We start from the raw sequence: 72,089 nt of genomic DNA on the forward strand, positions 1-72,089 counted from the left end.
TCGGTGTTGTCGGTTTTGACAGAAATCTTAGAATGGTCATAGCTTCTTCGCCATAACTCAGATTTTAGTGTTTCTTTATTTATTTGGAACCTTTAAGACGATATCTACTACATAGCGTGCTCCAAATCAGAGCTTTTGAACAATTCATTTATCGATGATATTCCCATTACATTCAAAAGGGGTTACAAGACTCGGTTTATAATGCCCGGGATAACGGGTTGTTACAGAGATTAACAAAACCGGGGAGATGTTGAAGATATACTTCAGTGTCAAGTTCACCATTGAGAAAAGCACTCTTAACATCTATTTGGTAAACCTTGAAGCCTTTGTGAGCAACATATGCGAGAAAGATTCTGATGGCTTCGAGACGTGCAACAAGAGCAAAAGTCTCATCGTAGTTGAGGCCTTCAATCTGAGTAAATCCTTTAGCCACAAATCTTGTTTTATTTCGGATAATAACTCCTACATCATCTAACTTGTTGTGAAACACCCATCTAGTACCAACAATAGGGTGATCCGGAGGAGGAGGCACGAGAGACCATACTTCATTTCTATCAAATTCTGCCAATTCTTCTTGCATGGCTATAATCCAGTCAGCATGCTCTAAAGCTTCCTTGATGGATTTGCGTTCAACCATGGAGATAAATGCCGAAAAATGACATTCATTTTGAACACTTGCAGCAGAGCGAGTTTGTACACCAACATTAGGGTTTCCAATAACTTGGTTGGGAGGATGATCCTTGGTCCACACATGTAACCTTGGAAGTACTTGAGTAGTAGATGATTCAATATCAACAGTAGGATTGAGTTGCTCCCCCTGAATTGTTTGAATTTGAGGGTGATGCACCCCCTGAACTTCTGAACCAGAGAGGTTGACATCATCATCAGATGGAAACTCAAAGAAATGTTCGTTGTCATCATTGTTGATAGGATTGGAGTCGTCGAAATCAACAGTTGCATCTTGAAATCCATATACATTTGATTCAAGTGAGGGATTACCATTCTCCCCCTCAACTTGAGAAGGCTAAAATGGTTCAGAATCAAATGGAGAAAGAGAGGGTACAGAACCGGAAAGAGGTTGCGAGGAAGGAATGGATGAGGACGGTTGAATTGATTCTGAATCAAGTGCTATTTCGTAAGGTCTAAACAAAGTTTCAAAATCAGCTTCATGAATTATCTGAACATTCGGACATTCTGAGGTTGGAGCATCGGAATCCATAATGTGAGTAGTAACATGTAGGGGAGCAGAATTCCAAACGATGTTGTCATCAAAGGTGACATCAAAACTTTCTTCAATAACTCGAGTTCGACGGTTGAGAATTCGATACGCCATTGACTTTGAAGAGTACCCAAGAAAGATTGCTTCATCAGCTTTGGGTTGGAGCTTTGTAAGCTGATCACGATTGTTTTTGATGAAGCAACGACATCCAAAGACATTGAGAAATGAGATTTTTGGCTTCCGACCATTCATTTCTTCATATGGGGTCATATTGAGGCGTCGATTGATGATACTCCTATTTTGAGTGAAGCATGTAGTTGAAACGGCTTCTGCCCAAAGATAGAGTGGTAGATTTGCGAAGTTTAGCATTGATCGAGCAGCTTCAGCTAGAGTTCTATTGCGTCTTTCAATTACACCATTCTGTTGTGGAGTGTAAGGAGTTGAGAAGTTGTGGTCAATTCCTTTCTCAGTGAGGAATTTCTCAATGGTTGAGTTAGTGAATTCCGAGCCATTGTCACTTCGGATTCTCCTAATAGGGAGTTTGATGAGAGATTCTATTCCTTTGATAAAATTGATGAGCTCAGAGGCTGTTTTAGATTTCAGCCTTAGGAAGAAGACCCAAGTGAACCTTGTAAGGTCATCAACAATGACAAGAATGTATTTCTTATGGTGAAGACTTTCTACAGGGGATGGTCCACAAAGATCAATATGCAGAAGTTCTAATGGTTCCGAGATTGATTTTTCGATGATAACAGGATGAACCTTTTTCGATTGCTTTCCACACTCACAAGCAACACATAAATGATCATTTTCAAATTTGAGAAGAGGTAAACCTCTCACCATTTCACCAGATACAAGATCATTCATGTAACGAAAGTTGAGATGAGCAAGCCTTCGGTGCCATAACCAAATGTCATCAGGAACGGCTTTGGAGAGAAGGCAGAGTTGCGGCTTGCCAATAATCATGTTGATGTCGAGAGAGTACATGTTATTGTTGCGATTTGACTTGATTAAACACTCTTTTCAATCATCAGTCATTACATAGCTGTGCTTCTTGCAAAATTCAACATGTCGGTTTGAGTCAGTGAGCTGAGCAACACTTATCAAATTATGTTTCAGATCAGCTACATAAGCCACATTTGAGATAGAGAAGTTTCCATTTGTGAGAATTCCATAACCACGAATTTGAGAATTGGAGTTGTTTCCATATGTCACGTAACCAACATTAGGAGAAGGCTTAGAAAATCTTTCTACCCCGTCATGTGCATGGAGCAAGCACTATCAATATACCATATTTTTTTCTTTCTCTGAAGCATAAAGTGGCTGCAAAATTAGTGAGTGGTGGAGTTTTTAGGCTCCAATTTAGATTTAGGGACATAGGCACGGACTTTGGTCTTTGATTGTGACTTAGGAACAACTTTGTGTTTCTTGGAAATGTCTTTTGAGTTCTTAGGAAATAGACAAAATGCTAATGTCTTTTCATCTAACCAATAGTCATATTCAATGACTTGAGGGTTTGGAATGACTTTCTTCTGATTTTTCAGAAGTGGTGGGAACAATAATTACCTTCTGAACTGTTGGTGTATCAATGTGTGATTTGACTTTCCATACAAGATGTTGCTTTGAAGATTTTGAAAAGTTTGTTTTCTCAGCAATTTTTGATTTTCTTAACGACAAATTTTGTTTTAGAAAAAGTGGGTTTGAAAATTGTGCCATCAGATTTAGCAATGAAAGTGGAAGAAACAGTCCGAGGAGAAACGTTTCGGACAGATGTGGTATTCACACAAGATTTGGGTTGATTGGTACTGATCATTTTATTTGGTTCTACCGAACTGAGAGTTAGAAGGTCTCTTGAGGATCTTAGTGGGTGTGAAGGAGCTTTAACTATACGTTGAAGAATGAAAATTCCAAGGTACACTCTTTTTGGAGTTCTCAAGGAATCTTAAATTTTGTCTAGTCTGAACTTCCTTTTTGTGAGCATTTCGAGCTTCTATCTTAGGATCTACTATATCCTTCCTATTCAACATTGGATTTCTTTTAGATTGAGACGAGGATTTCGAATTTTGACTTACTGAGGGATTGTTGAACACAGGCTTAATAGGAACCAGATTTGTTTTTGAAATTGCTTGTGGTTCGGGATCGCATGAGATTGTCTCATCGACTTCACTATCTAGGGATGCCCAAACACACTCTAATGGTTCAGACGAAGTTGATTCAGGAAAGACTTCCTCTATAACACAGATTTTAGGAGGGCTTGGGTTTGGATTTTGAACAACAGTCTTTTGAGTGTTAGAGGTCCGATTGAGGTCCAGGTTTATCAGAGGTGAGAATTGCATGGAATCAGGACTCTAAACAATTATGGGTTAAAACTCAGGAATTAGGGAAGCAAAGTGGTCTATGGTCTCAGGAAGGGGTGATAAGGGAGAAACATGGGTGTCCGAATGTTTGATGTTCGGAACCTCTCCCATAAATTTCAGGTTTTGGAATTCCTTCAAGGGATGAGCAATTGGTTTTGGAAACTCGCTTCCGAGACCAGGAGCTTTTGACCACGGATGATGAAAGTTATGAGTCATTTGTAGATTTGATTCAAGTATGTCAATAGAATTATGCAAAGCATCTATCTTAGCATTGAGACGTTTGTTATCAGAAATCAAGACATTTCTTTAGGAATAAGTGATTTCACATTTGTCTTTTAAAATGATACATTCATCTTTTGACATTACAAGCTCATGCTCTAAAGACTCGATTTTCAACTTTTTATCCTCAAAATGTAACCTAAGACGATTTAGTTCACAATCCTTCTTCTCACTGGCTTCTATGGATGACTCATAGGCTTTATAGATGGTGCTCATATCTGTTTGGATCTGGGTTAGGTAGGGTTCACAAAGAGACAAATCAAAGTTATTATCAGTAATCATATATTTTACCTGTTGAACAATGCTTCGACCAGGTGGATCGTTGGTTTCCATGTAGCAGTAGTGTGGTTCAACAACATCATCTTCATCGTCAGACCTAGAGGACCAATAACCTTCATCACATTCAACGGTTTGTCTTGCCATTAAGCACATGTTCCTTCCAGTCACCATGTCACCATCATCTCTTGATGACCAATATCCTTCTACATCTCTTGATATAGTTGTTACAAAGGCTTTTTCACTTTCTGCCATCTCTTCAGCTCTTCGGGAGTAGTATGAAGAGTCCTTGATCTTTGGATTTTGCGGAGCTTCAGCCACGCAATCTTTTGCAAAGTGGTTTGCATGTCCACATTTGTGACACACAATTTTTGGCTTGTCTGATTTTGGATTCTGCGGTGATTCCGAAGTAAAGTTTGGTTTTGAGATGTTCGGTTTGTATGGGGGAGGATTTTCCGAAGTTGGTTGAGATTCTGGAGGAAAGTGAGGTTGAGGATTATTTGGTGAGGAGCATGGAATCGATTTTGGTAGGGTTTATAAGATGGATTGAAAGGACGTTTGTATTTCAAAGAGACGAAAGCAAATTCTTGTTGGAAACGGAGTTCAGAATCTATAGCTTCAAAATCATCACATGATAGTTTTGTGTGGGTAAGGCATGTAAGGAAGATTGAACTGATGGAACAATGGGTTTGATAGGATGTGAGGTGGAAGAATTTAGAATGGTTGGTTCATCAGAGCTGACAAGAGCAAGAGGACCTCCGGAGAGTTCCCTTATGGTCTGAGGAACATTGGATTCATGTCCTTGAAGTTCATCAAAAAGTTGATAAAGCTTCAACTTTTTTAAGGATCCATTACTTTGGAGACAAGATTTCACATTACCCCATCCTTTACCGAGGCTGTTAATGAACTTGAGATTACTCCAAAGGAGATCGGACAATCCCATGTGCAGTCATGTTGTTAACAAAAATTCGATATTGATTAGATGGTGAGGCCACTGATTCATCAAGAGTGGTAGTGAAGGTGTCAAAGTCTTTGAAAACCGAAGTGAGGCGCTTGTCTTTCAAATTTTCCAAGCCTTCAATCAGATCTTGGAGAGTATCCCAAATCTCTTTTTCTGATTTATACAACTTAATTTGTTTTAAGAGCGAAGGAGGAACACCAAACACCATTTTCGAGAATGCAACTTTATCAGCATGCAACTTCTCAATATCATCAGCTGTCAGAGGAGTTGGAAGAGTCTCATCTTGACCCATAAGCCGAACAGCTTCATCTCTCACAACTGTTCTTACAGGAACATGTGGGCCTTATTTGACGGATCTCCAAATAGCTTCACCTTTCTCTTTGGCTAATACAAATCTTTCCATTCTAACTTTTCGGTGATCATATTCTTCCACAACTAGCAATGGGGGCACGAGTAGGGCCACCTATGCTATTTGCGATTTTCATTGAAATCATTTGTTGAGGATTAGAAGCAGCCATTGAAGTTAAAATATCTTTAAGCAAAAGTGGTATATAGAAGAACTTTTATCCTTAACACAAAAATGGTCGAAACACCAAGGTAATTTCAAACCAATTATAATATGATTTTATGGATTCAAAGGACAACCACTCAAGCTCTAATACCAATTGTGAGAACAAGAACGATCTGATGCGCAGGGACAAGGTTTGAAAAATCAAACCTTGAGTGAATGCTTAAGATCAATGTCTGCTTGCTAATAAATGATTTAGTCAAGCCTGGATAGACTAGTCAAGCCTGAGTTAGAGTATTCAACAAATATTCAAGCCATAAATGAAGAGTGAGAATAAAGATCAAGGTAAAGTTAATAAATGAAGAACAAGAAGAATGTTTGACAGAATATTCAGAAGGATGAAGTAATTTGAATATAACTAAAAGTGAGTGAAGTGATCCGTTCTTGATTTAACATTGAATGCTCCTTTAAATAGGAGTGCATGAAACATTGTACTAACCAAATACAATCAAAGGACTGGATAAAAGAGTTACATCTGACACTCTGAATATCCAATTTGACTAAAGATAAAGTCCTATGTCTAGTCAAATCAAGTAAAAGACAATTACAATAAATGCAAAGAGACAAAACAACGATTTCAGAATAACAAACATTCCGGACATAAAAATCCATTACGGAATGCCTTCACTCTATCTTCACTTCACCAATTAGACTTCTGGTCCAGACATAAAGGAATTTCGAAACACTCTTCACTTCGGAACTATCTTGACTTCGTAAAATGACAAATGGGTTTCAGATTGCTAGAGGTTCACTTTCAGGTTCCAATAGATGTCACATGCCTTCCTAAAACAGCCAAAACGTCCCTGGTCCCAACTTACTGATAGGCTATAATTTAGTGGTTCGGGCTAGGCATTCTCATGTATAGGTCTTGGTAGGGTGTTAGAGTGTATTTTGGTGGTTGTAGTATGTTTTTGGGTGTGTGCGTCCGCACACGTGTGTACGGCCGTACACCGCGTGTACGGCCGTACACGTGTGTGCGGCTGTACACTTGTGTGTTGCTATGTGTGGTATAAATAGCTTGTGTCTGTGTCAGTTAAACAGTGACGTAACTATGTATTTCCCAAGGTGTACCTGACATTTATGTGTTATAGATGTGTGCATGCTTGGCTTAATTCTTCTTCTACTCCTATACTTTGTTTGAACTTGAATTTCAATTGATCACTGATTTGGATCTAATAGATTGGGACTTACAATTGGTATCAGATCGATATTCAGTGTCAATTCGAAGGTTCATAGAGTGTGCGGTTGAAGATAGTCTTCCTTTTTAAGGTTCATTCACATTTCATTGGTTGAGGAATCGCTACTGATCATCGTTTTCACTAATTTGAAATCAACATTCGCTCAAAAATATCGAAGTTTTAGGTGTGTGGTTGGACTTTGAAGGTGCGCGGTTAGATTTTGAAGGTGTGCGGTTAAGATCTTGAAGGTGTGCTGTTGAGTGTGCGGTTGGCATGTGTGGCTGCACTTATCTTGGTTGACAAATTTTTAATTTTAATCTTCTTGTTGAGTTGTTCCCTCTAGAAAAATCCAAAAATGGAATCTCAAACCATGTCTGCTCATCATGAATTGGATGTCATCATGGGTACCACCTCACACATTCCTAGATTGTTATCCGCTGAAGGTTTTCCTAAGTGGATATATCGCATTGAAAAATATATTAAAATGAAAGATTTCAAAATTTGGAGAAGCATCTTGAGAGGACCAATTCGCATCACTACAACTCTTGAAGATGGAACTGTTACTGACAAGCAAGTTGAAAACTATACTGATGATGATTTTGAAAGAGTTGAAGAACAAGAAAAGGCACTTTCCATTCTTACCATGGCTCTGTCCCCATAAATTGCACATGGTTTTCTTGAGTACACTTCTACGAAAGCGTTATGGGAAGCGTTAATTGAAGTTTATGAAGGAAATTAAGATATGAAGCAAAGTCGTCAAGACATGTTAAGACAAAAGTTCAACATGTTCAATTATGTCTTGGGGGAATCTCTTGAAACTCAACTGCAAAGGTTCATCACTCTCTCCACTGAGATGAATTCTGCTGGCATTCTGGTTACAAGATCCGAAATCAACAAAAAATTGCTAAATTTGTTGCCAAAATCATAGGATATGAATGTATCTGTAATAAAGAAGACTAAATATCTGAATCGGTTGAGCCTAGCTGAGACAATGGCAATTATTAAAGCTTGTGATTTGGATGCCAAGCAGAGAGAAATTAATCATGTCAATTCATATTCTTCTGCTAATCTTGGAATTCAATCCAACAATGCCTTTTCATCTTTCACTACTCCTCAAGTTCAGTCCTTCCTTGCTTACTAGCCTACATCATATGTTGTTCCATCTGTGCAAAATGTTCAAGTTTCTCAAACTCCAACTTCTTTTCAACAAGCTGGTTCATCTTCAAATACATCTGTTCAGACTCCGGGAAATACTCCTCAAGCTCCGACATCCAAAGAAAATGATGAAAATCTGGCCCTTGCTACTAGACTTGTGATTTGTTATAATGCTTTTGTAGCTGGAGAACTTTCCCCTCAATTGTTGTTTGCTGATCTGGATCTAATCCATCCAGAAGATGTTGAAGAAATGGATATCACGTGGCAAATGGCAATGGCCGTATTTAGAGAAAAATAGTTTGCAATGAAAACTGGAAAAAACAACTGGGGAATGAATTCTGACAAGAATGTGGGATTTAATAAGGGAAAGCTGCGGTGCTATAATTGTCATGAACCTGGACATTTTGCTAGAGAATGTCCAAAACCAAATAGAAGAGAAAATACCGAACGAACTCTGGTGCCGGTAAACAACAACAAGGGATCTATTGTCAACAATCAAACAACAAATCTTGCTATGGCGGCTCAATCATTTGATTGGGAATATCAAATTCTGTCACACCCTGAAAACCAAAGGCGGAAACATTTCCGGGGTTGACTCCACGTTGAGTATCAAATCCAATGTACATAGTAATCAAAGTAAACAACCATTACATTACATATATTTGAAAGTTTACATTTGTTTCAAAAGTAAATTGTATGAGTGTTATACATATATCATATGAACAAAAGTAGAGACGAGTCTTCTGCGCACTCCGTCTTCACCAAAAGATGTCACCGAGTACCTGTCTAATGCGGACCTGAGAATACAAGCGGTTTGAAAATCAGCATAAAGCTGGTGAGTTCATAAGATGTTTGTTTTTCTGAAAATGTACCAGTTTTCCTTAGTTTTTTCGAAAAGGTTTGTTATCCAAGAAAATCCCATATTTTCTTATGTAAAACAGTTTAGTTATTCTTCATTACAGTTCAATTACGCATTATACGTTACCCCAGGAAAATCCCATATTTTCCTAAATGCAAGACCAATTGAATATCACAGAGTATAGTTTAATACACAAAACTATATATTGAGAATCATGGGATTACTATCCCGAATTAGATATAAAATACTTTAATATATGTGAACTGTAAATGAAAAGTAGTTTGAAAACCTTGGACTAACATCCCGTACTACATATAGATTTAATACCATGGGACTATCATCCCGGACTAGATACAAGATAGTTTGATGTACATGAAAATATAGACTGAAAACCATGGGACTACCATCCCGGACTAGACATAGATTCAAAACCATGGGATTATTATCCCGTACAAGATATAGTTTCACAACCATGGGATTACTATCCCGAAATAGATATAAGATAGTTTGATAAAATCATGGGATTACTATCCCAAACTAGATATAAGATAGTTTGATAAAACCATGGGATCACTATCCCGAAATAGATATAGATTCTAACCATAGGAATAACATCCTGCAATAGATATAAACCCTATAGACCAATAACCATGGGATTACCATCCCGCACTAGATATAAGATCTAAAGATAGAAGATTGATATAAAATCAAATCCAAAACCAAAGTCGTGAATAAACTTATATTAATACGTATTGTGAGTCAGGTAACCATGCTGATACGACAACGAGACCTCCTTGACGCTTGTCAGACATCGGACGATATCCATAATTTGTCACCCCAGGCGTTCCCGCCTAACTGTAGCTAGCAGTTAAGGTGTGAGATTGTCAGTCCCGAATAGATCTATTCACAAATTCCTCGCTCTCCCTCCAGGAGACTCTGGTTACACTTCCGGGGAGGATTTACTGATCATCCAAAAAGGGTAGTGATGAACTCACAAGCTAGTACTAAACTATTCACAGGGTTCTCATACGATATCAAACATACAAAAGATTTTGAAGCATAATACAGTGAATACAAATACATACAATGAAACTATCTGGCAATACATTCAAATGATACGGAGATAAACTGAATCAGACATAGTTTATCTAATAACTTTATATACATATCAGTACATGATAAAACGAGAACTAAAGAACCCCAAATTATTCCCATAATAATTTGATTAGTTTGGTTATTCCTTAACTAAAATTCATTTAGTTGTGGTTGATAAATCATCCCTTATGCTCAACATAATACATAAGGGGTAAAGGTATTTATAAATTTCCAGATATTATTTGAAACATATCAATGTTATGTTTTGAAAACAATTATAGGTTGCTTGTATCCCCCCCTGAAAACATTGAAAAACACGGAAAAAGCGTAGGGGTATGAACTCACCGAACGAGAAACGTGACGATTTCGGATGCTAAACGTGGGTTCGGGGCTTGCAAACGCACGAGGTTCTTATGTATAATGAAAAGATACACATTTGTATCTAATTAGGACTTAGGTTATTTATTTGTTAGGGACAAACACTTTTAGTCGCGAAAACACCCCATTGCAAGTGTTTGGAGGGACCCGGGTGGCGTTTAAGGACTTGAATGACCGGGAAATGGAGTTTGCTCTTCAAGAGTAAACTCATACAAGAGTTTTCGGCCTATAACACCCATTCCCCATGAGTTTACGGCCGTAAACTCATGGTGGGGTGGTTTATGGTGCAAAATGGCTTGAAACAAATAAGAGGGAATTTCTAGGGTTTGATTTAAGGCTTGGAATTAATTAAATTCATCAAATAACACCACTTAAGGGAGTTTATGGCCCTAGCATGGAGCTTACGGCCATAAACTCCTATACCCCCCTTGAATGAGTGATTTAATTTCCCAAAACTAATCACATGTGATTCCAATAATTTTTCCTAGCCTTGTATAGATTTTTAAGGGACTTTTGGCCTAGATTTTGGAGTTTACGGCCCATGAACACCCTCATGGCCGTGAACTCCTTAGATGGGGAAAATAATATGTTTTAAGGTCCAATACTTGTTTGTAAACACTTCTAGAATTTATCCCAAGGCTTTAGGTGTGTTAAAGTGGCATATTAACACTTTACATTGAGTTTACTCCCCATGTTATGGAGTTTACGGCCCAAGCATAAGACTTGGCCGTAAACTCTCATTTGTCCCTCAAAATATATGTTTAAGGCCCCTAAACTATTTTTAGTTGGTTCTATGATTTATTCCAAGGCTTTTGGTGAAGGTATATGACTTTCTAACATGTTGGAAATGAGTTTACACTCATGTTTGAGGGGTTTATGGCCCAAGCATGTGCCTTGGCCGCAAACTCATTCAAATCCCTCAAAATCCATGTCTAAAGTGTTCTAAGTCCATTCCATGAAGTCATTTAGCCATATCTAAAGTCTAGTTGTGGTTTGGAAGGGTTTTGTTGCTCAAAAACCCCCTTTAAACGAGTTTACGGCCTAGGATAGTTCTAGGGCCGTAAACCCATGATAATGGTCCTAATCCATGGTTTAAACTCGAATTTGAAGGCTAGAGGGGTTGTATAGCAAGTTAGGGAAGTTACCTAAAAGATTTGAAGCCTTAAATTGATGATTTGGACCCTTAAACTTGGATTTAGGAGAGAGGTTAGAGGGAGAGTAGTGAGAGAGAGAGAAAAAGCTTCAAATGATAGCTTGAACATGTTTAAATAGGTCCTAAAACTTGGACACTGAGGAATTCTACCCGATACCGGTACTAAACGAGGCTTTTGGTCGCACCCGATTAAGTTTCCGTAACTCGGCGGGAACGTTTCTAAAATTTTTGAAATAACTATTTTGGGCTAATTTCATAAGTTCATAAGGGGTTTGGACACTCATTAGCATCAAATAAACATATAAGTTTAATTAATTTAACCCAAAAACAAAATTGGAACAAATTGGTATTCGGCGAGTTTTACGGGTAGAACGGGGTTTTCGGAAATGAACAACTTTGGGTTGTTACAAATTCAAGCCCTGAACATTTTAGGATCTGAAAATGCTCATTCTGCCCAGATCAATGATGGTGCAGAAAAGGAAGCTGAAACGAATCCTGAGGCGGAAATGATGAATCTTCAATTCGCATTTATGGTTCAGTCCACACCCGAGTCTGCTAAACCAGGGGTCAGTGAAATAGGTTGCTCTCAATCTTGTATTAAAAATGTTCAATTTTTACGTGACCAAATTGAGATAATTAAGAGAGAGAATGAGGACCTTAAGTATGAAGGCTATACTCTTAGTAAAAATCAGAAACCTCTGAAAACTCAATTAGAGAATAAAATAAAAGACTTCAAGAAATTGCAAGAAGATTACAATAAGTGTGGAAATTATGATCATATTAAAAGAAAACTTGCTACTATAACCACTGAACTTGACACATTGAAAATTCGTTTTGAAAATGTTGATTTTAATTTTAAAAAATTTGATGTGTCAAGCGAAAGGGTTGCAAAAATAATCGAGGAACAAATGCAGTGGAAGGACCAAAAACAAGTAGGAATAGGATATGAGAGTGTCCCTCCATTTAATCACAATCACACTGCTATTCCTCTGACTCAAGAAGAGATTGACAGAGAACCGTATATGGTCTATGGGAAGTCAGCCACTGAACAAGCAACAGGGCGTAATGATAGAATTTTGGATACTAACATTTCTACTTCAAGTGTAGATATGTCAGTAATCCACGGGGAGCAAGAGGCTGAGAAGTTTGAGTCAAATAATTAGGTGTCTAAGTTTAGTGTTCAAATGTGTGATGAGTCTGTGTTAAATTCTAAAATTGATGATTTTGTGTGTGATGTTGTGTTGTCTCAGACTAATGTTTTTGAAAATTGTGATGTTGTTCTTGGAAAATTTGCAAAATCTGATTCGAGTGCATCTACATCTTCTACATTTTCCACACAATCTTGTACTTGCACTTGCAAAGGTGGAAATGTTAGAAAAGATAATAAAAGCCTGAAATCTGATAAGAGTGGTATCAAGTTTTGTACTAATAAGCAAATCTACTTTAATTGTGGTACTGCAGGACATATTGCTCGAAATTGTTTAAATCGAGCGTTTGTGCATTTATTGTCCCCAAGAGGAGAGAACGAATCTCGTGGAAGGTCTTGAACTAGAAAGTCCACGAGATTTCGTCCCCGAGATGATGAATGGAAGACAAATAATAACACAAAAGGGTAGTTTTTTAACCATACATACAGGTTTTTAAATATAAAATCACAAATATTTTGCCGAAGTCGAACAAAGCTAAGCCGAGATCGGTTTCGACAAAAGAAGAATCTGGATGATCAACTAGTAATGGTCAAAACTACAAATGCTTAGAACAAAATGAAAAGAAAAATATTTCAAAATCACTTGTGCTTTTACAAAAACCTAAATTCCAATGGGTGCCCAAATCTGTTTCCAGCCAATCATCATCAACCTCTAAAAATGTTTTAAATGAAAATTCAAAACCAAAAGTCTCAAAGGATAAATCTATGATTGTTACGGATAAACCTAGGATAGCAATGATCTAGGTCCCTAAATCTCAATAATACCGTTCATTTTGCAGGGACAGATGCGGAGGAATGTCATCAGACCTTGGTATGTCGACAACGGCTGTTCCCGGTATATGACAGGAGACATCTCCCAATTGAACAACATTCAAAATTTTAATGGAGGGTTTGTTTCTTTTGCGGGTGAAGAAGGTGGTAAGATCACTCAGAAAGGAACCGTGTCTTATGGAGTGCTAAGTTTCGAGAACGTTAACTATGCTCCCGAGTTAAAGCATGACTTATTAAGTGTATCCTAGATTTGTGACAAACGTTATTCAACCCACTTCACTGATAAGGAATGTCTGATCTTAAATCCTGGCATTGTCATCCCGGAAGAATGGATTCTTGTAAAATCAAAGCGGGGTGGAAATGCCTACATAATTGAAATGAATAGCAACATCCCTGATCAAGTCACTTGCCTCTTTTCAAAGGTCTCCGAACAAAATGCTATGCTGTGGCATCGAAGACTCGGGCATGCCAATGCAAAGAACCTGAATCGTCTTACGAAAAACAAAATGGTATGTGGTCTTCCAGTCAGAGACTTCATAACTTTTGAAAAATGTGTTTCATGTGATGGGTTTGAGCCATAAGAACTTTCTTAAGGGCACATGCAAACCCTAATGCTTGGATCTAGGTTTCTCTAATTGAACATGCATTAAATCCAAGACTTACAATACTAGATCTAATGTAAACAATTGAATCAAATCATATGAAATTGGATCTAGAACAATACCTTGGATTCCTTGCTTGATACTTCTTCTTCTTGGAGCTTAGAGTCACAATTGTCACTCCTCTAACGGCTTACAAACACCAACTAGCAAGAAGATGATCTTGAGAGAGAGGGGAGAGGGTGAGAAATCGGCCCTAGGGTTTCTTGCCTTGCATGAGTGTCGATTTCCTTCACCCTAGGGATCTATTTATACTATGGGATACTAGGGTTTCACCTTTAACCCTAATTGAATAACTTAGACCCTAAGCAATCCAAGATCCTTCTAGATTCTAGGCTTGGACGAATTTAAGGTTCCCTAACCCTAAATTTCGTCCACCCCACTACCTATAAGGATACATAGCCCAAAACACAACTATCACACATTTGACAGTTTATGCCCTTTTATTCAATTAACCTCTTTAAGTTACCAAATTAATTCTTAATTAATATATGACTTATATTAATTAAATAACAATATTATTCCTTTAATATATTATTCTCATAATATATTAACAATAATATATCTTCTCTCTTAACAAATCATCCTGTCAAGTTGCTATGGTGAAGGCAACCCAAAAGGACCATGCATAACCGGGTCAAGTACTTACCAAATATAGTTACAGCCTTAGACACTAATCCAACAGTCTCCCACTTGGATAAGTCTAGTAACTATATATGCAAACACAAACCGATTTAGCAATCATAGCTCTCAAAGACGCTGTCAAATCTGATCTTATCAATCTCTTGTCCTTTAGATAAGGGATTGTACAGTCCTCTGTTTAGATATTATGCTGACAATCTTATGGAACTTATTGTCCAGCATTTTGGTTTCTCGATCTCAGATTCATTCTACATAGAACTTAATTGAACACATCAATTCAGTCCTGACCGGGCCAGACACATAAGTCAAATCAAATCATCGAGCGGCCGTGATATCGCTTTTACCCTCTCAGAATAAAAGTAACAGATAAACTTCGACTTATATGCATTTACTTATCGACTAACCAACTATACACAACAATGCGTTTTATGACATCAATTTACTGATGCAGTTTCACATCATCAATGTACAACCAATTAGTAAATAATAAACCATATATCTAGGTTTTAAGACCATATGCTATTATCGTCTTGCGATCACTCGTGTCACATTCCAAAAGTGATTCCAGCAAGCGCGGGTTTATTCCAATGCTCAAAACTTGTTCATAAGCACTCATGAACGTTGCAGCAAACCTTTGCTATGTCTAATACCATTTAGACGATCTAGACACCAATTCACAACAATCTTCATTCATACCTACTTCCAACATATGAACGATTGTGGACCATTCGAATAATTCGATTATTTTTAATAACTTAATTATTCAGGAAGTCAAAACATGCAAAGTGAAACAATAGTTTAAACAATCAACATAAGACAGTAGCTTTACTTATAAATAATACTCTTTTATTTAATCATCAAATGTCAATTACATTTATCTATTACACGTTTCAAAACTATCTAATCTAAACTAATATCGTCTTTCAGCCCAATGCTCCTAGCATGCTGCAAATGCTTAACCCTACTCAGTCCCTTCGTAAGCGGATCTGCTGGATTATCCTATGACGATACCCTGTTCACTAAGAGGTGTCCTTCTTCTACTCGATGTCTAATAAAGTGATATTTTCTGTCGATATGCCGAGATCTACCATGATCCCTGGGTTCCTTGGTCAAGGAAACCGCTCCCTCATTATCACAGAAAATTTCCATAGGCTCCTTTATCGCAGGCACAACTCCAAGATCACCAATGAAGTTCTTCAACCACATCGCCTCCTTTTATGCTTCGCTTGCTGCAATATACTCTGATTCGCACGTTGAATCAGCTACAGTTTCCTGTTTGGAACTTTTCCAAGTTACTGCTCCTCCATTAAGGGTAAAGACCCATCCCGACCGCGAACGGTAGTTGTCCCTGTCGGTCTGGAAACTGGCGTCACTATACCCTCGCACCTTCAAGTCATCACTCCCCCCGAGGACTAGAAACCATTCCTTGGTCCTCCGAAGGTACTTAAGAATGTTCTTGACCGCAATCCAATGCGCTCTACCAGGATTCCCTTGATATCTATTGATCATGCTCAAATCAAAGGTTCGATTATGCCTTTCTGCCACACCATTCAACTGCGGTGTCCTAGGTGGCGTCAATTGCGAAACTATTCCACATTCCTTGAGATAGTCGTAGAATTCAAGACTTAGGTACTCTCCTCCTCGATCGGATCGAAGCATCTTGATTTTCCTGCCCAATTGATTCTCTACTTCATTCTTGAACTCTTTGAACTTTTTCAAACGTTTCAGACTTGTGCTTGATTAAGTAGATATACCCATATCTACTATAATCATCGGTGAAAGTCACGTAGAAGCGGTTTCCATCCTTTGTGGTGGACCTAAAGGGCCCACATACATCGGTATGTATGAGATCCAATAAACCCTCACCCCTCTCATAAGTGCCAGTGAAGGGTGTTTTGGTCATCTTTCTAAGTAAACAAGATTCGCACGTGTCATCTTCCCTAAGATCGAATGACTCCAACACTCCATCCTTTTGGAGTTGGGCTATGCGCTTCTTGTTGACATGTCCGAGACGACTTATGTGTGTAAAACTCAACTAGTTTTAAACCTACTTTTTTTTAATAAAAATAAACACACAAAGGCAGTGGACCTATCAATTGTGGTAAAGCTAAATAAGTAGGATATCGAACACAGGGAACGGTAAATTAAAACTAAAAACTAATTTATCTAAATTAATTAATAAGTAGGGGTTTTCTCTAGTTTTACAAGACTAGAAACTTACTAACTATCACTTAATCTAAAAACTAGGAAAGCAAAGAACTATCTAGATTCAATAATGGGAAGGAACTTCTGTTTAGTTCAACTCAATCGATCTTATGGTTGATTTCATGGTAATAGTGCAATGGATTAATTCTTTTATTGGCTACCGACTCCAATGATTAGCTTCGCGTTCACTACATTAACCCTTAGTGAAATAACTAACTCAAACAGTGATTAGTTGTCTAACTTAATTAAATTCACTAGATTAATTATTCGGGTTAATTTAGACTTGCAATAATTAAATAATTTGGTCCTTTAGTTAATTTCTTGTTGATGGTCATCAAACAAGCTCACACATGAATTTACTTAACTTTCTTATTAATTCTAGTTTCATGTTCATTAATCCTAGACATATGATGAAGTGGTCACGTAAACATATGAGGTTGATAATCAAAAGATGTTCATACTATTTAATTACCTTCCTATTAACAGAAAGTTAATTATCATTCACACACAAGGTTCTTTAGCAAGCTAAAATAACAAAAATCACCAACATTAAATTAATCCTACCAATAATCAAACCATAGTATCAATTTTGTATCCCCAAACAGAAGTTTAAGAGTTTTAGCTCATAATTAAGGTAAATAACAACAAACAAACAAATTCTAAGTGTTTAGCCATAATGGAAAACAAAAGATTAAGTAGAATGATGAAAATTTCCTTAAATCTCCTTCGTAATTGAATTCTAGGTTGGATCTTCGTTCTCTAGGGTTTTTCTGGCTCTTCAATCGCAACTAACCTCTCCATAATGGTTCCAGAATTCCCCCTCATCGTTCTGAGAAGTTATCTTTATATATGCGAAACGACTCGTCAAGTCAGGTGCCGACTCGCCGAGTCCATCTCTCAATCCCCATATGCGATAAGTCTCTGGGTCTCCGAGTCTTTATCTTCTCGAATATTCGCTCGGACTCGCCGAGTAGTCGACGCTACTCGCCGAGTAGGTGTTGTTTTTAGTGTTTTTCTTCTTTGTTCAATTCCCTAGCTCTCAACCGCTTCTCCCGCTTCCTTTTGCTTCCGAGCTTCACTTTTGGACTGAAAATATAATTCAAACACTTTTACGTACCTTTTGTCCATGAAATGCAATAAACTAGCTAATAAATGATAAAAGTCTATACTTATTATGAGGCTAAATATGAAAATATCAAAATACCCCACTCTTGACTTTTGCTTGCCCCCAAGCAAAACTGAATTTTAACACATTAGAACCATATATGACAACTCCAATCTAACCTAGCCATTATGCCAAGACCGCAACGCATGCATTTGTGTCTAAAATTTTACTAAATACCCCCATACTCTAAATACTTACAATCCTCATAAACATTCGCCCACTCACCCCGAACTATGCTCATTTTATGCATCCCTCCGAATCTATCCTCAGAAAACCTCTTAACCTCAAGGTATTTTTTGTTGAGCAACCAAGCTTAGATAATCTAGATAATTACAATTTATGATACCATATTTGGAGCTCTTTGGAATTCTTCATTTCTTTGGCATTTGATCTTTGATCTCTTTGAATTCACCACTTTGTTGTTTCATTTTTGGTATCTTCACCTTTTTGCACTTCTTTGGAATTTTTGATCTTCTAATTTCATATTTGACTTTGATGCTCCAAAAATTCTTCAAACTTTTCTTGTAATTTTCTCTTTTTTTTTTGTAACATGTACCCCACGTGTTTCACTCAAAACCCTACATGCTTAAGCAGGGGCGCTCAACTTCAACCTTTCTTAGCTAACGATAATAATTTTCCTGGATACATTTCTGGTACACGATGCTAAACATATTGCATCCCTCGGGCTGAGCAAGTTCGTGTTTTTGTCCCATGATTTCACTAGAATAAGAAAGCCACAAATGCACTAAAACGTATATAGGCTCAACTAAACATTTGGGTTTTCATGCAATTATCAATACAATTCTAACATGGAATCCTAATTTGCTTTTACCAAAATTTCCTAAATTAATTCCTAAGTAAAATTTTGATATGCAAAATTTTTTCAAATTAGTCCTAAATTAAGATTCTAAATTTACTAATATGTGACCAACCCCCTACCCCACACTTATTTTATGCAATGCCCTCATTGCATATCATAAAAATGCAGACTATAGAGAGAATTGGAACAAACTCCCCTGGGGTAGCAGTCGATAGGTTGATAACTCTTCTTTTCAGCTCCATCTTCATTTGACTTTAGACATGGGAACAGCTCATCCATGTCTTGGGCATCAAATCTCGTTTGGGCAGCTCTGAATAAGAAGGAAAAATAGTGTAAACTCTTCAAGAATCGATAGAAAAGAATATATGGTCAAGTAGTATACTCAGTAGCATCAAATCAACAGTCCTCTTGGTATAAAAATGAGTGACTCGTCGAGTCATATACACGACTCGTCGAGTATAGTCGCGGAAATCTTCGAAAGTGTGAAAATACAAGGCGACTCGTCGAGTTAGTTAAGTGCACTCAGCGAGTAGACCGCTGGGTGAAAAAAATCGCATTCTGCATTTGTTCCAGCTTCTGATAAATCTTCAAAACTTCTCACAAATTCTAGACTCATTCGCTCATGTCCCTAAGGACCGGACTTGACACCTTAACTCTAAACTCCGCCCTTTCTTGACTCTTTTCCACTCTTTATTTTTCTCTCTTTTTCAAAATCTAGACCCTTTTGTGCAAGCATTCCCAAATCCCAAAATCTGAAAATCATCAGGGCAATCAAACATCAAGCATAAAAGAAAAGTCTTAACAAATCCCAAAACACACCAAATAAAATAAAAAAACAAAAACAAAATAAAAATTGTTCAACAAAGGATAAATAAACTAATCCTCCTCCTCGTCATCATGATCATGCGCAGCTCCACTTCCACTAGCGCCACTCCTCCTTGCATTAATCACCTCATCCTAATATGGAATGTATGGAAAGTTACCACCATCGATATACGGAATATGGAAGTGGTCAAAAAGTCGGATATGTGATTCATTGCTAAAGTTGATACCCCGCGCCATTTGATCTTGTAACCGCCTCATCTCAACATTGTACCAATCCATTGGTACTTCATCATTGTCTACCGGAATCAACGGCGGTTCCTCCTCCACGTCTCGATCTCTCCTCGACCGAACCCTCCTTCCCGGCGCCTCGGGACCAACCACTGGATCATCATGCGGGATAGCATAATGACCACCACCATAGTCCTCAATAATCCTAGCCCTCCGAAAAAGAATGGAATTAAATGGAGGGGTAGGAATCACTGTCATCAAATTCCACGCACCACGGGTCATCAACCCAAACAAGTTGGCTAGCCGGGTGACGAACATGCCACCATTAATTTTTGAGGTCTTGCGATCCTTGACCGCACCCTCCGCCAAATAGGAAGCCAACCACCACGGAATGTTGCCAAAAGTGTCTGGTGTGATAATACTCCATAGATAAAAGACATCAAGGTTAGAAACCTTGTCGCCGTCCTTCCGTTGGTTGATGGTGGTGGAGATAAGGCGATGAATGAGACGGTGCGTGGGAGACCGAATACTTCCTTCTTGGGCCGACTTCGGAATGTACAACTTGTTGGCGATCATGTTCCACCAACTCGTACTCGTAACACCATCGGGGAACACCTTGTGAGAGCGTTCCATAAAGGCGCAAAAAATAGCAGTCGAGACCAATGGCCGGTCATAGATTCCCAACCGAAAAGCAAGATCAACAACGGAGCACTGATGAAACTTGCCCCCAAGGCAAAAACTGAAACTCGCTGGGTGATAGCAATCGTCATCTCCACGGAAAGATACTGTAGAGAAGAATTCCCAGCAAAGTTCCCGGTACACCGGTTCTTGAATTCTAAAGACCCGGCTCCACCCATCGCAAACCATCGTCTCCCCCTCATAAGTAAACTCCTTTAAAAGATAAGGAGCCAACTCCTCTTCATACCGCACACTTCGCAACCAATCCCAATCAATCCTGTTGGGTACGTAAATCTCTTTCTTTCTGACTTCAGCTAACCTCTTCTTCCATCCTGTCATGGTTGAAGCTGATTCAATTTGAGGAAAATTCAACCAAGGAAAATCTCCTTGGCGTCCACTGGAACTTTAACCTTTGTTGAACATTGTCCCTGCAAAACAAAAAACACAAAACCCAGAAAACACAGAAAATCATCAAAATAGATCACGCCTGGGTCCCCGAATGGACTCGTCGAGTCGCATGAACTATGCGAGTCAGTCGACGAGTCTGTCAAAATTCAACCACGAAATCTCAAAATTTCTTCAAGGGTTTTGTCCAGGGACATGTCTAAAATGTATTAGGGAAAGAATAATCATCCAAAACAACATAATTGATGTAAAAGCAAAACCCTAAAAATTTACTATACCTCAAAATCGGGTATTCTATGAAATTGCTACCCTAGATCATATAAAAATCATGCCTTTAACAGAATTTAGGAAGAAATTAAGTACCTTTTGTGATGGAAATTGAAAATTTTGAAGAAAAGATGAAGAAGGTGATGAATGCTTGAGAGAGAACAAAAGTGGAGGCGCACGACGAGTGAAGGGGGAAAAACTGATTTCATTAGGGTTAAAAACCCTAGTTACCGGTTGTAAAATAATTTTTTTTTGTAAATAAAACAGACTCGTCGAGTCAGAGACAGACTCGGCGAGTCTGGTCGCGATTCTATCCTCATCTGAAATCTGAATGGACTCGGCGAGTCATGGTCAGACTCGGCGAGTCACTTGCAAACAATTCAAAAATTATATAATTTTGCCATTTATTTAGAAAAGAAAATTTTATTCCACCCCCACACTTAGGCCATACGCACTCAAGCAGACATGTCCGACGATTTGGAAAATTAAAATCCTAAAAACGAAAATCAAACAAAACTAAAAAGATAAAAGAAAGCAAACTCTAAATAACGGGTTGCCTCCCGCCAAGCGCTTCTTTTTAAGGAGTCGTTAGCTGGACTCCTTCCCATCTACGTCTCATCATCTTCTAGCATCGGGAACGCACGCCTAATCTTTTGTGGTTTGTACTTCGTTTTGTAAGTGTGAATCTTCTTTTTGTAAGCCCTTTTTAATTCCTCTCTCTTCTTTCTTACAGCATCATCCTCAGCTGCTTGAAATTCCCTTCTCCTCTTTTTCTTCTTCACCCCATTCTTTTGCACCTTCTCTTACGCCTTCTTTTCCTCAAACTTAATTACTTCATATTTTGTGAAAGCTCGTGCTCTAGGTTTGGTAATGAATGGGTGATCAGTATCAACTCTCCTATCCCTTGCCTTCTCCTCTTTTTCAGTGCTTACCTCATCTTCAAGCGGAATTGCATCAAAACATGCTATATGAACGTGTTGAACTTCAGTATCCATTTCTCCTTCTGTTGTTTGTTCTTCTAAAGAATGAGGAAAAACATCCATGTCCAGCACATGCAGAGAACTAGCAACAAGCAGATCTAAGTCATCCAAGTTGTTGGTAATTTCGACTGGACTCGTCGAGTCTAGGAAAGTGACTCGGCGAGTCGGATCGCATTTCACCATTTCCACTGTGTTTTCCGAGTTGGATCCTTTCAGCAACTTTTCTATCTCCTCCAAGTCTTTGTCAAAATCTCCATTACCTCCAGAAGGTAGCAAAAACTTGCTTGGATCTTCTTCTTGCAAAAGTGCAAGTTCTTTTTGTAGTATCTCATCATCCAAATCGATAAATGAGATCTCTTCTTTTCCTTCCTCTTCTTGTTTGATCTCCAGTAAAGCTCTAAATATTGCTTACTCATCTCCTACCCTCAACGTTAGTGTAGAGTCACATACATCAATTAATGCACATGCGGTGTTTAAAAATGACCTCCCCAAAATAATCGGAATTTCGGGGTCTTCTTCCATATCAAGCACCACAAAGTCTACTGGAAATATGAACTTGTCGACTTTAATGAGAAGATCCTCACAAATGCCTCTTGGATGAATTGTTGTCTTGTCAGCCAAATGGATCTTCATGTTTATCGGCCTTGGCTCCGGTAAATTCAGCTTCTTGAAGAAAGAGAAAGGCATCAGGTTGATGCTTGCACCCGAGTCGGTCAACGCTTAAGTGACAAGTGCATTTCCAAATTGGCACGGAATTATGATACTCCCCGGATCGCCCTTCTTTTCGGGTAACTCGCTGAATATTATTTCCGCGACTTCAGCTAAATCTTTCCTAGCAGCAAAGAGACCCTTTAGTAAGTTAAAATACTTGGGCGTTTGAAGCATCATTTCTACAAATGACACATTGACTTGTAGGGCTCTAACATGCTCCATAAAAGCTCTATAAGCTTCAACCTTTTCACCAGGCATGGCTCTGATTGGGAATGGCAAAGGGGGATTATATGGCTTTAAGGGAATGACCGTTTTTTCATTAACGCATGGAATCGTCGAGTCCATTAGAGGGACTCGACGAGTCTGGTCGGGCTTAGATGGAGCCGACTCTTCTGCCTTTTTTGTCTTCCTATTGGAGATCCTCTTTGCGTGTGTGAAAATTTCTTCATAGCTGGAAGTCACAATACTCACATTCTCCATTCTTGGATTATTTTCGGTGTTACTTGGAAGTTGACCCGGTATTCTTTTGTTCACTTGATGTGCAAGTTGTCCCATCTATTTCTCAATGTTTAGAATGGATGCCTGCTGATTCCTTAGCATATTTCCAGTCTCGTGTATTGCAACATCGTGATCATTGTGTCTCTTTTCGGACACGGCTATGAATCTAGTGAACAATTCTTCTAAATCGGCTTTCTTTTCCATTACAGGTTCTTCCTTTTGACAAAATTCCCTCTCCTTCTGCATGTATTTCTCCTCCTTAGCCTTCTTGTATTCTTCGTATGGGAGCCATTCCTTCCTCGGTTTTCACCAATTCTCGTCGTATCGATCGCCGCTTGAGTATAACACTTGAGCTTTCTCGTTTCCATTTTCATCCAAGTCACAATCTTTTGTGAGATGGGGCCCTCTACAATTCTCACATCCAACTCGAATAGCATGGATTGTTTGATCCAGTTTTGTCATCCTTCTATATAGACTATCGAGCTTAGCTATCACCGCCACCATGCTATCATTTGCCGAGCTCACTACCCCCTGACTTACTTCATTTCTTGGATTGTGGTATTCTCTAGAATGCTTAGATAATTCTTTAATTAGCTCCTTGATTACTGGGGGAGGCTTCTTCATGAGCGGGCCTTGTGAATCGAGCAATTGCCTTGTAGTGACATTGACTCCATCATAGAAGATGGATACCTCTTGTTGGCTATTGAGGTCATGGTGTGGGAAATTTCTAAGAAGACCTTTGTACCTCTCCCAAGCTTCCTAAATAGATTCTCCGAGTTGTTGCTCGAAGTTGGCAATGGCTTTCTTTAGCTTGGCTATTTTGGAGGGCGGGCAAAAGTGCTCTATGAACTCTTCTTTCATCTTGGCCCATGTGTTGACGATCCGGGAGGAAGTGACTTTAGCCAATCCTTTGCAACACCCTTGAACGTGACTGGAAGCATGCGAAGAAGCTGGGTCTCGCGTGGAACATTTGCTACATTGAAGTAGTCAGCCACATCATTCACTTCGTCCGAGTGCTTGTAGGCGTCTTTGTGGTCTTTCCCATAAAAAGGAATCTCCTTGAGTTGAGCAAGAATATGACCCTTTAGCCCGAAAGTAGCGGTAGCAGGAATTACGGGCTGCACAAGTCCCGGGCCAGTGTCATCGTGCATCCTTTTCTTCCATTCCCCTATGGGGACTTCATCGATATTAGCCATAGTGATAGCTAAATCGTCTTCAAAATCGGATTCGTTCTCGTACGTGGGTTCTTCTTCTTCCTCGGTCTCGTACTCGGTGTCTTCTTTAATTGGGTCTTCGATTGTCATAGAGGCACTGGATGCTCCTGATCTGCTGCTCCTTTTCTTGCTGAAAATGGACTTGAGGTTCTTGAGTGCGAGTTCTTTGAAGAAGCGGATTCTCCAACGGTTTTGCCTTTGCTCCTCCTTAGTGCAGATTCCGGGTCTTCAAGAGGAGGGACCAGAGGTGTATCAGATCCTCGGGTCATGAAACAACTATAAACAAAACAAAAAACGCGTAAAAAGAACAAAAAATAAATACAAATTAAAACTGTGAATCAGCAACGTACTCGCCGAGTCGGCACGAGTGCACTCGGTGAGTTGAAGGCAAAAACAGAAAAAAAAAATTAATTACTTTTGAAAACGGATTTCTATTAAACTTATATTAATTACTAAATTACCTAAGAATTAACTCTGTGTAAGATAAATCTTACACAAAGGGTTGATAAAAATAGAATTTAATGTTAACTTTAGAACCGTTCCCCGGCAACGGCGCCAAAAACTTGATGTGTGTAAAACTCAACTAGTTTTAAACCTACTTTTTTTTAATAAAAATAAACACACAAAGGCAGTGGACCTATCAATTGTGGTAAAGCTAAATAAGTAGGGTATCGAACACAGGGAACGAGAAATTAAAACTAAAAACTAATTTTATCTAAATTAATTAATAAGTAGGGGTTTTCTCTAGTTTTACAAGACTAGAAACTTACTAACTATCACTTAATCTAAAAACTAGGAAAGCAAAGAACTATCTAGATTCAATAATGGGAAGGAACCTCTGTTTAGTTCAACTCAATTGATCATATGGTTGATTTCATGGTAATAGTGCAATGGATTAATTCTTTTATTGGCTACCGACTCTAATGATTAGCTTCGCGTTCACTACACTAACCCTTACTGAAATAACTAACTCAAACAGTGATCAGTTGTCTAACTTAATTAAATTCACTAGATTAATTATTCGGGTTAATTTAGACTTGCAATAATTAACTAATTTGGTCCTTTAGTTAATTTCTTGTTGATGGTCATCAAACAAGCTCACACATGAATTTACTTAACTTTCTTATTAATTCTAGTTTCATGTTCATTAATCCTAGACATATGATGAAGTGGTCACGTAAACATATGAGGTTGATAATCAAAAGATGTTCATACTATTTAATTACCTTCCTATTAACAGAAAGTTAATTATCATTCACACACAACGTTCTTTAGCAAGCTAAAATAACAAAAATCACCAACATTAAATTAATCATACCAATAATCAAACCATAGCATCAATTTTGTATCCCCAAACAGAAGTTTAAGTGTTTTAGCTCATAATTAAGGTAAATAACAGCTAACAAACAAATTCTAAGTGTTTAGCCATAATGGAAAACAAAAGATTAAGTAGAATGATGAAAATTGCCTTAAATCTCCTTCGTAATTGAATTCTAGGTTGTATCTTCATTCTCTGGGGTTTTTTTTGGCTCTTCAATCGCAGCTAACCTCTCCAAAATGGTTCCAGAATTCCCCCTCATCGTTCTGAGAAGTAATCTTTATATATGCAAAACGACTAGTCGAGTCAGGTGCCGACTCGCCGAGTCCATCTCTCAATTCTCGTATGCGATAAGTCTCTGGGTCTCCGAGTCTCTATATTCTCGAATATTCGCTCGGACTCGCCGAGTAGTCAACCCTACTCGCCGAGTAGGTGTTGTTTTTAGTGTTTTTCTTCTTTGTTCAATTCCCGAGCTCTCAACCGCTTCTCCCGCTTCTTTTTTCTTCCGAGCTTCACTTTTGGACTGAAATATAATTCAAACACTTTTAAGTACCTTTTGTCCATGAAATGCAATAAATTAGGTAATAAATGATAAAAATCTATACTTATTATGAGGCTAAATATGCAAATATCAACGACAATGCCACAAAGATGCTTTATCCATACTATTGGAACAATCTATACACAACACATCATTTCCTAGGTTATCGACAACCATAACAGTTTCATAAATTGCATTACAAGGCATTGCTTCAAAGTATAAAACACCATTTAGATAAGCATAAATAGAACCATTCATATTATTAAACGAATATCAAAATACTTGTCTAAACAAACCATGAAATGAAATGATGTTTCTTGCCATATCTGGCGAGTAGCAAAAATTATTTAAATCTAGACCTAATCCATTACTAAGCACTAAAGAATATACTCCAATCTTGGGGACAGGTGACGATCTTCTGTTTCCCATGATTAGATTTATTCTTCCTTGCTCCCCATCTCTATCTCTTCTTAGTCCCTACAAATCAGAACAAATGTGGTAACCACATCCTGTATCAAGAACCCAAGAAGTAGTGTGATATGAATTACTAGATTTAATTGTGTATATACCTGCAAAAGATGGCTTAGTCTTTCCATCCTTGATGGCTTGCAAACATTCTGGGCAGCTTCTCTTCCAATGCCCTATCTTGTGGCAATGATGGCACTCTGCCTCCTTCGGGTTAGGGTTAGGCTTAGCGGGATCAACCTTGGTCCCACTAGAAGAAGAACCATCTTGGGACTTTCCCTTGCGGTGGCTCTTTAACGGAGCTTTCCTCTTCTTGCCCTTTCCCTGCCCTATAGCCAAAACAGGAGCAGCAGTTGGTGCTGGAGATGGTGCAGCAGACTTGTCCTTAAGGTTGCTCTCAGCAGTCCTAAGGAGTCCTTGGAGTTTTCTTAGGGTGACCTCTTCCTTGTTCATGTGGTAGGTCATCCTAAATTGGTTGTAGCATGAAGGCAAGGAATGAAGAACAATGTAGATGGCCAAATCCTCCCCAAAGCTAACATTTAACTTGCGAAGACGATCAACATATTGTTGCATCTTTTGCACGTGCACAATCAATGATTCTCCATTTCCCATCTTAGCGGTTATCATGTTAGTGATGATCTCGTAGCGCTCTTGCCTCGCGCTTTGGTGATACCTCTCCATCAAGTCTTAATGCATTTCATACGTATACATGTCCTCATAGGACTTTTGGAATTCTTGGTTCATAGTGGCTATCATGATGCAATGGACTTTCGTTGCATCACGTTCGTGTGTCTCAAAGACAACCATCTCTTCGGGAGTAGCGATTTCCGGGTTGACCTTCTCGAGCTTTTCGTCGAGGACATACTCTTTGTCCTCGTAGCGTGCAATTGTGTGAATGTATCTTATCCATTCGCTAAAGTTCGTACCATCGAAGGTCACCTTTTATCAAAGACTCGTTAGCGTGAATGAGTTAGCAGCAGCGTTGTTTGCGTTCGACATCTACAAATAGAAAGGACAAAGTTTGATTAGAATTGGATCCCTAATTAAACACCCAAAATGAAAAATTAGGGCTAGGACCCAACAAAATTATTTACATATTAGAAAAGGGATGTCGTAATCCAATCATGCAAATAATTTGGAGGTAAGTGAATGACGATTCACTAATTCTTCACCATGAAAACATAACCTTAAGTTTTATTGAGAATTCCTAGATTTTAGAGATTCATTGAACCTTTCAATGGCATGTTTAAATCTCGATATGCCCCCTAGTTTGTGACTGGGATACTGAGGATCACAAAGCGGGTGTGAATTACCATGCAAATCTACATGGTGCCTTCATTGTTACAATCATCTATTCGATGTGCCGGTAGGCCACACACGCTCCATCAAACTATGATAAACAATGAATCACCCTTTGCCACCTTATAGACCGGCTTCGTGAATGAGGCCTACTAACGGTAAGACTAGCATATTTTAACTCATACATATATATATATATATATATATATATATATATATATATATATATATATATATATATATATATATATATATATATATATATATATATATTAAGCTTGTAATCATATAATAGTATAGGGTTGAATTTTAACTTGTAAAATTCTAGGGTTTGAAATTTAAATTATTCAAATTAAACTTTTAATCACAAAACTTAAATTTCAAAACTTGAGGACAAGTTTTAAACTTTTCAAAACATAAGGATCAAAAAGCAAATAATGTAAATCAACAATTAAATTATCTCAATTTGATCTTATTCAATATTACTTGCAAAATAATTAACCAATTCAATTCAAATAATCAATTATTATCACATAAGGAAATTATTATTCAACTAATTGGTAATTATCTTTTGTTTGGTCAAGAATATACTCATATATATGGTTAAAATCGGATTTTAATGACCAAAAACTGTTAAGGCAAGTTTCCTCAAGTAAAACAACAAGAAATCCCGAAACTCCCTCTTTCTGACGCTTGAACTCGCCGAGTAACCACTATGGACTCGCCGAGCCCACAGTGAAACTCGCCGAGTTCATCATGCAGAAGACCAAAAATTGAATTTTACAAGCAACAAGCAATTAACCAATGCATCAATTCAATAGAAATCAATCAAGGCTCTGATACCACTGATGGGTTTGAGCCATAAGAACTTTCCTATGGGCACATGCAAACCCTAATGCTTGGATCTAGGTTTCTCTAATTGAACATGCATCGAATCCAAGACTTACAATACTAGATCTAATGCAAACAATTGAATCAAATCATATGAAATTGGATCTAGAACAATACCTTGGATTCCTTGCTTGATACTTCTTCTTCTTGGAGCTTAGAGTCACAATTATCACTCCTCTAACGGCTTACAAACACCAACTAGCAAGAAGATGATCTTGAGAGAGAGAGAGGGGAGAGGGTGAGAAATCGGCCCTAAGGTTTCTTGCCTTGCATGAGTGCCGATTTCCCTCACCCTAGGGATCTATTTATACTATGGGATACTAGGGTTTCACCTTTAACCCTAATTGAATAACTTAGGCCCTAAGCAATCCAAGATCCTTCTAGATTCTAGGCTTGGACGAATTTAAGGTTCCCTAACCCTAAATTTCGTCCACCCCACTACCTATAAGGATACATAGCCCAAAACACAACTATCACACATTTGACAGTTTATGCCCTTTTATTCAATTAACCTCTTTAAGTTACCAAATTAATTCTTAATTAATATATGACTTATATTAATTAAATAACAATATTATTCCTTTAATATATTATTCTCATAATATATTAACAATAATATATCTTCTCTCTTAACAAATCATCCTGTCAAGTTGCTATGGTGAAGGCAACCCAAAAGGACCATGCATAACCGGGTCAAGTACTTACCAAATATAGTTACAGCCTTAGACACTAATCCAACAGTCTCCCACTTGGATAAGTCTAGTAACTATATATGCAAACACAAACCGATTTAGCAATCATAGCTCTTAAAGACGCTGTCAAATCTAATCTTATCAATCTCTTGTCCTTTAGATAAGGGATTGTACAGTCCTCTGTTTAGATATTATGCTGACAATCTTGTGGAACTTATTGTCCAGCATTTTGGTTTCTCGATCTCAGATTCATTCGACATAGAACTTAATTGAACACATCAATTCAGTCCTGACCGAGCCAGACACATAAGTCAAATCAAATCATCGAGCGGCCGTGATATCGCTTTTACCCTCTCAGAATAAAAGTAACAGATAAACTTCGACTTATATGCATTTACTTATCGACTAACCAACTATACACAACAATGCGTTTTATGACATCAATTTACTGATGCGGTTTCGCATCATCAATGTACAACCAATTAGTAAATAATAAACCATATATCTAGGTTTTAAGACCACATGCTATTATCGCCTTGCGATCACTCGTGTCACATTCCAAAAGTGATTCCAGCAAGCACGAGTTTATTCCAATGCTCAAAACTTGTTCATAAGCACTCATGAACATTGCAGCAAACCTTTGCTATGTCTAATACCATTTAGACAATCTACACACCAATTCACGACAATCTTCATTCATACCTACTTCCAACATATGAACGATTGTGGACCATTCGAATAATTCGATTATTCTTAATAACTTAATTATTCAAAAAGTCAAAACATGCAAAGTGAAACAATAGTTTAAACAATCAACATAAGACAGTAGCTTTACTTATAAATAATACTCTTTTATTTAATCATCAAATGTCAATTACATTTATCTATTACACGTTTCAAAACTATCTAATCTAAACTAATATCGTCTTTCAGCCCAATGCTCCTAGCATGCTGCAAATGCTTAACCCTACTCAGTCCCTTCGTAAGCGGATCTGCTGGATTATCCTCTGACGATACCCTTTTCACTACGAGGTGTCCTTCTTCTACTCGATGTCTAATAAAGTGATATTTTCTGTCGATATGCCAAGATCTACCATGATCCCTGGGTTCCTTGGTCAAGGAAACCGCTCCCTCATTATCACAAAAAATTTCCATAGGCTCCTTTATCGCAGGCACAACTCCAAGATCACCAATGAAGTTCTTCAACCACATCGCCTCCTTTTATGCTTTGCTTGCTGCAATATACTCTGATTCGCACGTTGAATCAGCTACAGTTTCCTGTTTGGAACTTTTCCAAGTTACTGCTCCTCCATTAAGGGTAAAGACCCATCCCGACCGCGAACGGTAGTTGTCCCTGTCGGTCTGGAAACTGGCGTCACTATACCCTCGCACCTTCAAGTCATCACTCCCCCCGAGGACTAGAAACCATTCCTTGGTCCTCCGAAGGTACTTAAGAATGTTCTTGACCGCAATCCAATGCGCTCTACCAGGATTCCCTTGATATCTATTGATCATGCTCAAATCAAAGGTTCGATTATGCCTTTCTGCCACACCATTCAACTGCGGTGTCCTAGGTGGCGTCAATTGCGAAACTATTCCACATTCCTTGAGATAGTCGTAGAATTCAAGACTTAGGTACTCTCCTCCTCGATCGGATCGAAGCATCTTGATTTTCCTGCCCAATTGATTCTCTACTTCATTCTTGAACTCTTTGAACTTTTTCAAACGTTTCAGACTTGTGCTTGATTAAGTAGATATACCCATATCTACTATAATCATCGGTGAAAGTCACGTAGAAGCGGTTTCCATCCTTTGTGGTGGACCTAAAGGGCCCACATACATCGGTATGTATGAGATCCAATAAACCCTCACCCCTCTCATAAGTGCCAGTGAAGGGTGTTTTGGTCATCTTTCTAAGTAAACAAGATTCGCACGTGTCATCTTCCCTAAGATCGAATGACTCCAACACTCCATCCTTTTGGAGTTGGGCTATGCGCTTCTTGTTGACATGTCCGAGACGACTTATGTGTGTAAAACTCAACTAGTTTTAAACCTACTTTTTTTTAATAAAAATAAACACACAAAGGCAGTGGACCTATCAATTGTGGTAAAGCTAAATAAGTAGGATATCGAACACAGGGAATGGTAAATTAAAACTAAAAACTAATTTTATCTAAATTAATTAATAAGTAGGGGTTTTCTCTAGTTTTACAAGACTAGAAACTTACTAACTATCACTTAATCTAAAAACTAGGAAAGCAAAGAACTATCTAGATTCAATAATGGGAAGGAACTTCTGTTTAGTTCAACTCAATTGATCTTATGGTTGATTTCATGGTAATAGTGCAATGGATTAATTCTTTTATTGGCTACCGACTCTAATGATTAGCTTCCCGTTCAATACACTAACCCTTAGTGAAATAACTAACTCAAACAGTGATTAGTTGTCTAACTTAATTAAATTCACTAGATTAATTATTCGGGTTAATTTAGACTTGCAATAATTAACTAATTTGGTCCTTTAGTTAATTTCTGGTTGATGGTCATCAAACAAGCTCACACATGAATTTACTTAACTTTCTTATTAATTCTAGTTTCATGTTCATTAATCCTAGACATATGATGAAGTGGTCACGTAAACATAAGAGGTTGATAATCAAAAGATGTTCATACTATTTAATTACCTTCCTATTAACAGAAAGTTAATTATCATTCACACACAAGGTTCTTTAGCAAGTTAAAATAACAAAAATCACCATCATTAAATTAATCCTACCAATAATCAAACCATAATATCAATTTTGTATCCCCAAACAGAAGTTTAAGAGTTTTAGCTCATAATTAAGGTAAATAACAGCAAACAAACAAATTCTAAGTGTTTAGCCATAATGGAAAACAAAAGATTAAGTAGAATGATGAAAATTGCCTTAAATCTCCTTCGTAATTGAATTCTAGGTTGGATCTTCGTTCTCTAGGGTTTTTCTGGCTCTTCAATCGCAGCTAACCTCTCCAGAATGGTTCCAGAATCCCCCCTCATCGTTCTGAGAAGTTATCTTTATATATGCGAAACGGCTCGTCGAGTCAGGTGCCGACTCGCCGAGTCCATCTCTCAATCCCTGTATGCGATAAGTCTCTGGGTCTCCGAGTCTTTATCTTCTCGAATATTCGCTCGGACTCGCCGAGTAGTCGACCCTACTCGCCGAGTAGGTGTTGTTTTTAGTGTTTTTCTTCTTTGTTCAATTCCCTAGCTCTCAACCGCTTCTCCCGCTTCCTTTTGCTTCCGAGCTTCACTTTTGGACTGAAAATATAGTTCAAACACTTTTACGTACCTTTTGTCCATGAAATGCAATAAACTAGCTAATAAATGATAAAAGTCTATACTTATTATGAGGCTAAATATGAAAATATGAAAATACCCCACAATTGACTTTTGCTTGCCCCCAAGCAAAACTGAATTTTAACACATTAGAACCATATATGACAACTCCAATCTAACCCAGCCATTATGCCAAGACCGCAACGCATGCATTTGTGTCTAAAATTTTCCTAAATACCCCCATACTCTAAATACTCACAATCCTCATAAACATTCGCCCACTCACCCCGAACTATGCTCATTTTATGCATCCCTTCGAATCCATCCTCAGAAAACCTTTTAACCTCATGGTATTTTTGGTTGAGCAACCCAAATTATCTAGATAATTACAATTTATGATACCATATTTGGAGCTCTTTGGAATTCTTCATTTCTTTGGTGTTTGATCTTTGATCTCTTTGAATTCACAACTTTGTTGTTTTATTTTTGGTATCTTCAACTTTTTGCACTTCTTTGGAATTTTTGATCTTCTAATTTCATATTTGACTTTGATGCTCCAAAAATTCTTCAAACTTTTCTTGTAATTTTCTCTCTCTTTTTTTGTAACATGTACCTCACTTTTTTCACTCAAAACTCTACATGCTTAAGCAGGGGCGCTCAACTATCACACATTTGACAATTTATGCCCCTTTATTCAATTAACCTCTTTAAGTCACCAAATTAATTCTTAATTAATATATGACTTATATTAATTAAATAACAATATTATTCCTTTAATATATTATTCTCATAATATATTAACAATAATATCTCTTCTCTCTTAACAAATCATCCTGTCAAGTTGATATGGTGAAGCCAACCTAAAAGGACCATGCATAACCGGGTCAAGTACTTACCAAATATAGTTACAGCCTTAGACACTAATCCAACATCATGTGCCCAGGGCAAACATCACAGAAAACCGCATTTGACAAAACAAGTTAACTCAATCAGTCAGGCGCTCCAATTGTTGCACATGGACTTATTTGGCCCGGTCAATGTCCTAAGCATCAACATAAATTCATACTGTCTAGTTGTGATAGATGATTTTTCGCGTTTTATGTAGGTCTTCTTCGTATCCAACAAAGTTGGGATTGCTGATCTGATCAAGAAGTTTATTGTGATGATTGAGAATCAAACAAACCACCGCGTAAAGGCGCTATGAACTGATAATGGAACAGAATTCAAGAATGCAGTTCTTGATCACTTTTGCGTAGAAAAAGGAATTGTGCGTCAATATAGTTCCGTTTGCACACCCCAACAAAATGGTGTTGCTGAGCGAAGAAATCGAACGCTGCAAGATGCTGCAAGGACAATGCTCTGTGATTCTAAGCTTCCTGTCTTCTTTTGGGCTGAGGTGATCAACACTGCATGCTATGTTCAAAATCGTGTCCTAATCAACAAAGCCCAGATGAAGACTCCGTATGAAATTTTATATGGACACAAGCCATCAGTCAGCCACTTTCGAGTATTTGGTTGCCGTTGCACCCTTCTTCACCTGGAGTCCAACCCTAAATTTAATGCCAAAGCTAATGACTGTTATTTCGTGGGGTATGCTGCTCGCACTGGATATAGAGTCTACAACAAGAAGACAAAGCAAATTGTGGAATCCTTTGATGTGCGCCGGTTGGAGGAGAATGAAACGGATGCTTGAGTGGGTCCTGATTGGTTGTTCGATTACACATCATTATTCAAATCTTTTTGTGTGTCATCTGATGATCCATCTGGTTCTACTTCTAGCTTGAAGAATGTAATTGAAGATGAAGATGAAGAGGTTGTTTACATACCGCCAATGGTTTCTTCTATTAATCCTTCGGTGGAGTCATATGTTCCAATTGCTTCTCCAGAATCTTTAAATCTACAAATTGCTCCAGATGTTGATACTACACTTCTTACTCCTGTTGAAAGAGAGTTCATGACCAGAGATGATTCCGCTTTTACTCAAACTTTTATGGAACTACTCTTTCTTGAATAAATTGCTGATGAGTTTGTGGCAAATCCAACTAATGAGACTGATTCGTTTGCAGTGGATTCCTCAACAAATGATGGAGCTATCAACATTCATAATATTCCCGTTTCACTCCATGATATCAGCCAGGAGATCCCCTCCTGTATTCAACGCAATCATCCGATCGAGAATGTCATTGGCCAGCTGGGCGATGGTGTGAAAACAAGAAGTCAGAGTGGAGATGTCAATACATGTTTCTATTCTTCCTTTATCTCTCAAATTGAGCCAAAGAATGTAGAAATGGCTTTGAATGAGCCCAGCTGGGTAGATGCTATGAATGAAGAGTTGAATTAATTTGAAAAGCTTGGGGTTTGGATGCTGGTTGAGTTACCCAAGGGCAAGAAGTCTCTTGACACACGTTGGGTCTTTCGTAATAAGCAGGATGATTCAGGGATAATTGTACGGAATAAGGCTAGGTTGGTTGTTCGTGGATTTAGACAGATCGAGGGTCTTGATTACACTGAAGTCTATGCTCCAGTGGCTCGCTTGGAGGCTATCCGTATCTTCCTTGCTTACGCCTCTTACACAGTATATCAGATGGACGTCAAGACTGCTTTCCTGTACGACAAGGTGAAGGAAGAAATCTATGTTTATCAACCCCTGGGTTCGTGAACTCGAAGTTTCCCAACCATATCTACAAGTTAGACAAGACTATGTATGGACTGCATCAAGCTCCTAGAGCATGGTATGCGACTCTCACAAAGCATTTGCTCGAACATGGCTACTCGCGAGGCATAATCGACCAAACCTTGTTCATAAAGCATGCTGGTGCGGATCAAATCCTGGTATAGATCTATCTCGACGACATCATCTTCGGATCTACATGTCCACATATGTGCAAAGAGTTTGAAGGCGTTATGAAAAAGAGGTTTTAGATGAGTTCGTTGGGTGAAATGACCATGTTTTTGGGGCTTCAGGTCCAACAGAAGTCAACCGGAATCTTGCTCCATCAAGCCAAATATGTGGAGGATATACTTGAGAAGTTTGGGTTTCAGGAAGCAAAACCTGCATTGACACCAATGGCTGAGAGACTACTGCTGACTCCAGATACTGATGGAGAATGTGTAGATCAAACTCACTACAGATCAATGATCGGTTTGTTAATGTATCTAACTGCAAGACGACCAAACATCATGTTTGCAGTTTGTCAATGCGCACGTTCTCAGGCTAATCCTAAACTTTCACATCTTATTGCTGTCAAAAGAATCTTTCGGTATATCAAAGGCAGTCCTAAGTTGGGTCTTTGGTATCCGAAAAATCCAGAATTTGATTTATATGCTTTTGCTGACAATAATTATGGAGGCTGTGAGCTTGATAGGAAATCTACATCAGGAGGGTGTCAATTCCTTGGTGACCGGCTGATGTCGTGACAATGCAAGAAACAACACACTCTCTCAACTTAACAGCAGAAGCTGAATACGTTGCTGCCTCTGCTTGTTGCTCTCAAGTTATATGGATCCAACATCATTTGTTGGATTACGATTTAAACTATCTAGAAACACCTATATTTTGCAATAATGAGGTTGCTATTCAGATTGCTAAAAATCCAGTCCAGCACTCAAAAACCAAGCATATCGACATCAAAATTTATTTTAATCAGAGATTGTTATGAGCGATCGCTCATTCGGCTGGAACAGGTTCCCACTGCTAATAATGTGGTGGATATGTTCACAAAGCCATTTAACAAAGCTCGATTCGATGTGCTGGTGAACCTTTTAAAAATGATACGTTTTGAGGATTAATTTTTGTTTAATGTTAGTTTAAATTTGCGCATTTTAGTTTCATTCTCACCCATGCACAAATTTAGGGGGAGAAATAAACAAAATCCAAACAAAAAATTGAAAATTTTCAAAAATCCAAAAACAATAAAAATTCAGAAAATCAAAAAAATATGTTGCTAAGAGTTTTGTTTGAAGGTGATGTTTGGGAAGTAATATCATCATGTGATAATAGGCAGTCAGAATCTACATAACATACCAAAGCTGAATTGTCTGGCTCTGTGTTCCATGCGCTGGTAGGCACGAAAGTTTTTAAATGAACTTAAGAAATTTAGACTTGACAAATCTTGACCTAGATAGATCCGTTTATCTTGATAATACGACGCTCGGATAGGTTGAGCAAGGAGATATAGATGGGAATCTACTTGTCATAGTAAAAGAACTTGTATCTAGAATTGTGGTTTAATTCTTCCTCGGTATGGGGATTCTGGCCTTAATTCCGGTATTGATGGGGTGACTGGGAAATTCCAATAAATTAGGTCTGTAGAAGATTATTTTCTTTCTTTCTGTCTGTTAGTCATATGTTGTCTCCTCTATGTGATCGAGAGATCCGATGTGGACTTTGTAACATATGCAAATCTGTCTTTACGCATCTTCTATCTATGCAATTCTTTCTACCTGTTAGCCATATACTGTCTCCTTTACGTGACTAACAATCCGACTTGGTACACAGTATATGCATCTTTCTTCTTCTCAATCCCTCTAAAACTTCAGTCAGTCATATGTTTCACCCTCTGCGTGATTGGAAGAGATCCGACCTGGGTGTATAGCATATGCATTCTAAATCAATATTCTTTCCTAATAATTGTTTGCTCACCCGATGTAAGGAGTATTCTGGAATTCCTTGATTATTGGGGAATATCAGGAAGCGGGAAATATATTCTAGTACACCTAAAAATTGAACACTTATAGGTTGTCTGTAGATCTCGATGCTCAATTTAGGTGGAAAACAATATCCCTGTTCGTTGTCAGATGAATGGTCCTTAGGAAGTTTATCTAGGATCATAAGATCAAAGTGTCTTGTGATTATTAGCATTATCCAAAATTTACCACAAATTTTTCGTGCTTAAGTGGACCACAATACTGGCGATCGACCAGACATTGACATGAATGTAGAAGTGCCGATAAGTGGATTAAGGCTGTCTAACAACTTTGATCCCTATATCACAAAAACAGTTGTTGGTATTAGTTAGGGTGAAACAAGTTTTTCTATTTTATTTTTATTTTTATTTTTATTTCTATTTTATTTTATTTCATTTTTTAATTTTCTAGTTTTAGAAATTAATTTTATTTTATTTTATTTTATTTTTAATTTTTTAAATTTATTTTTAAGTTTACTTTATTTTTTTGTTTATTTTAATTTTTTTTAAATTAATCCTTTGAATATATTGTTTTTAAAATAAAGGGAGAGTTTATTGGAGTGTTGGGTTGAATTCTAGCCCATTTTCGGGTATAAGGGAAGGTATATAAGGGTGTATGCAGTCAAACCTCCATTTCCTCCTCACCTCCTAAGTACGGCCACACACCCGAGCATATCTCTCTCTCTCTCTCTCTCTCCTGAAAATCTCAAAAACTCTTTCTTTCTTGAAATTAACCACTCATCCGTGCAGGTATCACCTAATCGACTCTCAAAATGGTGCTCTAAGGCTTAATCGACTGTGAATCAATGGCTAATTGAAGGAAAATGGGATGTTAAGACGAGGACGGCCGGGCCGCACACGCGTGTTTGGCCGCACACTCCGTGTGCGGCCGCACACTTCGTGTACGGTTGAACTTCGGTGTACGTCTGTACACTCCTAATTGCCCTTAAAAATTGAGATTAAGCCTATGAATGTTTAATATAGCTTATTAATGGGATATACTTGATGATCATTGATAAATTTCTTTTCTTTTTAGTTCAGCATGTCAGGGCTTGAATTCGCAAAGGTTCACAACTTGGCCATTTTCCTTGATGATCCTCCAGCGGCTCACTCAGAATTTCAATTTATAGTCAATGGATTAAGAAGATGTTGCTTGTTGACTACTTTCACCACATGCCCAGTTATTTACTAACTATTGATTAAAAACTTCTGGAACAACGCGGCTGTGAAGAAGGATAATCAGGGAGCAAAGTATCTTGAAGCTTCTATACAAGGAAAGAAAGTGTTGGTTACTGAAGAAATCATTCGAGAAGCTCTGCAGATCGGTGATAAGCGTGAATTTCTGAAGGAAATTGAACTTGACCAAACACAAGAAGTTCTAGACCAAATGGGTTATGAAGGAAGTTTTCCACCCACTCACAAGAAGCTATTGCCGCCTTGTTGGAAATATCTAGCTCATGCATTCGTGAGCTGCATCTCAGGTCGAAAATCAGGTGCGAATGAAATACCTTTGGTCAACACTGGTGCAATTGCCGCTTTAGCCTCTGGAGTAGACTTCAACTTCTCAAAGTTTATCTTGCATGAGATGATTTTGAATGTTGAAGGAAACAAAAGGGACAAGTTTCTCATGTATCCAAGATTCATTCAACTGATCCTAAATGTCAAGCATCCTGAGATTGAAAGAGGAGGAGAGACCTTGGACATTAAGTCTGTTGGCTCAAGTACTTTTGGATTAATGAAATAGAACCGATCGGGAAAGCTTAACTTTGAAGAAAAATATCCACTGATCAGATTTGGAATATTTGCGGAAGAGAGTGATGAGTCTGAATCCGATGGCCTTTCTTGTCCGACGGAAACCGAGGAAGGTCGTGTCTCTCCTATGGCAATTGTGGTAGAGGAGCATGACCAGCTATAAAATTGGGAAGTTGAGAGTAATTTTGATCAAGAGGGAGATAATGGAGAGAATGATGGAAATGGTGATTTTCTCCATGATATGGATTTCACAGGCATCAACAATGTAGACCTTCCCCTTAACTTTGATTTTGAAGAAGAAGGTGACTTTGACACAAGTCTGGATTTCACTGACAGGTTCTTTGATAAATTCGATGAAGTTGCTCAATATGCAACTGAGAATAGGGCTGCTAAGGAGACTCTTCAAACTATGCCTCCTTTATCTAAATCAATGGAAGAAACTTCATGCCAACAGGATGCAGCATCGGGGATTTCTCCCCTTGATTCTGCTATTCCTACATCAATATCATCTTCAAGTAACCCGACACAGACACAGACCAATCTGCTTCCTGTAAAAAGAAGGCATCAAAATTCGAGTGTAACAGCCCGGAATTTCAGGTATTGCTTTAAAACTATTTTTGGGGGCATTTTAGGAAGGGACTCGGCGAGTTGGAGCCAGACTCGCCGAGTAGGACCGCAGACTTGGTCGCGGGTTCGCGACTGGACTCGACGAGTCCAGATATGGACTCGGCGAGTCGACGCTGTTCAGCAGAAACCCTAGCCGTTTGGTTTTGGATCGTATATAACGCCTCTTAGGCCGTCATTGTCCGTCTTTTGGCCGATTGAGAAGAACCCTAATCGTTGTGGACGTCTAGAGCAGGAGAGAAAGCTATTGGAACTTGGAGGAACTTGTTAGGCAAGAAGAAGAAGAGTTTGGCCAAAGGAATATCAAGGAGGATCGAGTCCTGAGGTTTGGGGACACAGAGAGTGCGTTTTCAGGTAATACTCGGACCATTTCTGTTATTTTGATGTGTATACGAATCTAGGGTTTATGAAACCCATTTAGTGATTAGATGGGTTATTATGTTATTACCCAGACGTTTATACCCCAGTAATAAGATGTTTAGAAGTCCAGAAAGTCCCATGATTGTATATCTCGGGACCATACGTATTTCAGGAAGCAGTTGCTCGTCTGCATGGCATGGACTCGCCGAGTCCAATGATCAGACTCGGCGAGTAACTTGAAGATTTACTGGGACTCGCCGAGTTGTTCTTCAGACTCGGCGAGTAGCTTGAAGATTCACTGGGACTCGCCGAGTTGTTCTTCAGACTCGGCGAGTGGAGTCGGGGTGGCCCCGCGATTCTTCCACGTGGATCTCGTCGAGTCAAGGGGGATACTCGACGAGTAGAAAGGGAACAACAGGGAAAGTTGGGGAGGACGTCTAGACTCGTCGAGTCGCCTTTGCACTCGACGAGTCCGGTCAAGTTGACCGTTGACCAGAGTTGACCTGCATGTAATTTCTTAGGGTCAGTTGTCTTGGATGATAAGAGTATTAATAAGGGTATATGGTATTATAGGGAGTCTGCAGATCGGCGGATCGAGTGCGAGTGGTTTCAAGAGTTGATAGTTTTCATTACCACGAGGTGAGTCTTCTCACTATACTACACCCGGAAGGGTTTGACTGTGAGACCGGAAGGTCGAATATGATATGTGTTATTTATGCTATAAATAGAAAGGTAGTTGCTATGCATGATATGTATGTTTATACGGGCCGGAAGGCGATATGTTATGTGACAGAAAGGTCAGGTATGATGTATGATATATGTGCTATGTGTGCTAGATTAAATGTATTATGTGTCATAAATGTTATGGGCCGGAAGGCAATATGTTATGGGCCGGAAGGCAATATGTTACGGGCCGGAAGGCAATATGTTATGGGCCGGAAGGCAATGTGTTACGGGCCGGAAGGCAATATGTTATGGGCCGGAAGGCGATTATGTTACGGGCCGGAAGGCAATGTATTGTGGACCGGAAGGTCAGGGCCTGGAAAGGCGTATATGTGTAAGTCGTATACTGGGGAACTCACTAAGAATTTATGCTTACAAGTTGTTATGTATGTGTTTCAGGTACTAGTGAGGACCGTGGGAAGGCGCCGGCATGATGCATACACACTGCTGCTATTTGAGATCTTGGGAATTTTATATATGTATTTGATATGAATCATGGAATAAATGCTATTGGTTGAGTAAAATCACTTTATTTTAAATGAAAAATTTGTTTGAAAATTTGCGTTGTTACAATTGGTATCAGAGCCTTGGTTTGAGGGATTCGGGTGTACCTTCGGGTGTAACTGAACTCAAACCGAGGATTTGAGGAAAAATCTTTTAAAAATAATAAAGACATAAATTTTTATAAATGGTAAAGTGGTAAACAAGAACGGACCAGTGTGTACGATCAGCCAGCGCCCGAACGGTAAAGATCCCCAGAATACCTTACAATGTTATGTTATGCACTGAATTATGAATTGTTATGCGTGCTAGAAGACTAGGTATACATGATAGGACTAGAATGGCCTATTTTGTGATGCCTTAGTCTAGAGAGATTACTTATATGAGATATTCGGTAGCGTGCAAGTAGATAGTGCATACTAGAAGTAGAGTACTCATTATTCGGGGTTTGGGGAGGAAGATTTGGGACGAATACTGATACGGTGTGGTCGGTAGTATTGGGCCCGTACTACCAAAGGCACCAGGTCGGTGGAAGACCCAAGTAAGAATCCCTGGATATCGGAGACTGAGTAGGGTTGCGTTATCGAGTACAATAGTACTTGATGGAGTCTCTGATAATTTTATGTTGTATTTCAGAGACATCATGGTTACCACACGTCATGGGGCGAGTTCGAGCACCGTCAGTGACGAGGATATTCGTCAGATGATCCAGGAGGAGGTAGCTGCAGCGATCCGGGCCGAGATCCCGGAGATGTTTGGGTCTATTAAGACCACATTGATGGAGACGTTCAAGGAGCGGTACGCCGCACTGACTGATGCTGCAGCCGCTGCCGCTACCGCAGCTGTGGCCGCTGCCAGGCCGCAGGGGGGCGATTCGTTGTTGTTCCGGGAATTCAGCAACACGAAACCCCCTGAGTTCGATGGGACGCAGGACCCGATTGCTGCGATGAGGTGGATCGCCGACATTGAGGGATGCTTCTACACTTGCTCATGCCCGGAGCATCTGAGGGTACGGTTCGCCTTGAACCAGTTCCGTCTAGGAGCGAAGGATTGGTGGAAGTTCGTGACGGCGAACTTCACTCTGGCGGAGATTACAGCGGTGACATGGGAGAGGTTTACTGAGATGTTCAGGGACGAGTATGTTCCCCCAGTGGAGAGGGAATGGTTGATTCAGGAGTTCTTGACCCTTAAGCAAGGTACTGATTCCGTTGCGGTGGTCACACGGAAGTTTCACGAGAGGGCGATGTTCTGCCCAGAGCTGGTGTCTTCGGAGCAGTCACGGATGAGCCGGTATTTAGGCATTTTGAGGAGGGATATCCGGGAGTTTGTGTCAAACTCCACCTATCGTACTTTCACTGAGCTTCAGGCGAACGCCAGGAAGCGCGAGATCGAGTTGGAGACCCAGGCCAGGCAGGAGGCCGAGTCTCGGCAGGTGGATCGGCGGCCGGCTCAGTCTCAGCCGGCAGCCAAGCGGATCAAGTCCGCTGATTCGAGGATGGGAGGTCCGAAGGGCCGCACTTGCGGAAAGTGCGGCAAGCGTCATGAGGGGGCGTGTCGAGCTGGTGGTTGTTACAAGTGTGGTAAGGAGGGACACATTGCCAGGGATTGCCCTAAGGGGTTTATGGTTTGCTTTCACTACAACCAGACAGGCCATCGGAAGGCCGAGTGCCCGCAGCTTCGTCAGGGATCTACACCGACTACCAGGACTACTGAGACCCGACCGGCGAAGGTCGAGGCCCCGAGGGCTCGCGGGAGAGCCTTTCAGCTGACTGCGGAGGAGGTCCGCGCTGCGCCCGATGTTGTGGCAGGTATGCTGTAATTCACGTATTTACTTTAAAGTCGAAATGTTATGCTTATGCTAATGTATGTGTAGGTACTTTTCTTGTGAACTCTATGCCTGCTCTAGTGTTATTTGATTCGGGTGCGAGTAGATCCTTTGTATCTTTAGCTTTTAGTCAGCATATCAGCATTAGTCGTGAGCCGTTAAGTCGGCCTCTGAGCGTTTCTATAGCGGCCGAGAGGGTGGTTTGTGCCACGGAGGTTCTTCGGGGATGCGTACTAGAGATTTTCGGGGTTGCGTTTCCGATTGACCTAATTCCTATTGCGATGGGGGATGTCTGTGTCATCGTGGGCATGGACTGGTTGAGCCGATTCAGCGTTGTCATCGACTGTGAGCGCCAGCTGGTGACTATACGAGACCCTAGTGGGGGAGTTCTTACGGTATACGGCGAGGGTACCCGTTCAGGATCAGCTTTTTGTTCGGCCGCTAGGGCGAGGCAATGCCTACAGCAGGGATGTAAAGGTTTTGTGGCGTATGTGATGGATACGCGGGAGGCTTCCGAGAGACCGAGGACAGTGGAGGAGGTTCCAGTGGTGCGTGAGTTTCCAGATGTTTTTCCCGAGGAGTTGTCGGGAGTACCTCCTGCGAGGCAAGTGGAGTTTGGTATCGATCTGATTCCGGGGGCTGCGCCTATTGCGAAGGTGCCTTATCGTCTTGCACCTCCAGAGATGCAAGAGTTGTCCTCGCAACTCCAGGAGTTGCTGGGGAAGGGATTTATTCGGCCGAGTAGCTCGCCATGGGGAGCACCGATTCTGTTCGTCAAGAAGAAGGATGGTTCACACCGGATGTGTATTGATTACCGGGAGTTGAACAAGGTGACGGTCAAGAACCGCTATCCGTTACCGAGGATCGATGATCTATTCGATCAGTTGCAAGGGGCATCTTGGTTTTCCAAGATCGATTTGAGATCAGGGTACCATCAGGTAAGAGTACGGGATGAGGACGTTCAGAAGACAGCATTCAGGACGCGGTATGGGCATTATGAGTTCGTGGTGATGCCTTTCGGGCTCACCAATGCCCCGACAGTGTTCATGGACCTCATGAACAGGGTATGCAGGCCGATGCTGGATCGGTCTGTGATTGTATTTATCGACGACATCCTAGTGTATTCGCGAACTAGAGAACAGCATGAGGGACATTTGAGAGAGGTCCTTGAGGTACTGAGGTCGGAGAAGCTATATGCAAAATTCTCCAAATGTGACTTCTGGTTGCGGGAGGTCCAATTTCTTGGATATGTTGTTAATCAGTCAGGGATATTGGTCGATCCGGCCAAGGTGGAAGCAGTGATGAGTTGGGAAGCACCGAAGTCACCTTCCGAGATCAGGAGTTTCCTTGGGTTGGTGGGGTACTATCGGAGGTTTATTAGGGACTTCTCCAAGATCGTAGTACCGCTCACCAGATTGACCCGGAAGGGTGTTACATTCTCATGGGGACCCGAGCAACAGACTTCCTTCGAGACACTACGCCAGAGACTGTGCGAAGCCCCGGTATTAGCCCTCCCGGAAGGGATGGAAGATTTTGTTGTATATTGCGACGCATCGATTTCGGGACTGGGTGCAGTGTTGATGCAGAGGGTCCATGTGATAGCTTATGCATCGAGGCAATTAAAGCCTCACGAGGCGAGATATCCCACGCATGACTTGGAGTTGGGGGCAGTAGTGTTCGCTCTCAAGATTTGGCGTCACTACCTGTATGGGGTTCGTTGTACTATATACACGGACCATAAGAGTTTGAAGTATTTGATGGATCAAACCAACCTAAATATGCGTCAGAGGAGATGGTTGGACGTGGTTAACGATTATGACTGTGAGATCCTATACCACCCAGGCAAGGCTAATGTGGTAGCCGATGCATTGAGTCGTAGGGCGGAGAGCACTCCATTGCGAGATGTATGTCTGAGACTGACGGTGATGACTCCGGTATTGGATGCTATTCGTGGGGCGCAGGCCGAGGTTGTGAGATCCGAGATGCAGAAGAAAGAGCGGGTCGTTGGGTTAATTTCAGAGTTCGTTAAGGATGGACGAGGACTTCTGACGTTTCAAGGTCGGATTTGGGTACCATTCGTGGGCGGTACGCGTACTACTTTGATGGAGGAGGCTCATAGATCGAAATTCTCGATCCATCCCGGTGCTACGAAGATGTATTTGGACTTGAGGAAGGAATATTGGTGGCCTTGTATGAAGAGAGACGTCGCATGGTTCGTTGAGAGGTGTTTGACCTGCCGTAGGGTTAAGGCCGAGCACCAGAGACCGCATGGTAAGTTGCAGCCCTTGGAGATTCCCGAGTGGAAGTGGGAACAGATTACTATGGATTTCATCACCAAATTGCCGAGAACTGCCAGGGGAGTCGATGCAATTTGGGTGATTGTGGATAGATTGACGAAGAGTGCACACTTCCTTGCCATTAGCGAGAGTTCATCAGCGGAGAAGTTGGCAGAGTTATACGTGAGAGAGGTAATATCTCGGCATGGAGTGCCGATCTCGATTGTTTCAGACAGTGATGTACGTTTCACTTCCAGGTTCTGGAAGAAATTCCATGAGGAGCTGGGTACTAAACTACATTTTAGTACCGCATACCATCCCCAGACAGACGGTCAGAGCGAGCGGACGATTCAGACATTGGAAGACATGCTTAGAGCGTGTCTGTTAGACTTCGGGGGTAGCTGGGATGCGCATTTACCCTTGGCTGAGTTTTCCTACAACAACAGCCATCATTCGAGCATTGGTATGCCACCTTTTGAGTTGTTGTATGGTAGGAGGTGTCGGACTCCCATTTGCTAGGGAGAGGTGGGACAGAGAGTGATGGGCAGTACAGAGATCGTACTCCAAACGACAGAGCAGATTCAACAGGTTAGGCAGAGGTTATTGACCGCCCAGAGCCGACAGAAGAGTTATGCGGACAGACGCCGGTCCGAGCTTGAATTCCAGGTTGGCGACTTCGTTCTCCTGAAGGTTTCTCCTTGGAAAGGAGTGATCCGGTTCAGAAAGAGGGGCAAGTTGGGACCCCGGTTCATAGGTCCATTTCGGGTAATTGCAAGAGTAGGTCGGGTAGCTTATCGGCTAGAGTTGCCAGCAGAGTTGGGACAGATTCACAATACCTTTCACGTATCACAGTTGAGGAAGTGTATAGCCGATGAATCGGCAGTGGTTCCGTTAGAGGATATTCAGGTGGATGCGAGTCTGAATTACGCCGAGAGACCAGTAGCTATCAGGGATCGGAAGATCAAGGTTCTGCGAAACAAGGAGGTACCTCTGGTGTTGGTTCAGTGGCAACACCGGAAGGGATCGGAGATGACTTGGGAGCCGGAACGTGAGATGCGGGAGCAACATCCGGAGTTATTTGCAGAGTGAGACTTCGAGGGCGAAGTCTAGTTCTAGTGGGGGAGAGTTGTAACAGCCCGGAATTTCAGGTATTGCTTTAAAACTATTTTTGGGGGCATTTTAGGAAGGGACTCGGCGAGTTGGAGCCAGACTCGCCGAGTAGGACCGCAGACTTGGTCGCGGGTTCGCGACTGGACTCGACGAGTCCAGATATGGACTCGGCGAGTCGACGCTGTTCAGCAGAAACCCTAGCCGTTTGGTTTTGGATCGTATATAACGCCTCTTAGGCCGTCATTGTCCGTCTTTTGGCCGATTGAGAAGAACCCTAATCGTTGTGGACGTCTAGAGCAGGAGAGAAAGCTATTGGAACTTGGAGGAACTTGTTAGGCAAGAAGAAGAAGAGTTTGGCCAAAGGAATATCAAGGAGGATCGAGTCCTGAGGTTTGGGGACACAGAGAGTGCGTTTTCAGGTAATACTCGGACCATTTCTGTTATTTTGATGTGTATACGAATCTAGGGTTTATGAAACCCATTTAGTGATTAGATGGGTTATTATGTTATTACCCAGACGTTTATACCCCAGTAATAAGATGTTTAGAAGTCCAGAAAGTCCCATGATTGTATATCTCGGGACCATACGTATTTCAGGAAGCAGTTGCTCGTCTGCATGGCATGGACTCGCCGAGTCCAATGATCAGACTCGGCGAGTAACTTGAAGATTTACTGGGACTCGCCGAGTTGTTCTTCAGACTCGGCGAGTAGCTTGAAGATTCACTGGGACTCGCCGAGTTGTTCTTCAGACTCGGCGAGTGGAGTCGGGGTGGCCCCGCGATTCTTCCACGTGGATCTCGTCGAGTCAAGGGGGATACTCGACGAGTAGAAAGGGAACAACAGGGAAAGTTGGGGAGGACGTCTAGACTCGTCGAGTCGCCTTTGCACTCGACGAGTCCGGTCAAGTTGACCGTTGACCAGAGTTGACCTGCATGTAATTTCTTAGGGTCAGTTGTCTTGGATGATAAGAGTATTAATAAGGGTATATGGTATTATAGGGAGTCTGCAGATCGGCGGATCGAGTGCGAGTGGTTTCAAGAGTTGATAGTTTTCATTACCACGAGGTGAGTCTTCTCACTATACTACACCCGGAAGGGTTTGACTGTGAGACCGGAAGGTCGAATATGATATGTGTTATTTATGCTATAAATAGAAAGGTAGTTGCTATGCATGATATGTATGTTTATACGGGCCGGAAGGCGATATGTTATGTGACAGAAAGGTCAGGTATGATGTATGATATATGTGCTATGTGTGCTAGATTAAATGTATTATGTGTCATAAATGTTATGGGCCGGAAGGCAATATGTTATGGGCCGGAAGGCAATATGTTACGGGCCGGAAGGCAATATGTTATGGGCCGGAAGGCAATGTGTTACGGGCCGGAAGGCAATATGTTATGGGCCGGAAGGCGATTATGTTACGGGCCGGAAGGCAATGTATTGTGGACCGGAAGGTCAGGGCCTGGAAAGGCGTATATGTGTAAGTCGTATACTGGGGAACTCACTAAGCATTTATGCTTACAAGTTGTTATGTATGTGTTTCAGGTACTAGCGAGGACCGTGGGAAGGCGCCGGCATGATGCATACACACTGTTGCTATTTGAGATCTTGGGAATTTTATATATGTATTTGATATGAATCATGGAATAAATGCTATTGGTTGAGTAAAATCACTTTATTTTAAATGAAAAATTTGTTTGAAAATTTGCGTTGTTACATCGAGGCTGGGAGTGTCTATTCAAAGCCAAACACCACCAGTTTCAACTACAGTCACCACGAAAATTGTTACTACACCACCACTACCAACTGAAGAAGGTCCAAGCACCGTGTTTGAGACAAGTGAATCATCTACCGTTCCAGAATACTCCCCCACAAGGACTTTTCTAGATGAAGCTTATATCAGACTAGCAAGACACTTGACTCAGCATAGCCTAGAACCTTCCTCCTGTGGAAAAGGAATATCTATCGAGGAAGGTCGCTCAGGGGATGATAAGACTTTGGTGTCTAAACTTCAAGAATAAATTGGAATTCTGAAACAACAAAACATTGAAAAGGACATCATGCTTGATCAACACGGTAACTATATCGCTGAGCTTCAAGCAGAAAATGCTTTAAAGTCAAAACATATTACTGATCTGCAAACCAATCTTGGATCGTTAACTGCCTGTTATTTTGAGTTAAAGAACAAGTTGTTTGAAGCTTTTGGTGACAAGCTCCAGTCACTATTTCAACAGCCTCAAGATGTTCAAGATCCTCCCACGGCTCCCGCCCAGCCTACAGAAAGCGACTTTCATGTTGATCCACCTCCTCCAAGAACAACAACCGTTGTAGATCGTTTTGACAAAGAGTCTGACAATGCAAGATCACGGACCACAATCAAACACGGAAAAAGGACCGTCACTGCTAAGAAGAATAAAGGATTACTTTTTATGAAGAGCTCGAATGAAAATCGCATAGCAAAAGATCCTATATTGACGGTGACGGATTTTAAAAAGAGAAAGTTTGGTGATGATTATGGTGATCACTCAGGGATTCAACTATGGGCCTTTGAACATGAGGTAAATATGTGGGTTGTCAAAAGAAATTCTGGAATTATTGAATACTACAAGAACATCCATGATTTCAACTCCTGGACGAAAGTTGATCTTGCTGAACTCTCAAGGGCTCCATTTCACAATCCATCATAGGATCCTAGTGCTACTAACTTCAAACGGTTTCTAGACAGGCAGGTCAGGGAAAATTTCCCAAAGATGAAAACTGCAAAAGCCCTGTTTAGAAAATATAAATATATTATTGATCCTGAAACTGGTGAACCAATGAAGATAATATTGTGGCTAGCGACAGAGAAATTGAAAGAGATTCATATCCCTTAACACTTTCATGAGGGATATCTTGATAACATGGAATTTTGGGCCTATGATGATGAAACTGCAACCGCTGCCATCAAGTTCAAAAACAGGGAAGAGGTTCTGAGGCTTATTAGTGCTAAGGATCTCTTCAGATTCAGAGAAAGAGACATTCATACCCTGGCTCGTCACCAAATCATATGCAGAAAGGAGGTCATGGAGGCTGCTGCTAAGGAGTTCATAGGAATGGTCGCCATGATCATTAATGAAAGGCTTTGGATGGGATCCATTGGAAAATCTGACTTGAAGCTGTTCGAGAATCCGAAAGAGTGAAGACCAAGTCTATGCTAGCCGCAAACCAAGGGGGAGATTGATAGGCTATAATTTAGTGGTTTGGGCTAGGAATTCTCATGTATAGATCTTGGTAGGGTGTTAGAGTGTATTTGGTGGTTGTAGTATGTTTTTGGGTGTGTGTGGCCGCACACGTGTGTACGGCTGTACACTTGTGTGCTACTGTGTGTGGTATAAATAGCATGTGTTTGTGTCAGTTAAACAGTGACGTAACTGTGTGTTTCCCAAGGTGTACCTGACATTTATGTGTTATAGATGTGTGCATGCTTGGCTTAATTCTTCTTCTACTCCTTCTATACTCTGTTTGAACTTGCATTTCAATTGATCACTGATTTGGATCTAATAGATTGGGACTTACACTTACCTGCCAACTCACCGATTCACTGGATTCCCACTCGGTTGCTGAGACAAATAGACATACATTCGCCCCACACAAATTCTGAATGAAAGCCTCATCTGGCAATAATTTCCCTAGCTTTCTCTCCACTTATGGCTCCAACAATCTTTTTAACCCAATTGATCATAACAGTCCGCTCCAACTGGCGCTATCAAATCCCATGCTAAGAGTGAATGCTACATGACCAACTATAGTATTATATCACAACCGGCCTCCAACGACCTTCCACTTTCCTAATTCCATGAATGTCATGGCATTCCCACAATTTTACAAACCGACATACTCTTGTCTAATCCATCCGAAGAAATCCATAACAAATCCTGGATTCGCCATGTACTCACCGCTTCACAAGGACCGGTGAATGCTACAAGTCACCCCGCAGTCTTACAATACTCTCACACTAACTGCCAACCTAGTGAATGCTATGGGTCACCCTGCAATCTTATAGCACTCCTACACTATTTGCAAACCTAGTGAATGCTACGGGCCACCCTACAGTCTTACAACACTCCTATCTTGCCATAGCTACTGCCCATGGTCTTACCTCTCATCTATCAATCCATCCATACTCATCCCGATTCAGCCACACACCAGACGATGCGCCCAAACCGAGGCTCGGGTCATGCTTGAAACCCCATCCAGGTTCCATCAAAAGCCTTCTATCCATCACAAAGAGGGCGCTAAACAACTGTTGGAAGTTTCCTGAACTCCCAACTAACACAATCCTCAATCCAGACGACCACCTGAGTCGTCTTCCCAATATGAAACTCATCCTATTTTCACGCCTGATTCAACTTCCGGAAATCTAATTGATTCTCCCCTATTTCGATTCGACAAAGTTCTCCCAACTCACAAGGTTTGATGGATTCCCAATCCATCTTTCCTCTTTGTGATCCAACAGCTGACAACCTACGCTTACCAAAACTAGTGTTCCATCACTAAACCATCCCAATGTCCACATAACTCTCAAAATCCACATAAACACTCCCCGAAATCTTAGCAAATCCGACAACCCCAAACACTTTTAATGATATAACACCCAAATCTTGAAGTCCTTTATGCTGGTGACAAAGACCAAAACCCTAGCAATAGATGAATTCCTCTGGTACTCCTAGTGACCAACCAAGCTCATGTGACTGCCACCACTATCTCGTTGCTACGACTCCTTCTTTAGCAACGGTAGTGATTGAACCCAAAAGTTCTTACACAGACGACCGCCGATCCCACCAGAACAAATGCTAAAACCACTAAACCCTGACTATATTGGACAACAAACCCATTAATCAAGACCATAGACATTCCAACAATTCCCCTGAATCGATCCCATCAAAGAATTGGAACATCAACCGAACACACATAAACCCACTCAACAATATACGACCCTTTGCTGACCCACTAATGATTCATGGCATGCAAATTGGCATATAAAAATTCTTCATGATACTACCCAAAAAATAATAGAGAATTAAACCAAAGATAAAGCTTACCCAAACTGATACAAGCCCCCCTCAACATCAGACGGTCGGCCTTCTTATGGCCCACTTGGTTGTAGTGAAAACTAAACGAACTGCCCCCCCCCCCCTCGAGGACAATCCCTGTTGACATGACCAACCCTACCACACTTGTAGCAACCCATACCCTTAGAATGACAAACCCCATCATGCAGTTTCCCACACATATTGCACTGACCCCGACCCTGCTGGCCCCTCAATCGCTGATCTGAAGTCTTGGGTTTCTTCACGGGACCCTCTACTGCCTGCACCTAATCTGGCCCCCTTTTCCCCAGGTGCTCCCCGTGGAAATTTACATTTGAACCATCATTCAGATTTGAACTCTCCCCTTGGATTGAATCATCATGAGGTTCCGATTGACTTGGTATTTCAGCTGCATTCGGAATATTGTAATAGCCCAAAAATCATCACCAAAAATTTCGCTTTTAATTTAATAATAAAACCACAAGTGCCAACCATTCATTTAAAACATATCACATGAGAGTATCATGTCTAAAGCATTATTTTATTTTATCATAGTAAACATCCCAGGCTAAAACTCCTTTGGTGTGTGTGCCATGCGATCACCCTGAACTCTTCCCTCCGCTACCGGAAGTACGTGAAACCAAAACTGAAAACCGTAATCACGAAGCTTAATGAGTTCCTCAACTTACCACATACATAACCACATATTGGGCCCTCGCCAGCTGCATCGGGACTTGCCTGGCATTGGGCCCCGTCTAGCATCGAGCCCCACTCGGTATACAGATCTGTTTCTCTTAGGCCCCACCTGTCTCTGGGCCTCGATGCTAAACGCATACAAACCTATAACATAACACATAACAAGGAGCTAACATAATCTACTATACTCCTGATCTAAGGCCTCGCCTAACTAGGGCCTTGCCCCTGACCTGTTACTGACGAGTCATGGAACCCCGTCCATGCTCCTGCGGATAGTGAGATATGGGCCCCGCCCACACTCACTTCTCTCCTATCTCGGGCCTCGTCCCTGCTCTGATACTAATGAGATACAGAACCCCATCCATACTCTGATAGTGGTGAGATACGGGACCTCGCCCACACTCACCTCCATACCAGGCACATACGAGTATCACACAGACAACAAGTATAAACTATCATACAAACATTCCTCGGGCACCCGCCCGACATCAGACCTTGATCTGGAATCACATACTAGCCTACATTACCTAGGGCTAAGCCCCGGGTCTTCCTACTCATAAACTACATGGGCCGACATTGTGGCCTTAGACCCATTCACACAGTGAGGAGACTCACCTCGCACTACTAAACTCTGCAGATACTCCTCTGGCTGCTGACTGGCAAATCCCGAATTGCTGACCCTTTGGCTTCCCGAACTACCAATACCAAACATCACTTAGTCCAATACAATAATCCTTCTTAAGGTAAAATGACCATTCTACCCCTAGTCCAACTTGGTCCATATCGAAGGCCCAATACTAGGTAGGCTTCCCAAGCCCACTAGTGGCCCACTAATGACCCAATTTGCTAAATAGGACCCAATCCATCAAATGGACCTTACCCTAAGCCCAAAACATAAACTTGACCCCCATTATCTGACTTATGATGGCCCACTAAGGCCCAAAGACCCAAGGTCCACTACATGACCCAAACCGAGGCCCAAAACATAACAAGACCATGACTGATGAGTATGCTGGGCATAGTCCTATGTACGTTGGGCATACTCCCTACCACAGCACTATCTCCTGGCCGCAAACCATGACCGTAAACACGATATCGTAAACCTTGACTGGTGAGTACGTTGGGCATACTCCCCACTGTTAAGTCACTTCCCATTAAGTACTTAATACTCTAGTCCATAGGCTACAATTACATATCCTGTTCCTTTTCCATGTCTTAATCCCTAAAGTCACTAACTTTGTGACTTAACTTGGCCCAAACAAGCCTAAACTCCCAAAATGCCATTCTTCTTCCATAGAGAGGGCTAGATCTCATGCATGAACTCATTAAGACATTCAAGATGGAGACTTTACTGCTTATGGGACCTTTTTAGCTTTGAGGGTGGCAACCCTAAGCTCAAACACTAGGTTTCATCAAAAAGGTCCATTCTTTGGACCTAAAAAGGTCCAAAGCTCCATAAACCTAGATCTAAACTTCTATAAGGAAAGTTGGAAGCTTTATACCTTCTGGGGTTTGAAAATGAGTTGAAGAACTTGGATCCAAAAGCTCTTCCTTGATCAATGAGATTCCAAGATGATCGCTCCTCTCCAAGAACACTAAAATGCACTAAAAATGGCTTTACAAGCTCCAAGAACACTCAATAGGGTTTAGGGTTTCGTAGCAGCTCTTTAGGGTGAAATGGAGGCTGAATCTTGAGGGTATAATGTTCCTTTTATAGTGGCACACCCTAAATTTAGGGTTTCTGGACTCTGGACGTACGATGGGCGTACATCCTGTACGTTGGGCGTACGCTATAAAGCAACCATGACCATTTCCCTTGTACGTTGGGTGTAACCCAGCTTACGCTGGGCGTACCCACGCACCTTCCACTTTGCATGCATGGTCCTTCTTTGCCAACTTTTCCATTAAGGGACCATTAATCTGAATAACTTCAAAATGCTATAACTCCTTCGTTCTAAGTCCGTTTACGATGAACTTTGATGAGATTAAAAACAATAACTTTTAATCTATAAAGATCGATTAGATCGTGAACAAGTATATGAATATGAAACTGCAAGAACACAATATAAATAACAAGGCAGAACGCAATAATAAGAACAAACAGCTTGAATCAAACGTGTCGAATGATTAAATAAAATCCTTAGAAGAGCTCGATTAAGAACATCAACTGTAAAGGATTGGAAGATTACCAGAGAGCAATATTGTAAACTCTGGAACGCTAAAACAGAAATCTTGAATCTTAACCTAATATGCATGCAAGCGATAACTTATATACAATACATAAAAGGCTCTCGGTTGGACAGGCCCAAACCGGAGAATACAAGGCTAATCTACGAGCCCAAAAGACGCAATACAAAATAGAACTTCAGCCCAACAATCTCCCCCTTTGCGTCAATTTGGAGCGAGACCATCACTTCTTACTTGGGCCGGCAGCTGAAGCTGGTACCTTCTTCTTCACGGTACTAAACAGACACTTGGTTATGGAAAGGATGGTCTGTCTAAACCGGATGTACCAATTGATCATATCTTCAAAATATTTGATGTCATCAGCCGAATTGTCCTTACACCGCTTGACGATTGATAGGACGTGTTCCAAGCAGGGAGTGGTGTAGAGGTGCTTGTCAGCTAACGCGAACAGACATTTCTGTCCTTCGGCTCTGGTGAACATCACAGAGTTTCGCCTCGAATCTATCTTGCCCATTTTCATCGTGTTTAGATCACTGGCCGATCCCACAGGCTTGACTTTCGGTTTCTTCTTAAACACTGTGGCAACCTCCTGATCCATTACGGCCACCTCCATGATATAGCATGCCAGCATCCTTTTGACATGGTCTAAGATGGGACCATATTCGGCTTCGTTTGTCAGCAAGATGTTGTACAAGACTATCCAATCATGAGGGTTCAGATTGGGCAGATCCGCCAGAGAGATCATGTGAGCAGTTCTTGCAGATCCTCGGATAAGCTTGAACTTGACGTTTGTGAATCTCCCCACGGCAAACGGCTTCATCACCCGAACATTGACAATCTTATGGGCGCTCCATGTAAGGTATTGAGGGCGAGCGGCTTCCAGATAAAAGTCAATGAGCTCCCTGTCAAGCTCATCGTTCGGATGCGGGACTTCGAAAATGTTGGAGAAGGCGTGGAAGATGAACGCCTTTCGAGTCAGCGGCATATCAAATTGCGAATCGACCGAGTTGATGCAGTCGAACGATATCACCGGCTCGAGCCATAGTATGCTTGGAGTCTCTATGGCCTCTTTTATCAGTCGATCCCTGGTCCAGGCAGGGAAGAGCAGCTTTCGGCTCTCAAGGAGATCGTTGGCTTCTTTTTGTTTACGTTCGGCTTCTTCAGCTTCACGTGCCACACGACTGACATCGTCATCAGTATTGCGACTGTTCTTTCTCTTCAACATGTCCGCAATAGTCTCCTTGTCTTCATCTTCATCTTCATCTTCATCTCCTCCCTCTGCAATATTTTTGCCCTTGTCCTTCACACCCGAACCCGAGGCATGACCAGTTGGGGGTGGTTCGGTTGTGTGAGTTGCTTTTGAGGAAGGAGGTGGTTTCGATCCTTTCTTCTCATCTCCCCCTTGTTTCGGAATGGACACGAAACTGGGTAGGCCTTCAATTTTACTCAAGAGAGCCATGGCCGGAGAGAGTTTCTCAGCGAGGGTACGCCTCACCGAGTGATTGAGGATGGGGTCGTGTGCTTCCAGGATGTTGGATAGAGCGGCGTGGACATCCGAAACACACGTCTTGATGATTTCCCTTTCGGATCGAAGAGCCTCCAATTGTTGTTCGGAGTTGGAAAGTTGGGTGCTCTTGACCTTGAGGGCAGTAGTCTTACTCGCCAGGACGTCCATCAGTTTATTTTCAGCCGCAAGATCCTCTTGTAGCTTTTCCAAGCGGGCTTCAATGGAGGCACGGAGTGCCGAGTTGTCGTCGCTAAGGTTTTGTCTGAGGGTAGCGAACGAGGATAACTCCGTCTTCACAAACTGGGCCAATTGATTAACAAGTGGTTCCAGTGTTGTTTTGGTGGCTTCGGCGCTTTCCTGCATAGACTGCAGCAGGATTGTAGCGTCATGGAATAGTTTATCGACTTTTTCGGTCGCCGCCTCACAAGCTCGGGTGGAGGCGTCTATTGCAGCAGTAGCAGAGGCCACTGAGTCATGTTGAGCCCTAGAGAAGGCATCAACTATCCTCTGAAGGGCAGCTTCAGATAAGGATGATTGCTGATTGTTAGAGGAGGCGAGAAGTTGATCAACCTTCTCGTTCAGCTCGCGGAGATGCTTCTTGGTTACAGGAGCATCATCCTCCTCATCACTTTGAACTTGAAACGGACTATAGTAGACCGAATCAAAGTTCAGGTGGTCACCACCTAGGTATTGATCATCGCCATCGGAGGCGTCTTCTGGAGATGGAGGTGGTGGGGAAGCTGGGGGTGTTATGGGTTTGGTTGGTGCAGGTTGAGTGGGTGGGGGGTTAGTTTCGGTTGGTGGTTGTGTATGGGTTTCGGTTTGTGGAGGTTCGGTTACGGGAGGGGTTTCGGTTACAGGTGGTGTTTCGGTTGAGGTAGTGAATATGGGTGGAGGTATAGGGAATGAGGTTGGTGGTATAGTAGAGGTTATGGTGGGAATGGAAATAGGTATTGTGGGTGGAGGGGAAGGAACTGGGGATTGGTGAAGTTCCATCTCCGGGGTTGGGGACCGAGGGGGTGTGTTGCCTCTTTGTGGAGATTCGTCTCCTTGTGACTCCTCAGAGCCCGAACTCCCACCTTCGGATTCACTGGAGGTTGATGAAAGGACGAGCGTCCGTTTCGGTTGGGTCTTCCTCCTTTTCGGTTTTGGAGAGGAAGCAGCCTTTGGTTGTTTGCGTTTCTTGGGAGTGGGTTTTGGGGCTTTTGATGGTTTCTTCCCCTTGTCTGTCTTCTTACCCCTTGCCACCGGTTTGTCGGCATCATGAATTGATCGCAACATGTCCGGTGTCAGTTCCCTCGGACCAGATGGCCCTAACTCCTTGATCGCCTTGATCATACTGCTGTCTGATGGCACACTACCATACATCGACTCCGGGATAGAGCCAATGAAGGAGAATTTCGATGCAGCGGATACGATGATCTTCGTGGTGTGGAACGTACCAATCGAAGACATCGGTGCACCGTCAGCAGTTTGGACATCGAACTTGTCCATAGCCCATCTTGTGATCAAGATCCAGAACCGGGCTAGTGACACTTCAGAGTGTCGAGAAGTGGAAGAAAGGCTCTGAATCAGTTGTTGCCAAAGGACAAACCCGTAGTCGAGGTTGATCCCGTTGTACACCGCATACATAATCGACAGGAAAAGACGACTGGCCCCGTCCGATCCTGAGCTTCGTTCTGACAGTCCCTTGAAGAGAACTGTAAATAACCCATTCCATTGGGGCGGTAGGCATGACTTTTTGAATCTGGCGACGGAGGTGAGAACTTCCGTGTAGCCCATGTTGTAGAACATGCTGTAGAGCATACCAACCGGAATTGTCTCCGGGTGAACACGCGATGGGTCAGCAGCAAACCCAAGCATAGAGCAGAAGCGGGAACGAGAAATCGACGTCTTGTGTTCCGCCACTTCGAAAAAGATCCTGTCGACGCCCTTGTCGTAGTAGGCCGTCGCATAGACCTGAGATAGAGCCACCATTGGCACCGTTTCAATTCTGGACAATGCCGGAGCAAGTTGGGAGTATTTGAGACACTCGATGACCGGCGACATGTAGGGATCATAGGCCAGTGGGTTCAGATCAATCACGAGGCATTGCTGAGGACGGATTGGAAGAATCTGAGAAGTAGCATGGACAGAAGAGGATTCAGCCATTGTTGCAGGTTGGAGAAGAAGATAACCGGGAGAGAGTTTTGGGAGTAATTTCGCTTTAGAAATTATGGGGGCAGTAAAGAGGTAAAAGGTGGTCTGGATGGGTTTTTATAGTAGGTGATAGGAGAGAGAAAAATCGATTCAAATCTCTTATGAAAATATGGAAGGGTTTTTGAGTGACTGATTGGTGACAGTTGGGACGTGCGATGATCACGTAGGAGAGAGAATGTCAGATTCCTAGGATCACGCCGCCCAATAAGCGCCGGTTCAGAGAGAGGAACCGTTTCTATTTCCACACGCGCCATTAATGCCTGATGGATGACGCTTCAATACTTGCACACGCGTCCAATAGTGTCAGAAAAAGTGCGGCCTCTTCAAATTCACGCGCCCGTCTTTTTACCGGCGTTTGAATTTCTATCCTTTGAACTTCCGCCGCGTCAGCATCTTTTGTCTCTTCCCCTTTTAAACGGCTGTTTGAAATTAATGATCCACGTGGCTAATTTTTGACCACAACTTCATTTGTAACCATCCAGTAAATATCCAGCCTGTAAAATAATTAGTAACGGAATTTTTGAAAATCTTGGATTTTCGTGCAAAGAGTGTAAAAGAAAAAGAAATAAAGCAACTCTTTTTAGGATAATCTGTGATGTCCATAAGGACACGAAACTGATGATCCCGGGCACGAATCTCTTCCTTCAAGGTCAAGAAAGACCTCAAAGTGTTAGTGTGGAATCCCGTTGAATTACGATCAAACATTCATTAATAAATGTTGAAAGGCTTCTTTTAATAAGGCAAATTAAAGGTGGTTTCGCTTTGATTCAACAGTTCAATTCTTGATATAAGAACGAACGTGAACAAAGTACTTGTGAGACCAGTGTAGTCTGTTGAACAAGTAGGTTTGGAGTTGATTTTTAAGTGACTTGGATAAGTATAAAATCTCAGATAAAAATTATAACTGGATCCCATGGGAAGAAATGTTATGGTGTGTAACAATTTCATTGGAATCGAAAAAAAAAAAAAGAGATTTCATGAAGGTACATTCGTCAATTCATTGGTGAAAACTTGATCAAGTTAATTGGTCACCGTCAATTCGTTGGTGTTGAATTTTGGGTTTCACTCAGTTCGTAGTGGCACGAAACTAGGATCATAAACACAGAGGTTGTGTAACCATAAACCTCAGTGGTAGTTTCTGAGAGTCTCAAGGGTTACAGTGATGAAACGAATGTTATGGAGAAGTGTAATGGGGATGGTGAAAGAAGACATAGTACCTCTGCTGCGAACATAAGGACCAAGCAGGAGATTCTGAACTCGTGTGAGAACAGAGTGAGGTAGCTCACGATTAGAATAAATAAGTTAGCCTTATTGGGAGGACAAGGTTTGTGTTTACCAGGTCATGAAGGCTATTATTCAAAATCTTATGAGGCTTGGGTCACATACAGCAGCATGCTTCTAGGGACACTTAAGTAAGGCTTGGAATATATTCCCATAAACAAATGAGCACACAAAGAAAAATAAAAGAAAATATTTTTGTAGTTTTTGAAATTTATATATATAAAAAATAAAAATAAAAAAAATTATAGAAGAGTAAAAAAAAACAAAATTGAAAAAAAAACTTGGAAAAAGATTGAAAAACCGAACCCGAGCGTTCGGTTGGTTTCGGTTCAGGAAAATTTTGAAAAACCGAACCCGAACCTTCGGTTGGTTTCGGTTCAGGAAAATTTTGAAAAACCGAACCCGAACCTTCGGTTGGTTTCAGTTCAGGAAAATTTTGAAAAACCGAACCCGAACCTTCGGTTGGTTTCGGTTCAGGAAAATTTTGAAAAACCGAACCCGAACCTTCGGTTGGTTTCAGTTCAGGAAAATTTTGAAAAACCGAACCCGAACCTTCGGTTGGTTTCGGTTCTTGAAAATTTTGAAAAACCGAACCCGAACCTTCTGGAGGTTTCGGTTCTTGAAAATTTTAAGAAACCAAGGAGATTAGATATGCAATAAAAAACTTTTTACATAAAGAAAAATAAATTTTGCACAAGAAATATACAACACAGAAAAACTACCTTTGAAGTAATGAGCGAGTCAGATAGTTGAACCGAACCCGAACGTTCGGTTGGTTTCGCTTCTTACGGTTGAGATTGAGTGGTAGTGTGAGGAACTGATTCTGATTCCATCATACCGAGCCCTTGCAATATTTTATTGAATGATGCTTCAGGAAGAGCTTTGGTAAAGACATCAGCCAGTTGATCAGTGGTTCTTACGAAGTGAACTTCGACATTTCCATCTTCCACATGATCTTTGATGAAGTGATACCTCAGCGCGATGTGTTTGGTTTTAGAGTGTTGCACTGGGTTATGACAGATCCTAATTGCACTTTCAGAGTCACAATATAGAGGGATCTTCTTCATATTGAGTCCATAGTCTCGAAGTTGACTCTGGATCCAAATCACTTGTGATGTGCAGGATGCAGCGGCAATGTATTCCGCTTCAGCAGTAGACAGCGACACACATGTTTGTTTCTTGGATTGCCAGCTGACCAACTTCCCATCAAGAAATTGACAGCCACCAGTTGTGCTTTTGCGGTCGAGTCCACATCCTCCAAGGTCTGCATCAGAATAGGCTTGAACGAAGAAGCCAGAGTTGGATGGATACCATAGACCCAAGGAGGCAGTTCGCTTGAGATAGCGTAGGATGTTCTTCACTGCCAGCATGTGAGGTTCGCGTGGGTTAGCCTGAAATCGAGCACAATAACATACAGAAAACATGATATCAGGCCTGCTAGCAGTTAGATACATCAGTGAGCCTATCATTTGACGATAGAGCGTGATGTCGACGGCCGGTTTATCTAGTGAAGGGGTAAGTTTGGTGCCGAATGCCATAGGGACTTTGACTTTTGAGTCTCCCATCATGCCAAACTTTGCTAGGAGAGTCTTCGTGTAAGCTTCCTGATTGATAAAGATGCCTTCGGGTGCCTGTCTTATATTTAAACCAAGGAAAAAATTAATAGGACCCATTGAGCTCATTTCAAACTTAGTCTCCATCAACTTTCTGAATTCAGCTGTTAAGCTGGGATTCGTAGAGCCAAAGATGATGTCATCGACATAAATTTGAACTATCATAAGGTGGTTACCTTCCTTTTTGCGAAAGAAGGTGGGGTCAACCGAACCTTGTTTGAATTTGGACATCTTTAAAAATTTTGTAAGCGTTTCATACCAGGCTCTCGGAGCTTGTTTGAGGCCGTACACAGCTTTATCCAGAATGTAGCAATCATGTGGATACTTTTCGTTCACAAACCCAGGAGGTTGCTCCACATACACCGTTTCTTCAAGTTCTCCATTGAGAAATGCACACTTGACGTCCATTTGGAAAACCTCAAAGTTTTTGTGAGCAGCATAGGCCAGAAATATTCTAACCGATTCTAGCCTTGCTACTGGAGCGAACGTCTCTTCGTAATCTATCCCTTCCTCCTGACAGTATCCTTTGATAACCAGGCGAGCCTTGTTTCTTATGACATTACCTTCCTTGTCCATTTTGTTTCTAAAAACCCATTTGAGACCAACAACTGAAGCATCCGGAGGAGTTGGAATGAGGCGCCAGACTTTATTCCTCTCAAACTCGTTTAGTTCGTCTTGCATAGCTTGAACCCAATCAGAGTGATCGAGGGCAGTGTTCACTGTCTTCGGTTCGACTTTTGATACAAATGAGTTAAACATACAAAACTCAACTTTTGAGAATAAGGATGTCTGTTTTGCCTTCAGTTGAGATCGGGTCAGAACATTTTCAGATACATCACCAACTACTTGAGAGATAGGATGATCTCTGGTCCATTTTGTAAGAGGAGGGTAATTCGGATCAAAGGATGGATCTAGTTCAGCGTTGATCATCTCTTCAGGCTCGGATTGGCTATCAAAATCAAGCGTCATATCATCATTCTCCCCCTCAATTGATGAGTCTTGACTAACGTGAGGTTCAGGGGTTTCTTGTGGTGCTGGATTTTCAGACATTGAAGGACCTTCGTGAGGAGGTGCATCTTCGGTTGATGAAGGACCTTCGGTTGAAGTAGTAGAGCTTGGCTCCCCCTGGACTTGTGAGGTAGGCTCCCCCTCGACAAGAGAATTTGGCTCCCCCTCGACTGAAGCATTGTTGGTTGGAGATTCATCAGTAGGCGATTCTCCTTCATGCATTCTTCTTGCAGCATCTTCGACAATCTTCTTCATATGATCTATTTTGTTGTCGGCTGCCCCTGCTTCTGAGAGAGAAGCTTTTTCCGGTTCATCAAAGAGATCCAGAAAATTCTCGTACATATTGGCGATTGAGATTGTGACTTGACCAGTTTGAGGGAAGATTTCCCTGGCAGTGTCATCTATGGCCTGTAGCTTCTTGACATAGCTATCGTCGAAGGTCACATAGTATGTTTCTTCAATCCTTCTTGATCGTTTGTTTATGACCCTGTACGCCTTTGAAGTGAGTGAGTAACCCAGAAAGATTCCCTCGTCGGCTTTGACATCAAACTTGTTGCGGTGTTCTTTAGAGTTAAAGATGAAACACCTTGAGCCAAAAACGTGGAAAAATTTCACATTGGGCTTCCTGTTGTTTAGTATCTCATATGGTGTGAGCGTGAATCGCTTGTTGAGATAGGACCTGTTTTGTGTATAACAAGCAGCAGAAATAGCATCAGCCCAAAAATATAGAGGTAAGGAAGCAAAACTTAACATAGTTCGGGCAGCTTCACACAGAGATCGGTTTCGTCTTTCGACTATTCCATTTTGCTGTGGTGTGTAGGGAGCTGAGAAATTATGGCTAATTCCCTTTTCTGCAAGAAACGCTTCAAACTCCCTGTTCTTGAATTCGAGACCATTGTCGCTCCTGATGTTGCGAACGACCTTCTTGAGCTGGACTTCAATTTGCTTGATAAACACTTTCAGCTTTTGAGTCGCTTCAGATTTGAGCTTTAGAAAGAACACCCATGTAAATCTAGAGAAGTCATCAACGACAACAAGAATGTACTTGCTACCACCGATGCTTTCAATAGATGAAGGACCACATAAATCGATATGAAGCAATTCGAGTGGTTCAACAACTTTTGTGTTAACAATGGATGGGTGACTTTGACGACTCTGCTTTCCCATTTCACATGCAGCACATAAATGCTCTCTGTCAAACTTGAGCAATGGAAGACCCCTAACATGCCCTCCAGTGACAAGTCGGTTGATATCTTTGAAATTGAGATGAGAGAGTCTTCTGTGCCACAACCAGCTTTCGTCGTATTGAGCTTTTGATAGCAGACAAATTGTTGGGTTTCCTTTGATGGGTTTCATGTTCAGCGGAAACATTTCACCCTTTCGCTCTGACTTCAGAATCACTTTCTTTGTTGTTTTCTCTATGATTTCAGAACCTTCATCATCGAATGAAACTTTGAGACCTGTACCTCCAACAAGCTGAGATACACTGATGAGGTTGTGTTGAAGTCCTTCCACATAAGCCACCTTTCTTATGGTAAAATCACCATTCGTTATCATCCTATATCCCTTTATGGTACCGTAAGAGTTATTTCCAAACTTAACGTTGCCACCATTTGCAAGAGATCTGTATTCCCTGAGTTCCTCCTTCCTTCCTGTCATGTGACGCGAGCAGCCACTGTCGATGTACCATTCTTCGTCAAACTGCTCGTCACTTATAACCTGCAAAAATTAAGCAGATTTAGGAACCCAAAGTTTCTTGGGTCCATGTGAGGTTTTCATGGGAACATGAATAGTTAGAGAGATATCAACAAGATATGTTCTTTTAATTAAAGTTGTTTCATCTTTCCTTTTAATGGTGAAAACTTTTATTTTGTTAGGATTGGATTTGTTCGCTTTAGACTCAGGTTTGAATTCACCGACTTTCTGCTTTTCCTTCTGTTCAGCAGATGGACGTGGTTTTTGAGAACCCATGGAATTAGTGCTAGAGCAAGATGGAGATGAACAAGAAGAATTAGGAAGAGAGGATTTGGATTTGGATGGAGATGTCTTCCTTGCTGATGACTCTAGATGACCCTTTTGCTTTTGATCGTTGGTGGGTTTAACTTTTGAGTCTTGTTCTCTTCTGACTTCAGAACTGAACCTCTGAGTTCGGTTGGAGTTGTTCTTGGAATCGAACCTTTGGTTTCGGTTGAACTCCTTTTCAGAACCGAACCTTTGCTTTCGGTTAGAATTTTCTTGCGAACCGAACCTTGGCTTTCGGTTGGTATCTTCTTGCGAACCGAACCTTGGCTTTCGGTTGGTATCTCCTTGCGAACCGAACCTTGACTTTCGGTTGTTGGAATTATCGTGCTTTCTTACGAGATTATTTTCATACTTCAGATTCTTGTCCTTGTGTGAATAGTATGCATTCTGGGAGTGCCAGAATTGTTTCCTTTCAGAAAGGTTTTTCCTGTATCTTAGGTTCCTTTCTATCTTTTTATCCCTCATCTGTTTAGGTTGATGATGAACGTTCGCTTTCGCTTTTGATGTAACCTTTGCTGATTCCTTTTGAACTTTAGGAGTTTTTCTTTGAAACGAGGGAGCAGAGGGAATATCTGAAGATTCAGTTTGCCCTGAGGAAGTGGAAGGAGTATCTGATGAAGTTTCACTTCGAGCTGTTGGCGTTGAAGGAATGTCTTCTTTTACTGAATGATCAACCTCTTGAGGAGTGTCTTTTGTACCACTTGTGCTTGGTTCACTGAAATTATCAGGCTTGTTCAAGGGTTCAGGTATGTATCTCCCTTTCTTCATCCAAGAGGTTCTTTCAGATAGGCCAACGGTTTCGTTTCCATTGTCAATAGGAGCTTCCCAGAAGAACTCATCACAACCATCAGCATTGTCTTCGTTAACAATAGCCGTGAGTTCAGCTGTTTGATGTTCGGTTACTCCAGTCACTTTGTATACCTGATTCGGAGTGGTTCTGACCTTTTGATAGACAACAGCCTTTTCTACTAATTTCGGGGACTTTTGTTGGGACAATCTAGCGAATTCCACAGAATTTTCAGAAACAAGATTTTTGTGGTTTTCAGTTTCGCTTTTCACAAATTCTGAGCAGTCAACCGTATCCTCTACAGAAATTTCACTCATGTTTTCGTCCTCGTTAAGCTCAGATGCATTTTCAACATCAATTTTATTTTCTGAGCTTACTTTGGCATTTAGAGAGTCAAACTTTTGTATGGTTTCGGTTCTCAGTTTAAGTCTATCATTTTCGTCCAATAGATTTTTGAGCATGTCCTTATGGTCTTTGGATTTAATGAAGGACTCAATTTTGTCCAGTCCAATTTGATAAGTTGGGTTGACATCATCAGACGAAATCACACTCTCACAATTGTAAGCTTCGGCATCGATTTCATCCTCCTTAAATTCTAGGAATGGTAAAATCATACGGTGGATCTTTTTGCCTATCTCACAGTCTAAGTGCAGCTGAGTAATATTGGAATATAAACGTTTAGCTATTAAACAAAAAACATTTCGTTGTTTTAACAATTTCAAATTGTCTCTCTGCAAATAAATGTTTTCGTCTTTGACTTTAATTAATTCCGACTCTTTTAACTCAATCCACATACGCCGCTCCTCACTCTTCGACGCCACCCTGCTTAATTGATCAGTCAGGTTAGAATTGGTGACTCTAGTTTGAGTTAAGCTACTATCTAAATGAGAAATTCGTGTGTTAACGTTTTTTAGCTCTTTCTCATATGAGGATGATGGTACTTTAGATGAAATAAAAACAGATTGTACCTTCTTTATCAGTTCATCAAGCTCATTGAACTGTTGGCTGAGTGGTTTGGCTGTGAAGCACATATCTTCCTGCACTTTCGGTCCATTGCTTCCTCCATCGGTGTTGTATCCCCTCATTTGAGATGCGCTTGACACCATGAAGCATTTTCCACCACTGCTTTCCTCCTTAGCCATATAAGCCTTTCCATGAGTAGGCTTCCTCACTTCTTCGTCTTCTGAGTCAGTAGACCAAACTTCGGTGCTACCGAACTCATCGTTATTAACCGAACCCTGCACAATAAGAGCATTAATAGAAGGGTTAGCGGTAGACTTTTTCTTCCTCAACTCATCCAACCTCTTCTGCAGTACGGCTTCCTCATCCTTTCCGTCATCCTTTTCAGCCATCTTTTTAAGAACACAGTCCTTAGCATAGTGGTTCTTGCCACCACAGTAAAAACAGCTTACTCCGGAATCGCCATCTGCCTTCGGTTCCTTCTTGGACTCCTCAGCCTTCGGTTCATTGTTTGCCTTTTCAGAGCTATAACTCCCCTGCCAGTTTCGGTTTTTGTTGCTGGGGAATCTCTTCTTTATGAACCTCTTAGGATTGGATACCATCATGGCATAATCCTCAGTTGTGAGGTCATATTCTTCCAAGTTGAGCTCTTCATCCTCCATCACGGCTTTACTTTTAGATAGGAGAGCCAACGAACCAAGACTAGACACAACATTCTTCTCTTGAACAACAATCTTCTCTTGGGACTTTAGAATACCCACCAGTTTCGCCAAAGAGTATGATTTAAACTGTTCATGGGCTTTGACTGTGGAAACTACTGCTCTCCATTCCGATCTCAGTCCGTTCAAGAAAGTAACCTTTTGTTCGATGAGCTTCCTTTCAATGTCGTGTTTGATCATCTTGCTGAGAAGATGATTGAAGCGATCAAACGTCTGGGTCACGGTTTCATCGGCCCCTTGCCTGAATTCTCCAAACTCAGATAGAAGCAAGGTTTGGATGGAGTGTTCAAGATCTTCGTCTGTTGAATACAGTTCGCGAAGTCTATCCCACACTTCCTTCGCCGTAGTGCATGAGCTGACTAGTCTGAATGTGTCGGACTGAAGGGCGAATCTGATCAACCTTAGTGCCTTAATATTGCACTGGAATTTATCTTTCTCATCCTGCGCAATATTCGTCACGTCCTTGAGCAAATCGTTGTATTCTTTTTGCGTCTTAATAACTCTGGATGTCGCGGAATGAGAAAATGGTCCATTGATAATGGCTTCCCATATGAGAAAACCATTGTCCTCCGATCCAATCACGTAATCCTCAAAATGATGTGCCCATACTTCATAGTCATGGGTGTATAAGATTGGAATCTTTGTCGTCGAACCAATGCTGTTGGAAATATTAATAGGGTTTGATTGCGTTGCGTCCATAATGATCGTAATAACCTGTTCAAAGATCAGACTTGTAATAAAGCAGATTAGGGCAAAACAATAAATACTAAGATACGTCAATTAAGATGACGGCTCAATAAATATCGATGATTGCGGAAAACCCTAATGAAAATCTTTTTCACAGAAAAGAAGTGTATCGATTACACAGCCTCCCGCTCTGATACCAATTGATGAGATTAAAAACAATAACTTTTAATCTATAAAGATCGATTAGATCGTGAACAAGTATATGAATATGAAACTGCAAGAACACAATATAAATAACAAGGCAGAACGCAATAATAAGAACAAACAGCTTGAATCAAACGTGTCGAATGATTAAATAAAATCCTTAGAAGAGCTGGATTAAGAACATCAACTGTAAAGGATTGGAAGATTACCAGAGAGCAATATTGTAAACTCTGGAACGCTAAAACAGAAATCTTGAATCTTAACCTAATATGCATGCAAGCGATAACTTATATACAATACATAAAAGGCTCTCGGTTGGACAGGCCCAAACCGGAGAATACAAGGCTAATCTACGAGCCCAAAAGACGCAATACAAAATAGAACTTCAGCCCAACAAACTTTATATCCACGAAAAGGTGGCGCGAAGCCCTTCACTTCTAGCGACACACCTCGGCCCAAAAATTCTCAAATAAAATCTTCAAGACCCATAAAAGACCCAAAACGACCCTAGCCTCGGGCTCTGAAATCCAATAACGGATACTTTTCAAAACAAGGTGTTACAAATATATTGCTCTTTACGAATTGCTGTTTCTTCAACAACTTCATCAACAATCTTTAGTAATTCATCCTCATGATTATCATTGGCATTTGATTCCGAAGAAATGGCCCTTTCAGGTTCATCAAACAAATTTTGAAAATCCTCATATAGATTCATAAGAGGAATAATCTTAGAATTTGTTGATGGAAAATTTTCTTCAGATTGACAATCTTCCTTTTTATATTTCTTTATGTAATTATCATCAAACGTAAAATAACAACTTTATTCTATCTTCTTTGATTTCTTGTTCAGAACACGATACACATTTGATGTTAATGAGTATCCCAAAAAGATTCCTTCATCAGCTTTCACATCAAATTTGTTCCGATGTTCTTTGGAATTGAATAAAAAGCACCTGGATCCAAACACATGAAAGAATTTAACGTTAGGCTTTCGATTGTTCAAAATTTCATAAGGAGTAATTAGAAAACGTTTAGTAATGTAAGAGAGATTTTGAGTAAAACAAGCAGTAGCTATAGCATCGGCCCAGAAATAGAGAGGAAGATTCGCAAATGAGAGCATTGTCCTCGCAGCTTCACAGAGTGAACGATTTCCTCTTTTAACTACACCATTTTGTTGTGGAGTGTAAGACAAATAAAAATTGTGATAAATTCCTTTGCTTGTCAAGAATTCTTCAAATACATGATTTCTAAATTCTGAATCGTTATCACTTCGAATGTTCCGAACTGGCTTTCGCAATTGTAGTTCAACTTGCTTTAGGAAATGAATTAGCGTCTGAGTTACTTTGGATTTCTGTTTAAGAAATAATAACCAAGTAAATCGAGAAAAATCATCAGTAATAACTAAAATGTATTTGCTACCGCAAATACTTTCAATAGCTGATGGACCACAGAGATCAACATGCACTAAATCAAGTGATTCAATGATCTTGGTATTCATTGTGGAAGAATGACTCTTTCTACTTTGTTTTCCGAGCTCACTTGTAGCACATAAGTGTTCATTTTCAAATTTCAGAAGAGGAAGTCCTAAAAAGATCACCAATTACGAGCTTGTTGATATCCTTGAAGTTCAGATGAGAAAGCCTTTTGTGCCAGAACCAACTATCATCCGAAGACGCTTTCGCAAGCAAAAAGATATATGGTTTCCCTTGAATCGGATTTAGATTGTGAGGATACATTTCGCCTTTCCTTTTTGACTTGAGAAGAACAGTTTTAGTTCCTTTTGAATGATTTCTGAACCTTCTTCATCAAAAGATACCTTGAGTCCTGTACCTACAAGCAGTTGAGAAACGCTAACAAGATTGTGTTGTAAACCTGCAATGTAAGCTACCTTTTGAATTGATAATTCCTTATTAGTTATCATGTCATATCCCTTTATTTCTCCAGTAGCATTATTTCCATATTTCACTTTTCCTCCAACTTTCAAAGTCCGATGCTCTCTTAATTCAGATTTCCTTCCTGTCATGTGACGAGAATAGTTGTTATACCATTCTGAATCATACTGCTCATCACACATAACCTACAAAATTTAAACAAATTTAGGAACCCAAACCGACTTGGGTCCTTTTGAGAATTTTGTTTGAACAGGAAAAATCTTTGTTTTGTCAACCCAAAATGACTTTCTGATCAAAGTATTGTTTATCCATTTCTCTATTTTGTAAACTTCAATTTTGTTATCACAGAGATTTATTTCAACAAAATTAAATTTTCTGTGAATTGTTTCTTTGCGTTTTAAATCCATCTTTTCCATAAACTCATTTTCTTCATTTTTCAACTTTTCTTTGTATTCTTCAAGAGTGATTTTTGAATTCGAAACAACTTTGTTTTCAACGTTAAAATCTTTTGTTTTAACAATCCATTTTGAAAATTGTAACTTTGATTTCTGAATTTGAGATAAATCATTATCTTGATTAAAAGATCTTGGTAAACTGACAGAACTCTGATTTGAATTCATTCCATTTTCCTTCCAAAATTGTTTTCTTTAAGTCAAATTCTTTTTGTATCTTGCATTCATTTGTATTTTCTTTGTAATAATTTCCTTGGGAAATCTGCGAAAAAGTCCTAAAATTTTGGCCCAGTTTATGATTTATTCCTAAATTAAATTTCACTTATGAAAAAGGCAAGATTACCGGCTATTACACTCATTTTAGCCCTAGGAACCGGTAATCCTTATAATAGCCAGTTACCCCAGCTGGCTCGTCCTTATCACCCTTCACTAACCTCCCCGTCATCTACTCCTCCTCTGTAAAAACCCTTTCTTACCCTCCATCGAAGCCAAACGTTACCTGAGAAGAATCAAAGGTAAGAAAATCCACGTGGTCCTCCAATATCTCGTTTCTCTTATAATATTTCATTAATTTTTGTTTTGTAGTGTTAATGGAGAAAGTAGATGACTTCGATACCATTGACGTGGAATTGGATGAGTTTTTCAAACACAAACAAAGAAGTCGATGCAAAGATGAGTTCCTAAATACTCTCACAGACGAAGCACTTGATGACTGCACCATACCTGAGATAAACCTAAATAATTTTGAAGGAATGTCGGAAGATGAAGCACCGCAGGAGAAGCAGAGTGATAGTGAAGGTGACGATGAAGACAAATTGCAGTTTCAATACTCAACCCATGATTCGAATGTGAAATGGAACAATATGAAGCCAGTTCTTGGAGAGAGGTACGAATCACCACACCAACTAAAGCATTGTTTGACAAATTACTCTATAAGTAGGGGTTATCCAACTAGGTTCAAGAAATGTGATAGTGTAAGGCTCGTGGCTGTATGTGCAAGTGACCCTGAGAAATTTCAATGTCCCTTTGTTGTAAGGGCCTCATGGATGAGCACTGAAAGATCATTCCAAATAAAAAAAAATGGTTGAGCAACATACCTATGTTAGGAATTTCCGAAGTGCTAATCTTATGGATCCCACATGGATAGCTAGGCAGTTTCTGAAGGAGATGATTAGGAAACCAAATTTAAAATGTAAGGAAATGCAAGCTATTATTCAAAGCAGGTTCCATTGCAAGGTTTCATGGTCAAAATGTTGTAAAGCAAAGTGTAGGGCAATTTATTTAATAGATGGATAATTGAGTGATCATTATGCAAAAGTTTGGGATTATGGACATGAACTGATGAGGTCCAATCCATGGAGTACAATTCAAATATCTGTCACTATAAACCCTGATAACACTACTACTTTCCATAGAATGTATACATGTTTTAAGGCTATCAAAGAAGGATGGAAATTTGGTTGTCGAAGAGTTATAGGGCTTGATGGGAGTTTTTTGAAAGGACGATGTAAAGGTGAGCTGCTAACTGCCATAGGGAGGGATGCAAATAACCATGTGTGTCCCATTGCTTGGGCAGTAGTTTAAATTGAGAACAAGCCCAACTGGCAATGGTTCTTGGAACTATTACATGATGACCTGGAATTACAAGGAGGCTTGGATTTGTGTGTTATTTC

At 40.7% G+C, this 72,089-nt stretch overlaps 1 non-coding gene across 1 annotated transcript; it reads left to right on the top strand.

The window, feature by feature from the left end:
- Nucleotides 1–24,245: 24,245 nt before the first annotated feature.
- On the top strand, nt 24,246–24,352 carry LOC111897451 (small nucleolar RNA R71). The gene has a single exon (XR_002852259.1). It is a non-coding gene; the product is annotated as a small nucleolar RNA R71 (small nucleolar RNA).
- The last annotated feature ends 47,737 nt before the right edge of the window (nt 24,353–72,089 follow it).

The sequence above is a fragment of the Lactuca sativa genome, chromosome 6 (genome assembly GCF_002870075.4).
Source record: "Lactuca sativa cultivar Salinas chromosome 6, Lsat_Salinas_v11, whole genome shotgun sequence".
Taxonomy (NCBI): domain Eukaryota; kingdom Viridiplantae; phylum Streptophyta; class Magnoliopsida; order Asterales; family Asteraceae; genus Lactuca; species Lactuca sativa.